Source organism: Paramacrobiotus metropolitanus, unplaced genomic scaffold, assembly GCF_019649055.1.
Source record: "Paramacrobiotus metropolitanus isolate TYO unplaced genomic scaffold, Prichtersi_v1.0 Parri_scaffold0000001, whole genome shotgun sequence".
NCBI lineage: Eukaryota > Metazoa > Tardigrada > Eutardigrada > Parachela > Macrobiotidae > Paramacrobiotus > Paramacrobiotus metropolitanus.
Window position 1 is genome coordinate 144,372 of NW_026570221.1, and position 68,577 is coordinate 212,948.

At 45.5% G+C, this 68,577-nt stretch overlaps 6 protein-coding genes and 4 long non-coding RNA genes across 23 annotated transcripts in view; 3 read left to right on the forward strand and 7 right to left on the reverse strand.

The window, feature by feature from the left end:
* LOC129585643 (uncharacterized) overlaps positions 1–1,581 on the reverse strand; it is a 1,731-nt gene extending 150 nt beyond the window's left edge. Inside the window, exons 1-6 of the long non-coding RNA XR_008690051.1 lie at positions 1,473–1,581; positions 1,016–1,240; positions 803–937; positions 329–502; positions 205–259; positions 10–141 (exon numbers count right to left, since the gene is read on the reverse strand). This is a non-coding gene — a long non-coding RNA (uncharacterized LOC129585643). The remainder of the gene's footprint in view (positions 1–9; positions 142–204; positions 260–328; positions 503–802; positions 938–1,015; positions 1,241–1,472) is intronic.
* Positions 1,582–6,217: 4,636 nt separating this feature from the next.
* LOC129585564 (uncharacterized) lies at positions 6,218–8,695 on the reverse strand. Its single transcript, XM_055478325.1, has 2 exons — positions 8,498–8,695; positions 6,218–7,274 (listed from the first exon to the last, which is right to left on the reverse strand). The coding sequence occupies exons 1-2, from the start codon at positions 8,580–8,582 to the stop codon at positions 6,394–6,396; spliced, it is 966 nt and encodes a 321-aa protein (XP_055334300.1). The 5' UTR covers positions 8,583–8,695; the 3' UTR covers positions 6,218–6,393.
* A 546-nt stretch (positions 8,696–9,241) lies between these two features.
* On the reverse strand, positions 9,242–12,316 carry LOC129585697 (uncharacterized). Its single transcript, XR_008690057.1, has 5 exons — positions 11,843–12,316; positions 11,087–11,418; positions 10,419–11,001; positions 10,103–10,273; positions 9,242–9,944 (listed from the first exon to the last, which is right to left on the reverse strand). It is a non-coding gene; the product is annotated as an uncharacterized LOC129585697 (long non-coding RNA).
* Positions 12,317–18,935: 6,619 nt separating this feature from the next.
* Positions 18,936–25,660, forward strand: LOC129585137 (uncharacterized). Of its 7 annotated transcripts, none has more exons than XM_055477902.1 (7): positions 18,936–19,525; positions 19,599–19,689; positions 19,892–20,164; positions 21,559–23,409; positions 23,470–23,916; positions 24,445–24,638; positions 24,768–25,660. In XM_055477902.1, the coding sequence occupies exons 5-7, from the start codon at positions 23,796–23,798 to the stop codon at positions 25,437–25,439; spliced, it is 987 nt and encodes a 328-aa protein (XP_055333877.1). In that variant the 5' UTR covers positions 18,936–19,525; positions 19,599–19,689; positions 19,892–20,164; positions 21,559–23,409; positions 23,470–23,795; the 3' UTR covers positions 25,440–25,660. The 7 variants fall into 7 exon arrangements, with proteins under 7 accessions (XP_055333877.1, XP_055333725.1, XP_055334101.1 ...); XM_055477750.1 differs by having other exon boundaries at positions 19,609–19,689; XM_055478126.1 differs by having other exon boundaries at positions 19,609–19,689; positions 24,457–24,638.
* A 5,242-nt stretch (positions 25,661–30,902) lies between these two features.
* Positions 30,903–37,695, reverse strand: LOC129595601 (uncharacterized). Of its 3 annotated transcripts, XR_008691352.1 has the most exons (4): positions 36,725–37,695; positions 36,516–36,654; positions 36,248–36,449; positions 30,903–31,030 (listed from the first exon to the last, which is right to left on the reverse strand). It is a non-coding gene; the product is annotated as an uncharacterized LOC129595601 (long non-coding RNA). The 3 variants fall into 3 exon arrangements; XR_008691348.1 differs by lacking the exon at positions 30,903–31,030 and having other exon boundaries at positions 35,913–36,449; XR_008691355.1 differs by lacking the exon at positions 30,903–31,030 and having other exon boundaries at positions 35,913–36,449; positions 36,720–37,695.
* On the reverse strand, positions 30,941–35,426 carry LOC129595372 (uncharacterized). Its single transcript, XM_055492401.1, has 4 exons — positions 34,441–35,426; positions 34,098–34,330; positions 32,258–32,349; positions 30,941–32,041 (listed from the first exon to the last, which is right to left on the reverse strand). Exons 1-4 carry the CDS (start codon positions 34,542–34,544, stop codon positions 31,376–31,378), a joined length of 1,095 nt encoding a protein of 364 aa, XP_055348376.1. The 5' UTR covers positions 34,545–35,426; the 3' UTR covers positions 30,941–31,375.
* On the forward strand, positions 32,419–36,268 carry LOC129595457 (uncharacterized). 2 transcript variants are annotated; one of them, XM_055492508.1, is made up of 4 exons: positions 32,419–32,619; positions 32,674–33,669; positions 34,198–34,353; positions 35,217–36,268. In XM_055492508.1, the coding sequence occupies exon 4, from the start codon at positions 35,299–35,301 to the stop codon at positions 35,884–35,886; it is 588 nt and encodes a 195-aa protein (XP_055348483.1). In that variant the 5' UTR covers positions 32,419–32,619; positions 32,674–33,669; positions 34,198–34,353; positions 35,217–35,298; the 3' UTR covers positions 35,887–36,268. The 2 variants fall into 2 exon arrangements, with proteins under 2 accessions (XP_055348483.1, XP_055348561.1); XM_055492586.1 differs by lacking the exon at positions 32,419–32,619 and having other exon boundaries at positions 32,640–33,669.
* Positions 37,696–42,954: 5,259 nt separating the features above from the next.
* On the reverse strand, positions 42,955–48,021 carry LOC129580835 (translation initiation factor IF-2-like). The gene is made up of 2 exons (XM_055471541.1): positions 47,730–48,021; positions 42,955–44,090 (listed from the first exon to the last, which is right to left on the reverse strand). Exons 1-2 carry the CDS (start codon positions 48,019–48,021, stop codon positions 43,723–43,725), a joined length of 660 nt encoding a protein of 219 aa, XP_055327516.1. The 3' UTR covers positions 42,955–43,722.
* Positions 48,022–52,164: 4,143 nt separating this feature from the next.
* Positions 52,165–54,114, forward strand: LOC129586000 (uncharacterized). 2 transcript variants are annotated; one of them, XM_055479093.1, is made up of 4 exons: positions 52,165–52,711; positions 52,904–53,138; positions 53,245–53,263; positions 53,351–54,114. In XM_055479093.1, the coding sequence occupies exons 1-4, from the start codon at positions 52,365–52,367 to the stop codon at positions 54,010–54,012; spliced, it is 1,263 nt and encodes a 420-aa protein (XP_055335068.1). In that variant the 5' UTR covers positions 52,165–52,364; the 3' UTR covers positions 54,013–54,114. The 2 variants fall into 2 exon arrangements, with proteins under 2 accessions (XP_055335068.1, XP_055334989.1); XM_055479014.1 differs by having other exon boundaries at positions 53,245–54,114.
* LOC129586140 (uncharacterized) lies at positions 54,042–57,485 on the reverse strand. 4 transcript variants are annotated; one of them, XR_008690113.1, is made up of 7 exons: positions 57,286–57,485; positions 56,280–57,157; positions 55,366–56,175; positions 55,014–55,186; positions 54,670–54,849; positions 54,473–54,595; positions 54,042–54,351 (listed from the first exon to the last, which is right to left on the reverse strand). It is a non-coding gene; the product is annotated as an uncharacterized LOC129586140 (long non-coding RNA). The 4 variants fall into 4 exon arrangements; XR_008690116.1 differs by having other exon boundaries at positions 54,044–54,351; positions 56,781–57,157; XR_008690111.1 differs by having other exon boundaries at positions 54,043–54,351; positions 55,366–57,147.
* Positions 57,486–68,577: the final 11,092 nt, after the last annotated feature.

Sequence of the window (68,577 nt, forward strand, 5' to 3'; positions counted from 1 at the left end):
ACTTTGTACTTATTCTTTTGGTAATGCAGATGGGACCAGAAAGGTAGCCGCCACCCTTGCGAAGCATGGACGCAGCATGAAGACGCTATGGAGGAATCAAAGCCGACCCGGAGTTATCGCCGTTAATATCCTGAATGTATCCTAAACATGAAGTACCCTTCTCCATCCGCACTGCGACGGTTTTCCCGTAGCTCATTGACTCACGGTCAATCAAAGGCCGTCCAAATGCCGGAAATGTTGTTCTGGAATCCGCTTTGTGCTAGAACAGAAAATGCCCCACTTTCGATAGCTAGCCTCGAGAATAATTTAATACATCCATCATTAGTACCAATGCGAACGTTGGAGCAGCCGCCGAACACGCCGGAAGGGGGAAACTGACAAAACGCGCCTGGCTACAATCAAGATAACGATTTCGTAGCTCCAGCCTTCGAACCTGGGTCCCAGGGTCCGTAAGTTTTCGTGCAACCCAGAACGTTTCACGGGCCTCATATATTCATGAAACCTATTAAATCCACTCACTCAGCCGCGTAGTCAGAGAGCCACGAACAAGATTAATTGAACATCAAAGCTTTTGACTCCCGCGCGCGAAAGGGGCTTTCAGTGCAGCTAACTGCTTCTAATAGTGTCTGGTATGGCGACAGTAGTTTCCCTAATGCAATTACCAAAGTATTGATGGACACTCAAACCTTTAATAAGTACGAGTACCATATTTCGGATACAAACTAGGTACCAATAACAAAATTTATAACAGAAACACTTCCTCTATGCTCTCCTGGTCAGGGATGGTTCCCACTACACATACTGCATTTCCACGCTGTATTTGGATGGATAGTCGCTGCTTAAAAACCTCGTCCGCCCGTTTCTGGCCAGTGGAAGTTGCTATGCCGTTTCCAACCTTCTCCACTAGCTTTTTAGTTCCGTGTCCCCAGGGCAGAGCCTAAAATTTTCAAAATCTAGGTTAGCACATTTAATTTTCGCAGAGGGGGGTATTGGTTGATTTATTTATATTTCATACCGGCTTACATAGTCTGATGTCCAGATGTACATTCGCGAACCTATAGTTAGGGGTCACGCAAAACTGCAATTTTACTGCTTGCTTATAAATAACTCAAAAACTATGAGTTATGAATTTGTAATCTGTTGTAACGGCAACGGGTCGTGAGCTATGTAAGCGAAACAAACCAAATGATCATGGGTACTTGTTCGCATTCTTCGCGCGAAGGTGACGGTGCTTGTTGCCCTAAAAATGTGAGAAATTAAAACAAATTAGCTATTTTTTCAAGAGATATTTAGATGGCCGAACACGATATCTTCCTAACTCGCCGCAAGCTTGCGTACCAGAGAGTGGCTAGTGTTCTAATATAATAACATCACAATAATACAACAAAATGGTTTTTGCAATAAAAAAGGCTCGTCCCATCCAAATGAAACAGTTGTATTGTACATTCAACCTTTTCGTTCGAATTACTTACCGTTTACAGGTAATACACAGCTTGCCCGTATCAAGACGAAATATTGTCACAACTGAACCTGAATGTGATCTTAAAATAATTTGGAAAATGCCCACAGCCTCGATCTCCAAAACAAAGATCCTTTATTCCAAGATCAGAGCAGGGCCCAAGCAGAGAACCTATCAGACTCAGTGGCGAATTCGGATGCATGCAGCGGACCGCTGCTTATGCAGCATCGAGCTGAACGGATGAATGAACTTGAACCAATTACAACTCCCATGAGTTTCTTTGTCAACGGCTGTCGCAGGAGATTCAGCGAGGTAACGCAGCTTCCGTACTCGGAACAATGGAGGGAGCGATAGCGTTAAATGAGATTTGGTTACTGTGATTAACTGTTTTTGATCTGTGTTCAGTGTATCGTACCTGTATTTTATGAAATAAAGTCTTACTCTAATATAGCTGTTAAAGTATTACAACTAGTGCTGGGCCGACCCGAACGGCCCGGGGCTTCTGGGAGGGCCGAGCCGAGCCGCGGCCCCGGCCCGGGCCGTGGCCAGCCGTGGACATTAAATGTGGAAGAAGAAAACGAAAATTTCCACTGGGATTGACTGAAATTCAGAGTTTTTTTTTATTAATTTTTGCAGCATAAACGTTTTGTAGGCGAATACCGGCCTATCTTTCTGTTGATATACTCTCTGTAGCCGTTTGCAAATGACATCCGGGAATGAAATGCTATTAGCTGCAAGGCGGCCCCTAGAAACGACGGCCCGGCCCATTTGCTCGGTTCGGGCTGCGCGGGCCGGTCCGACTAAACACTACCTACCAATAATCACTAACGACAACCTAGTGGGGCGCACCATTACACGTTGCGCTGTGTAGTACTTAAGCCGATTCTTCTGCCGGTCAGTGCGCTCGGGAAAATTCTGCTTGTTTACTATAAACTAGTACAGAAGATCATAACTGCCCTTAGTGCAAGCGACCTAACGTGCAAGATTTTCTATATAAAAAACTCCCTTGGCTAAAACATTTATTGCTAGAACTGAATGAGCGGCCGATCGAGCCGAACAGAGAAAGAGCCTTTCTGCGGCACTGGGCTAATCCAACACGAGCGATACGAACGCTGACTGGGCGGGACGTAAAGCCGTAGGTGCGGCAAGGCGTAGCCGAGCCGGGGTCGAGGCCGATACGGCGTACGACAGCGAGTGCGACTCCGTGTGCGAGTCAGCACACCGGAATCAGGACTGTCGCTGGCTAACACTCTCGTATGCTGCCACAGCGACGGGCCCAACATGCCACTGGGTGGGAGTGCGAGCTCCTGCGAAGGACATCGGCCTCTTTCCGTCCCAGTGCCTGTTCCGCGCCCGACACTATTTGAGTCGGTGGGTGCGCCGGGGGGTGTCCAGTGTGGGTCTCTCCGGACCCGTTCTCCTCCGTGGTGGCAGTACAAAATCACTGGAGAAATCTGAAGTTCAGTCGGGTTTCTTGTTGGACTTGTGCCGGCTTCTGTTGGTGACCCTTCTGTCGGCAAACACCCGTAATGGCGAAGGCGAAAAACTGTCTTCCTAGTTAAAAGTTAAAACATCACACTTCCCGATGGGCAGGTTAACAGAACAGATCTGCTAAAGATCTAAATGTGCGCATCATTACGAGATTAGAAAATTAATCGCAAAGTCTTTGGTCCTGGGTTTTAGGCCTGGTGCTTATTGCGACTGGAAGACTTCCGTACACGAGGGCTCGACTCCACTGGGTGTCCGGTTATCCGAGTCCGAGGCATCGGTTCTCGGGATACCCGATAATACCGGTTCAGTCACCGAGGGTCGGGTAAGTAACGGGTGCAAAACTCACTTCTGACCGGGATCATCTGGTAATGGTTGACCTGAACATTCATAGCTGGGTCCGGCCGGGGTTCGTCCGGTAAGGCTGATGGAGAAGCACCGTCGCAGTCCACAAAAGCCATAAACCATCCTCTCTAGGTAAGGAATAGGACCTATGGGGCCACCTGGTCGGGAGATCATCGTTTTCCGCGCCTACCGATCGGCGGCCGGAATGAACGGCGGCCGAAAAAAATTGGCCGAAATGAGCATGGCCGAAATGAAAACGGCCGAAGTACTTCGGCCGCAGTTTATTTCGGCCTACGCTTTTTTTGTTCTTTTTTGGGCAAGAAAATGTTACTTTCCAATTTCCATGCTACAACGTTTCGATGATGCCATAACCTTTCGAATGACCTAAGAAAACCTACGAAACCGAAGAACAACTTAGAATAACCTAATAAAACCTAACATAACTAAATAGACAATTTGGGCAAGGTGCGGCAGTAGCAATACAAATGGCTATAGCCATAGCCGTCTCGTAGACGGACCACGGGACGGCTATTGCTACAGTCATTGGTATTGCTACTGCCGCATTTTGCCCAAATTCTCTAATAAACCATAAGAAAACCTAAGAAACCTAAGAAAATAACCGAAGAAAAAATAAGAAAACAAAAGAAAACCTAAGAAACCTAAGAAAATATCTTAAAAAACCTAAGAAACCATAAGAAAACCTAAGAACTCTAAGAAACCTAAGAAAATAACCTAAAAAACCTAAAAATCCCAGGAATATGAGAACCTAAGAAACCTGAAAAAACCGAAGCAACATCGTGAAAACTAGGAAAACCTGGGAAACTGAAGATGGCCAAATGCCTTGTTGCCGAAATGAGCGGTGGCCGAAATGAGTGCTGGCCGAAGTGAGCCTCGGTCGAAATGAACGTTGGCCGAAGTGATCGCATGCGGCCGAAATGTAACGCGGCCGAAGTGATCGGACGCGGTTTTGGTTTTGCGCAGCTCGCCACTAGCAAGCCGCTTTTCTTGCGACTACCCCCGGCGATGTTGTGGTACCATTCCGTTGTTAGATCGCACTATGCGGTGGTGTTCCCTTCCTTCCGGGTGTAGCGCAGCTGGGTTAACGGTCTATAAGTTTCTGATATTATTATTAAAACCACATCCCTATTGGAGACAGACCATCAGAAACAAAAAAAAGTGTTTCGGACTGCGTCCACGCGTTGGTCGTTTTGTCTTCCACCGCGGAACTAGCTAGTGGTCGGTATCACATCGGGTGTTCAACCGCACATTTCTGTCAGTCTTTGCTTGACTTGTCCGGGGGAAATCGTCTACATCTCTTTAGGAGACGACGTCGTGTTCTCTCAACCTCAACAGGTGTCACGGCAAGCCTAACCGAGCTACTGGTCTTTTTTATTTCAAGACTTCGATGAACGGGAATCCACCGCCATAGTGGGGCCCTTCCGAGTCGTCATCGTTTTCCTGGTCGCATCGCTTCGTCGGTTTTGAGGAGGAAGCCTCTTGGGTACCTGTGTATCCGAAATATCTTGCCCGGGCTTTTCTGATTTTGCGCGGCGGGCTTCTCGTCGTAGGAGGGATAATTCTGAGCCGAGCCACAAGTCGTACCGGTGTGAGGGCTTACCCTAGGGCATCGAAGGTCAGATGCACCCGGATGTCCGACACCGATTCTATCGACACCATTCCGAGAGTGTTGATTCCTCATTAAAGTCCATTTCCTCGTTCGGATGGTACTGGTATTCCCTCTTCCAGCGCTCTGCATTCATTAGGAAGTCCTGAAGTCGGATCCGCCGACGGCATCCCTCATGAGGGCACTTGACCGGGCTACTGCCTTCCGGAGTCAGGGCGGGATATTGTTGTTCGGGCAAGCACAAAACAGGGTGTAATGGTTGTGATGGTGGCCAAGCCGGGCGACAAAAATTAGCGGTAGGGCCGTCATCGGGCCTTCTCCTTGGGCTTGTGGTTCGATTGCCCGATGTATTCGGGCAAGTCCTGGGCAGCTCTGGCCGCCGTGACTATCGTGGCACTTGTGTCTCGGTAAGTGATAACTGTACCGCCCATTCCGTGTGATCCGTGATTTCCCGTTCACCAGAGTATTTCGGAAGCTGGCCCGGTTAGGACCAGTCGGGTCTTTCTATCAGTTAGGACCTCTCGATTCCTGGTGGCCATTGGTATATTACGCCTCCGCTCATATGATAATACTCTATTAGCCGGGACTTTTGGTCCAGCTAATTTTTATAAAGTTCAATAATGAGTTTCCGGAGATGTGGGTCTCAGAGCTGCAGTCTGCAGTGTGAACCAATATCATCCGGTCACTCCATGCCGGGTTAATCGGGAGCTTCTTTGACGAGAGAAGACGATCGAAGCACCGAAGCAATGGTACCACTAGGACCGGATGTCGGCCGACGTTACGGACTACATGCGAACCTGAGCGCACTTACCGATTGCCTATTTCTTCCTTCTGGAATTGCGGCTTCCATACCAGACAGCTGTTTTAACACTCCCGCAATAGCGTTCATCTGTCTGCTTTTTTTTAGTAAAATTGTAAGCTCGGTAACGCGTTAGTCACAGTGGTAGTAGTTAATAAAAGATAGCGGATCAGCCTGTAACAAGTGTTCCCATGCCGAATCTTCAGGCCATCGTTTTGGCTAAAAGGTTACCGCGTTTGTGTGGAACGAGACAAAAATTTCGCCCAAGTGTGCCAGTCACGCGTGAACCACGGAATACCACAACCACGGGGCTAATTTACGGCTGTCCTTGTTTAGGTGTCGGACTTTGTAATCAAACTAAAGGCTCAGACGTCCGCAGGGCGATAGTCGGCTACATATGTACATTAGAGCAATCCTGCTGAGCTTTCGAGATCAGCCATGACAGTTAATTTCCGCTTTCAACCCTAATAAAGGCTGTGCGCCTGTCTGCCGATGCTCCAGTTCAGATCTTCCTGGTTAACACAAACTGTTAATGCATCCATGATTATCATTGCACAAATACAGATCTCCTTATTTGCTAACAACAAAAAAACGACACTGATTTTAGGCAGTATGGTGCCAAATTCCTGTAATACAAGTTGTTATACTAACACTGGGGGTAATAAAACTGCAGCACATTCAGCAGAAGCTTTCGTGAATTGAGAATTCAGTCTGATTGAAGTTGATAGAGTCCAGTTCAGTTGGATGTGGATTCGCAGCACAGTCCACCGGTAAATAGAGATTTTTCTGCACATACCATTCACTCATAAATTTCTCGGTATATTCGCTATACACACTAAACAGTTCCCCGACGTTAATGAAATCGGCCCTCTTGATTATCGCAGTATTGTTATTATTCCACCATTTTCGAAACCACACCCAGTCGCAGTCACAATGCAGCCGGTACAGATAATCACTCCATTCCTTACTGAAAACGACATTGTTTTCCGCATTACTTACATAATCCAGCGAGAGTAGACGCAGCGCCGGCAAATTGGTGAATGTGTTTTCTTGCAGCGTTACGATTGTTGAATTACCGAACGTGATTACTTTCAGACTGCAGGAATGCTGAAAATCATGCTTTCGTATGAGCAAATTTGAGCAGTTATACAAGCTGTACTGCAACAGGTTGCTAAGACGCAGATCATTAAGTTTGCCGGTTGATCGAGGGCTCATACATTCGCGCAGATAGTATACGAGGATCTGCTTGCGGATGGGCTTGATATCGGTGGGCATCACCGTCACCGCGTCAAACACCTCGATCCCGGAAGGTCGCAAGGGGAGATTAGCCATGATGGTTGCGGTCCGCTTTAGCTCCATCGACATCTTCTCAGCGGTGCATTTTACGTCAAAATCGATATCATCGAGGATTACGCATTTGTTGAAGGGAACCAACAATGGCCAACATTTTATTGATGAATACAACTCACATTCGGCGTTCGTCATTGGTTCAGAGGAGAACTTGGGCAACGGTTGTTCGCCTTTGGCACATTCTGAGTGTCCTTCGGGCTCCAGTTTCTCTGCAGCAAGAAGGTTTACGCATTAAGTATCCCTAATTGAGACGTCATTGTTAAGATTTTGGTGCTAATTTATTAACGACTCGCAGACCCCGCGCAAATTGCGCGAAATGATTAACGCAATGGACAAATCGTAACCTAGTGCAAAAATTAAAACCCATCACCGCAGCCTGCGGGTAAAGTATAGGTTTTATGGACGAAGCATACAATTCTGCATTATACTGGTACAGTACCAGAGTTTGCAGATAACGCTAATGTCTGCTTTTCTCGAACACCACCTTGCCTTATCCAATGAAAACGAAAGCGTAGCACAGTTGCCCTAAATCGCAGGCATCTCTGCAAGAAAGGCAATCGCGCCCTCCCAATCGGGGCAATCGGGAAGGCAAACGGGAAGGCAAACGGGAAGGCACTTACTGGTAGTTTAGCGAAAACAAAATGCACCAGTGCGGGGGTCATGCTCGTTCCCAAAATCAGACTTTTGAACCCACAGTCGCACAATCTTGCTTTCTTTCTTTTAAGTTATTTTATTTATTTTTATGGGTTCTTAGCTGTTCCCAGAGATTTTTTATATTAAAGTTTTTAAGCGTTTTCTTTTTGCAAAACTTCGTTTTTGTCTTTAGAACCTAATTTGTCATGGCCGAATGAAACATATCGAATGATACATAGTCACGGCAGTTCGGATCAGTGCGTTGAGCTGACGGACTAAACAAAGATAAAGGCTTACGCGATTATTATAGCATTGAGTTGATGTAGCGTATGGGTTTGCATTCACATCTCATATTGGCTTATAAAGTTATTGGGAAGTATGAAGCGATTTATTATCAAGGGTCAACTAAATTTGGGTCAGACATATAAAACATCATTCTTGTCGCAAGGCGTTAAAGCTTTTGCGTTGAATATTCCGAAGCGATGCTGTGTAACATCTTGTATAGATATTCAATTCGATTCTTTTCGAAATTAATATTTTTTATCCGCTTCCCAAATCCCACCCGGACTGCATTTCGAGCGAAAACTCCATAGCACGTACTGCAATCTTAGCAGCTTAGAATTTGCACCCCGACGAAACGTCCGGTTGCACATTTTACTAGCGGTAACTTCAGGATGCCCAAAATTCAAAGGAAAGGATATCTCGTTTTAAAATTTACCTGTTACAAATCTGCAGTGCATACAGCTAATGCGCACAAAATTCATACGGTATGTAAGAGTATTAGATCTACTCTTCTTACTTGTTTCAGTTTCAGCAGCATAAATCCAGATGCATGTGAACGCAGATACCGTAAAATAAGCGAAATAACATCGAAAACCGAGCATTTTACACCTTCAACGTGGCTCGTTTTGAAAGAAATAATTCATTTACACTTCGAACACGGTCCCTGAGAGGGTTTCTGATGCCGCCATCATGTTACACCGAAGACTTCAGTTTAGCACCGCCACATCTGTGTTCTCGCTTGTGATGTAACTGTGCTATACGTACGAGTAGTATCCGGATCCAACGTGATCGGTTATTTTATCCGGGGGGTCTGAATTTGTGGAACTAGGACATTATCTACGGGTCTCAGTTTTTTGACCTGGGGTATTATTTACGGGTCTAAAGTTCTGGAACTTATTAATTTGCCGATTTTTTGGAGGATATTAATTTGCCGATGATAATATTATGATAATTGTAATAGATGCGCTTATAAAAAAGCAGCAGTTTATCGAATGATCAGTCAAAGTCGTAACGGTTTCTCAAATGTGAACAAAGCTCGGTTCTCTGCTATTGGCAGATTAACGCTTTTCAGCGCGTTCGGTGAACGGTGAACCATCATATAAGTAACTATTAATAATTTTTGTTTTTGATACTGAGTTTGTATCCGATTCCGAAATTTATTAAAAGTTATTCAATTTCTGTATAACTGCCATAATAAAAGATTCCTAAAGACACCGTGGAATGCGAAGTAAAACAGGCAAATATGAAATGAAGTGATAAAACACGTAACTGCAAAATCAGGAAATGGTGAAACCGAAAAATCGCAAATAGTGACATGCGGAGGAAATCAGCACACCGCCACCACCGTTGGATGGAATTTCCACGATCATCTCAGCGCTTGCAGCCGTCCCATCAGCAATTAGCTATTAAGGCTACTCTTCCCTAATTCTTTTTATCGCTGCCATTGTTGATCCTAATTATAATTCTCTATCAACGCGCTTGTGCAAGCACTCAAAATATCAGCTAGCTAGAATAAATAAAAATAACTCTTCCAGCTCTTTAGAACAAGCAACAGTAGCCAAACGGAAGCCATCAATTAATCCCGCAGGCATCCAGAAGGGCAAAACGTACCTACTGGATGAAGATCAGTGACCAGCTGAAAGACCCATCGGCTGCTGGCACGAGCTGACCGGATCGGCCACGCACCAGCACTGATACCGCCGTCATGACCTTTATGTCCTGGAGCCGCGAGCAACAACCGACCGACGGAGTAGGCATACGCGTCCGTTTTAATGGCCCAAATATGCGGAAAGCACTGTGCAGACCGTTAGAGACAACGGAGATTTTGGAGGCTTTGGCCGGATGATTGTCCGGCTGAACAATTTCACATGCCCGGTACTGGCAGAGGTCACCGAGAAAATGCTCTGGACCGGCAGGAAAATGTTCTGCACTGTCGCCAACATAGCAGCTGCAGACCAGTGATCCTGTAGAATGACAGTAGCTTGTTACTAATAAACTATTTTGAATGCTGTTTTATATGACTGTGCAAATTGGTTTGACGAATTCTACTTCTGCGGCACACCGGACTACCTGGCCCCGATAAGTATTGCGGGCCAACATGCAACAAGAAGCCGGCACTAACGGGAAGTCGGTCGGCCTGCGGGGCCATCTTGTGCTCGCTGCTGGCCGGTGATGTGCGCCGCGCATGGCACCGCGCGGGCGGAGGATTATGCTGATCCACATTATCGAGGGTACACTACATTCGATACTGCTGCTCCGCTCCGCTTCATTTTAAAGTACTCCAGTGCAGAAGCTGTAATTTTATGTATAATTAAGAAATCATCTACATGCAGGTGCACAGTCTGCACTTACAGTTAGAGTAGCAATTACTTTACGTATCGATCCGCATTCTGCATGCAAATTCACAGTGACATTAACAAATTAACATATCTGTTTACCATTAACAGTGCCTGTAATGGGACGACAAGCGCTGGATGTGATGTGTTTCCGGCTGTCCGTCGGGTGGCGGATAATGACGCTGTAGCGCTCAATGGCCATCAAAGCGATTAAAATCCAACTGAAGCGCTTCAGTTGGATATTAAACGCTTCAACTGGATGTCAAACGCTCTAATCGGATTGACACATCCAACCACGAATTGACATATTTAATCGAACTGACACATCCAAGCAGAAATCGATACCTGCGACCCAACGAAAAACCATTAAATAAAACAGAAAAATTAATTAAAAGTTACACGATTGTAACCGTCCGGACGTCTAAGACGTCCGGCAGACGTTGCGTGCATACTGTAATATCGACGCTTCCCGAAGAAGCATCTGGTGCGCGGAACGCGACACATACAACTTCAGATCAAAACTGTCGGTTTTCTTCGAAGTCTACCAATGCAAAAGGACCACGCGTTGTTCTTAAGTGGCCGAATTGACTGGACGCTGGTTCAAGATGTACCAAAATGCCAGCAGTTAATTTGATAAGGACGATAATTGCTGGAACTGCAGCACTCTACTGGATTTCCAGTTTTACTGAAAGCATTTGCATTTGTTTGAGCATGACATTTAAGCGAAACATGCGGATAAAAAAAAACACGCGAATGACCATATTCGTTACCAAATCTCCAACGCGAGCGACTGACCATCGTTTGTCTATGGTCAGCAGGAAGCAAAAATGGTGGTTCGTGCTAGATTATGCTGATCCGTTGACGCAAGAGCTCTAGTGTTCTGGTTCGCCTGATTGCTGCCGGATCCTCTTTCCTAGCCCGTCAATCAGCCGGATGGCTGCTGGTGATGGCTTCTGGTCCAATTGCTCCGTAAGTCTCGAAGCCCCGCGGCGAGAACCAGTAAACCTGGGTGATGTTGCGGTATTTCTCGGTCTTGTTCCGCCCGCCGAACGCAGGTGCTGCTGCTCCGTCTCTGGCTTCGATGTACGACAAGGCCATGGTTCTGCGGGAAATTACATCGATAAACAATACTTCTATACACGAAACTCCGTACCGAGAGTGTTCAGGGTCGAGAGGTTCCACTGTACGCGTTTTCATTACAACTGCGACAGATCGTTCCTCTCTCTGACTATCCACTACGTTGCGATTTCAAGAGCTCAACTGATACAGCTCTAGTCTAAGAACCGTGAATATTTTGTTTAACTTTGTATACTCACTATAATTTTATGTAGTATTCGGACTAACGCCGTAACCATAAGTTCTGACTGTTCTGCTGCAAGTACTATGAAGAGCACGGCCAAGCAGCTGTGCGTACTGTGGGATTTATTCCTCGACAAAAAATTCACTACTAGCAAGTAATTGTCCCTACATAATAAACACGATGCTCGGCGCTAAGAAAGCATCTAATACACTCCAGTTATCTGTACCTTTGCGCACGCCATAAATCTCCGGGTACTCCATAGTTGTGAGTGGAATTAATTCAGCGGAATGCTGTCATGCCCGCGGAATACGGTTTGGGTCGCTGTTACATCGGATCATTTGCAAGGTACGAAACGGTCTTCGCTCCACAATCCAACGGTGTCCTCAGGCACGACAACGACGGCACAAACTGTGGTGTATCTAGATTCGCGTGTTTCTTGCCCTTTTTGTACCCTCTATATTAATTTTCTGTTCTTTGTCCTTCGTCTTAGCAACTTTCTATGCTTCTCCTGTTCTCTGGTTACGGTTCTTGAAGTTCCCATGACATTCAGTCAGTTCTCTGCTCAGGTGCGATACACATTAAAGTGCTACGATACGAGTCCATATCATACGCTACGGTATACATACTGATACTACCGATTCTCACACAAACAACGGCAATGATTGCTGTATTAACTAATTTGCCTCGATAGCAAAGAAACATCTAAAGATGCGAATGCTTGAACAGCAGCAAAATGGAATTTCAGAACTGCAGAATTGCACCAAGCGCCAAGTGTTAACTAAAAAAATGACTACCGCGGTTAATCACGTAACCGCCGGCCGATGCTGCCGTTCAGCTAGTCGAGTCGACTTCCGCTTCCGGTGAGCTACACAGGTAAAGTCATTCGTCTCTTATAATTATCCGCGTTTGACACAATTTGCAGCAGTGGTGTCTGGCTGCAACCGTGATAATTAAAATTGGAATAACGATATGAGTTTTTTATTGCACGCGTTAGTGTACGTTTTGGCTTATAACAAACCGGTTTGTGAAGTCTGCTCAACCGTTGCGTTGGATAAGAGCCGTTTAGGCCAACTGCCGTTCCTCGGCTACAAAAAAACCTAACTTGGACCGCCCAACTTGGTTTTGGGATTCTTAACTTTTCTTATATGATACTTGAAACCTACCCTTAGGAACTTCACACGAAGCATAAGAAAAGCCCGGCACAATCAGCCAAACGATTATCAGCCAAACGTATTTGTTTGGTGCAACTTTGCCCGTGATGTCTCATCGGTCCTAACTTCCGCCAGGACTCTAAACACCCCAGAAAATTGTGAGTATCAACGCAGGCAAATCTCGTTTACTATTCTGCACGCATTGCGAGTATTTTTAATGAGGGTATTCTTTCGTAAATCCTATAATTGTATCCCGTTACTTTCATAGCTTTCCTATGTTTTCTTATGTATAAAAGATAACAGTATAACAGATATACAAGTACTTCATAGTATAGAAGATAACAGTATAACAGAAGTACTCCTAATGCGCTCCTTTCATGTTGGATCCGTTTCCTAATGTGTGTCCAATAAAATCCAGTGCAGTTTCCTTTCTAGCATAGATCTGTGTTTCGCTTTTAACACAGGTCTCCTAGCTGCACTGTTTTACATTGAAAGTAAAAGGAAGGAAAATGAAACGCAAATTTAGGAGAAATTGGCCGGTTGATGGATGTGGTAGCTGGTGTAAGGATTTCGCAAACAGATTTCTTTTTTTTAAATCTGATTTGATCTGCTGTTCATCATACAGACACTTGCGTAGTGGAACACAAACGCACAGCTGAAAAGCGCACTCGGACTGGTTTACAGACTTCACCATTATGTATTTGGAGAGATTCGGGTGCCAGGGTAGGAGCTGGGAGGTGGAAAACAGATGGTGTCGAAACAAAAATTCCGATGGAGAACCAAGATCTTGGTTTTCCGTCTGAATGTTGTTTCTCAAGCGAATCACGGAAAGAATAGATTCGCAAGAGAATATAGAAAACGAGTTTCAAAGAATGTGAATAGGTCAGGAAAAGGTCAAGGTCCGTTTGTTGGCGTTCAGCGGCGATCTATGATCACGCCGGCACCGGCTTCCGGTGACGCAGTGGATGTGGAAAGCAGGGAGTGGTGGAATGGACTTGGCGACCAACAAGTCCACTGGACGCTTCTTGCTAGTCGCCGAATCTGTTCCACACCGATTCCACCCAATCGCAGATGCGGCCAGATCTTGGTGGGGATTCTATGGGCGCTTTGAGTACGGCATGGATGACGAGGGTCGCGGCAGCTCGGCGATGAAGATCGACAGCGTGTCGTGGAAATACGAATGCTGCATTTTCGCGCGAAGCTAACGTGCAAAAATCTGCAAAGCTTTCATAAAAATGGTTAAAAATCATGGCAATTTTCATTAAGGTCGTAAAACTAACATGCTCATCGGGAATTTGTGCCAGTTGTTTGGAAAGAAGGCGGCCCACTCTGGCACTCGATTTTCCCGCCCCGAGCAGGGGATTGTTTTCGGTAAAAAAGTTGAAAGAGGGAAAAAGCGGGTGCGGACCATTATCCGTGTTTTTCAAGGCCCATAATAAACACGGGAGGACCGCCAGGACCGCGAGACATCCAGTTCACCTGACACGCCAAAACAGTACGGTAGCTCACTTGAATCCATGCACGCTGAGTCCCTTGGAAGCAAGTTGCCTGTGTCCAGAAGGACCTCAGCGTGGATTCTGAGACAAGGCTGTCCGGGATGCAACCGGCCAAGCAGACAACCACGGCAGCTGACACGAGAAGATGACTCATTCTCCCACGATTGAACAGAAAAATTTTCTGTTCAATCGTGGGAGAATGGGTCATCGTCATTCGTATTTAATACGAATGATGTTACAGAAACAATGCCGACAGGTTCACTGCTTTAACAATCATAATCCACTTGCTGGGCTGAGGATTTCTCCAATGGAACGCTCCGGAACTGATAATTATCGGATGCAGTATTACTTAGAGTTAGAGGTAGTTTTTGCGATTTCTCTCAGACCGCTGCAGATAAGCATTGGTTTGCACTCCACACGCGATAAAATTGGCAAACGGTCTGAGTGAGATCCAGTCTGGTCTCTGCAAGTGCAGACTGTCTTCTGCAACGCTCGGCATCCCTGGCCAAATCGCTGTTTTTATTCGGTAGGTACTGGTCGTCGGTGTCCTCCCCGCTCCCTTTCAAAAGACACAGGAGCGGGTAAGTCGCTCGGACTGGTCTAAATGCATACTCGTATGGTCTGATTGTATAGCCGCAGCCTTTCAGTAGAAGAGCGGTTCACAGGCAGAACCAGTATATATCGGTAGTTACATATCGGGAGGCTGAACAAAATGGCGGGCTCTGCTTTTAGTTTGTTTCTCGCAGACCGCTTGCCGCACCGTGAACTGGTTAGATTCGTTGAACAGACAATTGTATCAGCTACTAAAAACAATAAAACGTTTTTTGAGTTAACTGTGAATTCCTTAATCTGTGGACGTTGTTCCCTGTTGCAACATCGTATCATTCGTATGTCTTTCCTGTCCAATCGTGGGAGAATGAGTCGCCTTCTCGTCGTGGCAATCTGTGTGGCCAGCTGCATCGCGGGCAGTCTCGCCTTTGCCCAGACGCCGAAGGGAGCCGTGGATACACGTGAGTCACTGTAGATACAGTTTCAGCAAGTCATAAGAACTGGCGAGTCAACCCGCTCCTGCATCGCAGGATCGTGTGCCTGTCGTTTGCGGCACAGTTGTTTTCGTATGGTGACGCATGCATCATTTCCCAGACCGCAATTCCGCTCATGGGACCCAATGTCGCCAGCGCCATAACGGACGCGGGATGTGCATCGGGACACCGGTGACGTGTCTGTGCGAGCCTAACATGGAATGATAACAGCACTTGTATTTCTGCAATGTCTTCAAAAGTTTACAGTTACGTGCAGGTCTTAGCACCGATTTTCATTTCAACCAGCAAGAACCGCTGATTTCAGCATTATTATTCTCAGTGATTTAAAAGCCTCTATAGATTTATATGGAGTATGTTATTCAGAGTTACTAAACGGCATGTAATAACAACGTCTGGGAAGTTCGCATAAAATCATTCATTCATTCGCTACATAATTTAGCTGTGGTGTTGTCAAACACCGACTAGAAAAACATAAAATTATAATCGATGTGCTGCGCTGCTCTTTCCGTGTAGTTACGTTTGCTTATCTGTGTATTTTTTGTTTCCGCCGGTAAGTTTTGTTTTGTAGCACAGGTACAGGGGATTTTAACGTACCCACGTTGTTACGCTGACCTGCACGCTGGAATGCTAGTAAATTAGACAGAATTGTGAAATAAAAGCTAACGATGTTACGCCGGTATATGCATAGCGGTCATTTGAAACTTGAAAGGCGACTATGTTTATGAGCTTTATTGGTAAACTTGTGTTTGTGCATGATGCGTTTTATTAGAGTTTGTTTAACTGCGTGCGCTTACGTGCAGAATTTTGAGAAGATCGGTCTATAGCAAGACTTTGGGTTAAACGTACACTTGACTACATTAACCTTCGAATTTTGATTTCCGATTTTTTTGTCGTAATTTCCGCCAATTTATTAATTAAGAACTGTCGATCACGTAATCAGCAAATTTTGATTTATGATGGCTTTTAAAATTCGCAGAATGAGAAAATTAAAAAAACCGAATCTGGTGAGCCAAACTACGCCATTTTACATTTATATTTTGCTAAGCGCTTTTAAGTTTTGTCACAAATATAGCCAAGAACTGATACTAATTTCTATGAGATAGCTTTTTCTGTTTTTTTTTACCACAATTATTGTGGTAAGAGGATGTGTTGGATCATAAATTAGCGGAGATATCGCTGATTACAAATCTTTTTCTGTAATAGGTAATATTAAGTCAGTATTACAACACGAGTACTTTTAAAAAAAGCTTCGGAAACACTCATTAAGCATCAATCGACAGCGGCGGCCTAATCACAGAGAACATTTGGTCTAAATTCGCTCCCATCGGCGCCGTCCCCATGATCGATGCCGCATTTCCTCGCTGTATTTCGATACTGATCCGTTGGCAAAGATATTCCGTGGCTCGTTTTTCGCCGGTTTCCTGACGTATTTTCTGTCTGAATTCCGTTATTGCTCGGACAGTTTCCGGTCCGGACGGTCCGAGCGTCTCAAAGCCCAGAGCACGGAATAGGTAGTCCTGGCCGATATCGCGATATTTCTCGATCGCCGATTTCATTAATTCAATTTGCGTACGAACTTTGGTAGTGTGTGTTGTCATGTGCACATCGTTGTAACATTTCTGTATCGTATCACATTTTGTAAATCTTGCAGAACTTTACATCACGGAAAACTGCATTTTTGCGCACACATTCTATTGGCTAGTTTATCTTACCGGAAACGTGTTAATCACAGAAATAAAGGATGTGCATAACAGCGTACAGATAATATGTGCATGCGACAACTCCTGATATTTTCGGACGGCATTATATGCAACCGAAATACACACGAGTACCTGTTCGTGTGATATAGATTTTATTTCTCAATATGTACAAAGGCGAGCTTCGCTCAACAAAATTATTTATGATCAAATGAAGAACTTGTCCCAATTAACATGGGAAGGGACTGTGCACAATACACTCAAAGCATTACCACGCATAATCTCCAAACTTAAACGTTGAAACAAAAAACAAGTCGAGCGCCTCTTGCCCGTTCTCAAATGTTCGTGTGTGTAACTGTGTATTGCAGCTGTCTTAAAGTTTCACTGCATGTACCAACAACGTACTGGTTTCTGAACCTAGATCGTAGAAAAATTTGAAGGTGGACAGTCACTATAAATCGAAATGGAGATATATGGTTATATCACTTATATGTACAGAGTACAACCTGTAGTTTTAATAACCCGACTTGTACATCCAGCCTAGCCGTGACGGACTCACGGACAGCCGGGAACTACAACATGAAGCACGGGAAGAGAGCGGGATATTAACGGATAAGTTAGCTATAACATCAATTATAAACCATGCGTCAACCGCCGAGGGAGACGGAATACGGGACGACGGCCGGATATAAACGGAAAAGCAATTAAACAAGCTCTAACAAGTACATTTATTCGGACTCGGCCAGCATACATAACAATTCTCCTGCGCAGGTTTACACTAATTAAAAGCATCAAAATTTTAAACATTAAAAAAACATCCAGAGTCGCTAGGGTCACGCATGATCAAGACGTGCGTTAAGTGTACCCAAAACAGCCGCTGCATTTCCACGGACTACCGCTAGACTGAAACGTTGTCTTAAAAAGGCGGTAGACCGAGGTTCTCCGGTAACTTCACGAATCTTTCTGCCGACGAAACGGATCAGCTATAACATGAATTCAGAACGGAGCTTCAAGGGCCGAAGTGCAGTAAGAAGGTTCACAGTCTAACGACGTGCAAAGGCCACAATGCCCAACTTCCGTCTTCTGTCTGTCCTAGCTTGCAGTTGGCAAATAATTTTGGCATCACTTAGAAGTGAAACAACAACAGGCCCCCTCACTGGACACGCTTAAAGTGATTCGAAGTGCGCGAAAGCGAAAGTTTTAGCGTATTATGCGTATGTATACCATTTTTGACGCTATGTGCCGCGGCCTTTTCCTTATGTAAAAAACGTCCTCTACTTCACATGCGATCGCAAATTGTGAGCTGAAAACGCAACGAACTTAAAGTTACAGAACACTTTAAGGTGTGCTGCAAGAGGAACTAGAAACTTGCCGAAACGAAAACTAGCCAACCAGTTCTTTCGGTTTCCTCAACGGTTCCTAGAACGCAAGCAGCATTGCCACGCTGCATTTCAGTGCTAGACGATAGGAAAGTGGCGCCCGACAGAGTGTGGGTGTGGCCAACCCAAAAGGACGTCTGGAGCACCCCCGGAAACGATCAGATGGCGGCGTAGCAGGGAACTATGCTGTTTTGACATCTCTTGTACCACAAGATATCGATTATTTTCATCTCGCTTTATTTATTTCTAATGCGTCGTCTTTATGCGTTACAATGCTGGCGCTTAGAGAGCAGCTGATAGTAATACTCTCCAGCTATCGCAATGAAAAACTCGGTTCTACAATGAATTATTTTGGTAACAAATTCGACTGACAAAACATTCGATTTTACGATAAGTGTTCGTATGTGTAAGTTTAGCTGCAGAGAACAGTCTGCAGCTGCCAGCAGCAAACGGAGAAAGTATTCACGTAACCGCCGGCCGATGGTAGCGTTCGCGTGGGCTTAGTCGACTTCCGTTTCCGGTGATTATTTGTAGTTCTTCTCGTGCAGTTACATATGTGCTGTAAATTGTTTCGACTTGTTACGCAGGTTTTTTGCATTCTGACTGGTTCTTTGCGCTGTTTATACAATTTTTATGGTGCAGCTGTGATTTCAGACCTTGTGGTTCTTCTTTATCTACAAAGGTTTGCAGACTGCGGGAAATATCCGTGATGCTTAGGAAATCCGTGCTGAAACGAGGTCTCCGCTGATTAACTGGGAATTTGTCGGGACGTACGATGGTAATATTTTCCTTAACGACCACATCAAGCTGGACGAAAGGTGGTGCATCCGGGAACGCAAGAGGATCACAAGCGGCCGCTAGAGAATATATCCAAAATCCCAACGCGTCAGCATTCGTGGCGTCCCGCGATGAACAGGCGCTAGCGACATTCAACACATCCAGCAGAACATATCTTCCTTGCCACGAGGCACTTTTTAAAGCCAGGGCGCGCATGTTTTGTTCGCCCTTTTCTCCGTCAGTTGGGCAGCTCGGCGCCCATTCAGCCGCTGGTATGGACGTTGCAGTGGATAGTGGAAAAGCCTTGAGCCAGCGTTGTTAGCATACGAAGCGTTAATAGGGATCCAGCTGCGGAGTACTCCGAGGGTTTGTTTGCTCAGTACAGAACCTACAATCAGTTTAATGTCGTTGCAACACGTACAATAAATTCTCAATATAGTGTTCTATAGTGCTCGTGCGGTCGTGCTACCCAGAACGTAGCCTGAAAACTTCCATCGATAATGGAAGCAACTCCGCTGCAGCACTTGCAGGTACGTAGTTTGGTACAGTTATGAATTTTGCGTGTTTTGGACGTTTGGTGATGTGCTATACACCGTGCTCTTTGAAGTGTCAGAAAATGTGATTTTAAAAGAAGGTTGAATAACCAGCTAGACGGTTAACAGGTAGTCCGATATATTGGTACAGTAAAATGAGTAAATCATTAATAATTTAATTGTATTAATGATACTTTAGAGCGCTCCTTCGCTTCAGCCGATATTGAAACGGAACTGAAGCTACCTGGTGTTTCCCGAACCCAGGACACGGGCACCGACACACCAGTCATGATGGCATGTTCCGTGCAGTAGTGTGGAAACACTTGAGACCTTGAGGACCGGATGCTTCGCGCTGGGTCGCCGAACTCGGGAGGATGATGCGTCAGGAAACAGGCGAGATACAGGCGACGGGGTATCTGCACCAGCGGATCAGCATCGAAGTCCAACGCGGGAACGCGGATGACCCTTGCCAGTAAGTTTTTGTACATATGTATTAGACTTACAATAAGGGAGTATTTTTAATCGGTTGTTTACATAAGTATACTTTGGCGAAATCGAAAATCACGCAGTAAATCACTTCAGTACGTAATACACTTCGTCCAACCTCTTACCGATACAGAACGTTTCCTGTACACAAGCAGCGTTGCCTCGCATTAAAGCAACACTGATTCTCTGCTTCAGAAACTGAGTGGACCGTTTCTCCTGTGTCCTCTCGAAAAGCATCTTACCGAGTGTAGACATCTTATATTTCGATTCTTTGCCCCACATGCCCATTGTTTCGAAAACCAAAGCAGAGAAATTGAAATTATCGCGTAAAAATCCGTGCTTTTGGTTTTTCTTTGCCTCTGCCATGCTGGCGGCTGAGCCTGCTTCTTCGGACGTCTTCGCGATATAGGTGATGGCCATGGTATCCGGGCAGGTGACATCCCAAACCCATGGCTTTCCGTGACTGAAGGGGACCGATGTCATGCCGTCCGGTCTTTTATTGACATCGCGATACAGACCGGGTGGTTCCAGAACTGATGGGATACAGGCGGAACCACAGGCTCGGTGAATTACATCTCTGATTTCGTTGTGCCGGGAGATTTTCGCTTTGAGACGCTTGCGCCCTATCCCGTGATAAGGGAGTAAGTAAAATGGAACGATTGACTACGAATACTTTCTCTACTGAGATTATAAGGAACAGACCTGGGCAGTTACGGAAAATGCACCCACCGTTAGAGTTACAAGCGAGGGATTCACGCTACCAGTTCCGCTATTCATGCATGTAAAACCGAGTTTTGAATTTGATTACGCTACCATAGACAGTTTACACAAATTGTAGGCAAAGTTTCGTTAGGGTTAAGTTTTTTGGGTAGCGAGTTACGCTTCAGAGTTACGTTAACACTCGATAACTCGCAAATAACTCGCGTTCACTTATAACTGACCAGGTCTCCAAGGAACTCTTTATTAACTGTTCATAATTACCTGTGCAACGAACCGGTGCCTGGTCTGAGCCTCGAGAGAATTATTTCTATTTGCTGACGAAATCAGCCAAGTTGTTGAGCCGTCCAGTGGTCTTCTGCTAAGACTGCTATGGTATTCACCGTTGTTTGCTCGCTGCCCCAGTGAAGCGCGGCGCAGCTCTAATTGGTAGCAAATGCACAAACAAATGCCTGGAATTACGCCTAATAATGAAAGCAGAACCAAGAACCGCCAACTAGGCTTCAACCAGCCGTTGAGTGTTGCGGCTTTTCGCGAGAGCAGAAAAAGCAAAAACTTGTGCGACCTGAAAGCGTATTGCGTATGCCATTATAAAATGACAACTGCAGCGCATTACCGCCCGCAGCGCTTGGTTGTTGTACCACTCAGTTGAATCTTGTGTAGATCAGCGTTTCCGGCAGTTCGACGGCTTTGGATTGGCAGCGAGTCCATCAGCCATCGGATGGACAGTGCTTGTTGTCTGGGATACATTCGGGACATGAACGGTGACAACGTGTTGGTGGACTTTGACTCCTTCACAGCGCCACCGCCAATTCCCCACCAATGTCCGTGTGAGCTGTACGGGTGACCTACCAGTTACCGCCGTGGCATGTGACATAAACAGGCAGCCGTGCCACCGGTACTTTGGGCGGCGACGCTACAGGACGACGCTGAGACCATGCAACAATTCATTTTGATTTTAACTAGGTACATGTCACAGGGTACCAAATTCGTGTACGCACACGAAAACTTACCCTTTCGCCCACTCTAAAACAGTTTTTTCGCAGCGTTTTATGACATTCCGCTGCTAGATGATCTGTATACATTGGCGTGAAAACAGTTTGTGGGGTTGTAACGTCGGGTTGTGGATTATGACTGTTAGAAAATTCCAAAAAATCAGAGCACGTTGAACTGTACAAACAGTGTAATTATGGACCACTCTTCTACAAATTTTGCATGGATGTACATATAAGCATACTTATACAGCTCGTTAACCCGATCCAATGCTTTAACACGTTCTCCAGATTTTAAAATGTACCCCGAAAATTTTATAATTTATTTAAAAGTTATTAAAAAAATGAGGAAAATATGGTTCGGTGTAAAAACGATCCCCATTTGTACATGCATTTACGGGTAACGTCTGTATAAGATTGGTTCGTAATCAAAACTTCGATACACCTGAAATTGGTCCTGAATGCATTTAAAGGTTTTGGAGATTTCTCATTACTCCGCAGTCGGCTGCTACGCGCCCAAGCGGATTTCACGCCAAAGTATACAAATCATTTGGCTACAAGAATGTCGTGAAACGTTGAGGAAAATATTTGGGAGGGAGCGAAATGGAAAGTTTTCGTACATGCACGCGCATTTGATACCATTTACCGGGGTACGAAATGCGCGTGCACCTGTACATTTTATTTATTTGGTACTTGTGCATTTTATTTTAAAGGGTCACTTCCCTTAAGGGAAATGGCCCGATATATATACATGGCGTCACCGGTGGGATATATACTATAATATACACTAAAGCTTTTACTTTTGCGCAATTTTGCGGAAAATCTTACGAAATGGCTACGCGTAAGAGCCTCCCGCGCTACAAGTTTTGGCTATATCTCGCGCGAGACGGCGAGAGTATCTCGCGCTTTGAGTATGGGCTACGCGCGAGTTTTTCCCGGCACAATAAAACTACTAACAAAAAGCCGAATTCAGTGTATTTATCACGTCATGGCAGCTAATGATTAAGGTCACCTATTAATGAAAGTAATACAAGATCGGACAGTCCCGGCATTGTACATTTTCTAAATAGGAAATTCGAAATTTCGCCACTCTCAGCCGCTATGGCGTCAGAACTTATAAAGTTTGAAGTAGATATGAGTTTCGAGAGCGGCCGAGCAATCGAGAGAGCGAACACATCCAGTCTTTGTAAATCGTGGCGACAATGCCCAAACGTCGAAGTCGAAGTATTAGCCGGACAAAATTAATGCATAAAGGTTACAGTTAAGGAATTGTGGTCGTGGGATACCTGCACAGGGGCCACAGGTGTGGGTTAGCCCAGTCAGTTGCTGCCCTGCGAATGGGTCGCTGATTTTTTTCAGTTCTACGTACCTCTGCTTGTGCTAATGTACCTCACGAAGCACAAGGCTACCAGATCCAACAGATTTTCATAAAGCATGCCGGGCTTCTTCTTCACCAAAATATTGGTTCTGCATGTGAACCGCTCCTCCACTGAAAGCCTGCGGCTACACTCAGACCATACGAGTATGACTATGCACTGAGACCAGCCCGAGCGATTTTGCCCTCTCTTGTGTCTTTTGATAGGGAGTAGAGAGGACAGCCGACGACCAGTAGCCACCGGTTGAAAATGGCGTTGTTGAGGAGAGTCTGCCGACCAGACTGGATCTCACTCAAACCATTTGCCATTTTTATTGCGTTTGGAGTGCGAAGCTATGCTGATCTGCAGCGGTCTGATTGAAATCGCAAGAAACTACCTCTACTAATACTGCATCCGATAATTATAATTCCAGAACGTTTCAATGAGAAAATCCTAGAGTAACCCAGGAAGTGGATTGCGATTGTTAAAGCAGTGAACCTGTCGACGTTGTTTGTTGTACGATCATCCTTATGTCCTCACCAATCGTGGGAGAATGAGTCACCTTCTGGTGGTAGCTGCCGTGGCTGTCTGCTTGGCCAGCTTTATTCCGAACAGTCTCGCCTGTGTCTGGACGCCGAAGAGAGCCCAGAAGCAGAAGGAACCCGTGGATACAAGTGAGTTACTGTTACTAACCAGACGAAGGGGAAGTCTCCCAGCTCCTGGTACCTCTTCTGTGTTTTTATTACGGGTCTCGAAAAACACGGATAATGGTCCACACCCGCTTTTTAACCGGAAGCGCTAGCTCCAGCTTCTTTACCGAAAGAAATCCCTTGCTCGGCGCGGGAAAAGAGAGTCTCGGAGTGGGCCCGCTTTTTAAACAACTTATATCAATTTCACAATGAGAATTATCATTTTTACGACCACGATAAAAACTGCCATTACTTTTATCAGAGAAAAGAAAGAGGCAGTTCTAATTCTTTTTATTCCTTTTTCGCCAATATCCTCAATAATCAATTTTCTACAGCAACCATTGGCTTTTTTTCCTCGTTTTTAGAAATGAGGTAATTCCTGTATTGATATGACTAGACTATGTATGTAGTACTCTGTACGTACAATTGGTCAGTGCGTCTCCGAGTTGCTTAAGGATATGCGGCTGCAACCTGTTGCGTTGTTCGTTGATTTCGCTTAGCCATATTATGTAGTTCTCTCTTTAGTGGACGAGATTCTGAACGAAGCGAAGAAGCGCAACAGCAACGGCACGATGCATTTGCGGCGATTCGGGCGAGGTCCCTCGGTGGCGGGCTATCCAAACACGGAATGGCCGCCGCAGACGGAGCTGATTCAAGCGCCCGAAGGCGGCACGCTCTTCCTTCCTTGCAACAACACGAACAGGCTGGTATGTTCATGTACAACCTACGAGACATTAGGACATTACCACCAGTCTTTGTGTTCTGGTTGACGCTGCAGGTGTTCTTCTGACGTATGACCACGTATGTACACTCACCGGCATTAAAATTACTCACAGGTTCCCCACACCAATATTCCACCGGCGTGCACACGCAATGGACTCTTGCTCACGCTCAATAATGCCCCAGTATTTCGACACGAGTTGAATCAAAGACATTCTTATTGTAACTGCACAAATAGAACAGGTACCCGGCAAGGACTTGGGTGGCACTCGGTCAGTGCGGGCAACTACGATCGGGACAGCGGGGCGTTTACCATCGCACTGGATAATTTCACCTACGCCCACAGCGGTCTGTACGAGTGCCTGCACTCCAACGGCAGCCAGCTGGTGGTGACGAAGCGGTATTATGTCAGCGCGACCCTCTTCCGCCCCAACGTCTTCCAACCGCCCATGCAGAACGTCACGGTCCGCCACGGCGACCCCGCGGCGATGGTCTGCGCGGTCCGCTTCAACTTCCTCCCCGGAAAACTGGCCACCCGCTTCCTGTGGCGCAGCGAACGCCACTGTATGATCGCCGAATCCATCGCGGAGGTCGCTAAAAAGGCCAAATTGTACTGGGGATTCTATGGAGGTTTTGATTTCAACGAAAATGACGACGGTGGCTGTAGCTCCACAATGACGATCCAGAGCGTCACGTGGCAAGATGCCGGGCGGTACGAGTGCTGGTTGCGTATCAACGATCGTCTCGACGAGTGGATCATGCAGGAAGCATATTTGCACGTCGTTTAATCACAGCCAGCGTTTGGCTAACGGTTCAACAATTGCGGGTACATCGCGTTTGGTTAGCATGTTTCGTTTCTTTGCAATGGTCGAGTGTTTTCGTTGGGGCAGTGTTATGTGCAACCCAAAAAAGCTTGTTCGGAAATTGTGATGCGACGCAACTCGGTGGGATCTGTGACGCATTCCTGTGACCTTTATGAATAATATGACATGATATGAATTATTGGGGTTGATTCGATCCGTGTCGAACTTGTGTTTCGTCGTTGTACACGGTTCAGTTAGAGAGACTCAATAAAATACCACTCATATTCATTCTTTTACGGTTTTCTCAGGTAATGATTAGAGATCGGTGATTACGTTGAGTTGGGTGTGTCTGACAGATTTGAAAGCTGTTTACGTAAGAAATAATCATAGATTAATTGCGATGCAACAGTTTATCTGGACTAAACACAATTTCGCGATTTCAGAAGATAAGATCTACGAACTCACGGAATCGAGCACTAAGTAAGATCGCAGTAAGTAATAAACAACATCTGGGCACAACTGCAGCAACAAAATCACTTTTTGTACTGTTTTGCTTTTTAAGTTGTAAGTACATAGGTTAAACCGTTAAAGAACTGACTACAAGTGTTCCCGGACAGTCTTTGAAAATCTGACGGTATTTTTTCGAGAAAAGGGTAAAAAACAACAGAATTCTCTAAAGCGATACCGAGAAAGTCGGCATATACAGCGTACAGCTGCATTTTTCTCTTGGGAATAGGCCGAATAACGTTATGCGCATCTTCCTGCCGGTTTACATTATGCTGCGACTAATGTAGTTTAGATACTGAAAGCGTTCATGACACAATTTTTGGAATTTTCTAACAGCCATAACTCTCGAACCAGCTTGTTGCGCGCACACACGCTTTTTTCGCCCATGTAGACAAATCATCTGGCTGCAGAATGTATTAAACAAGTGTTTCGAAAGTTTTCGTGCTTGTACAGGAATTTGGTGCCATGTATCGTCCCACATCCCTTAAACGACGCGCAGGCGGACTTCCTGCATGATCCATCCATCGAGACGATCGTCGATGCGGAACCAGCACTCGTACCGGCCGGCATCTTCCCACGTGACGCTGTTGATGGTCAGCGTGGAACGGCAGCGCATCTGCCCATCGGAGCCGTAATGGATTAACCGCCCGTTCCAGCCATCCCACGCCGGGATCTTATCGGCCACCTCCGGCATGGAGTTCGCCATCAGCAGTTGGTGTCCGCTGCGCCACAGGAAGCGGTCGATTAGTCTTCCGGGGAGGAAACTGAAGCGAACGATGCAGTCCAGCGCCGCGTAATCGCCGTAGCGCACGGTCAGGTTCTGCATCGGCGGATGGAAGACGTTGTCGCGGGTGAGGGTGGTGAGGATGGGGGTCACCCAGTAGCGCTGCGTGACCACCAGTTGGCTGCCGTTGGAGTGCAGACACTCGTACACGCCGCTGTGCCCGTCATTGAAGTCCTCCAGGACGATGCTGAACGCTCCGGTGTCCCGCTGGTATTCGCTGACCCGCCAACTGTTCCGTTTAATGATGTCGTGATGGCTGGTTTTCTGGCCGTTACAACAGTAGATAAATTCCTCGGACTTTGTCGAGGCTAGTGTGGGGTCTGCCAGAGAAACCAGCTTTCCGTTGTATCGGTATGCCGGTGGAATCTCTGTCTGGTTAACCTGTGGAAGTTGACAGTTGAGAGGAGCACACACATTGTTACGTTTAAAGACATGGCGAACAAAATTCTGGAATCTAAGATTTGGCCAATAAATGTGTTTGTAAGGCAGTGGGTGTACCGAGGTGTGGTGTTTAGATACGCTGCTGTATTCTTGTTTAAAGCTTGATCTGAAATACTGTATTCAGGAGAATTGTTGTTGTTGTGAGTGTCTGCTGTTTCGAATTGGGCTCCTGTCCTGAATGTGTGCGGACGTTAAACCATTAAACCTTTACCATTGGCCATACTTTTGTAATATCAATATTGGGATTATTAGAGCAAATTAAATAGGAAAAATTAAACAAATTAAAAAAATACACTTCAGCATTTATACTCGTATGTAACTGACAAATTATTTCCTACTGTATGTACAAGCTAAAATAACTGGATGTCGCCAGTTAGTGTTGCTCGGTCTTTAATTAGAAGCTGTATCAGATTTAAACCAGAAAACTACTTCTACTGATGGCTGTGGCAATGGTCATAGTGTACAGTACCTGCGCGCCGTTCGTGTTGTTGCAGTGAACCAGCAGTGTGCCGCCTTCGGGCGCTCGGATGATCTGCACCCGCGTCGGCAACACTGGTAAGGAAGACCTCGGGGATGGACCACGCCCATAGCCTTGTAGAGACATGGTGCCGGTGCCGTCGCGTTCTTTGGCTTCGTCCAGAATCTCGTTGACTAAAGGGAGAAGTAGAATTAGAATTAATAAGCGCAACAGGTGGCAGCTGCATACTCTTTAGCGGGAGTGACCCGATATGTGCTACCAGATGTGTACATACACAAAGACCCTCCCTTTCGCGCACTTCCAGATACTTTTTGGGAAACCCGTTTGTGCGCGCATCATTCAAGTGGAAAGTTGTGCGTACAACGAAATTCCGAAAAGCTTAAGCGCAAGATGCTGCACTCACCAAAAGTCTCATTATGGACCGGTCTCTTTCAAATTTTTTGCAAACTATAGTACAAGCAGAAAGAACGTTTTGACACGAAAGCGCATTTTCATCATGTTTTTAAGATTTTAGATGAATTCGAAAAATTCCTTTTGAGGACTTTAATGAAATTAGCCATGACGTTTTCTTAATTTTTTCCGAAGATTTTTCGTGTTCTCCGATTTTTACTCATCAGCTTAGCGTGAAAACAGCAGGATTTTCCTCTAAATGCACCAGTTGTAAAAATCTGCAAAAACGTTCGCCTAGCCTGCCGAAACTGTACAGTGACTCACGTGTATCCACGGCTCCCTTCTGATTCTGGGGTTCCTTCGGCGTCCAGGCACAGGCGAGACTGCCCGTGATGCAGCTGGCCACGCAGACAGCCACGATGAGGAGATGGCCCATTTAATATCGGATTATCCCACGATTGGACCGAAAATACATAGGATGATAATATTTTATCGATAATCAGGTATCCTAATTCATCCGAACAGCACAAATTAGCTGCTTGCCATGCTCATCAAGTATAGCGATTTCGTTTAATCAATATGAGCAGATAAACATTACTGTATCCCAACGAGTTCCCATTTGTTCGCTAAAGAAGCTAATCGCCTTTGTACGCGGGCATGTAATCAGTCTTTGTCCGATTAGAGTATCTGTGAAACAGGAGTGCTAAAAAACACGACATAATTATTTGCTGTGTTTCGGAGAAAAAGTAGAAATCCCGAAACCCACGTGGTAGCAACGGTCGCTAACGAATGCAGCCGAGGGAGAAAAGCCAGGCCTTTTTACTTTTTGGACGGAGCGCGCTGCTGGACTGGGACTAGCAGAAAAATAGAAGGGCGCAGGCCGAAGGGGGCGTGGTCAGTATAAAGGGAGTTTCCAGCGCCACCGGAAATGGTGAAGCTTCTTCCTCTATAAGCTTTATAACGTTGCTACAGGTTTTTTCCCTTCTGATTATTAAGTTTTATTCCTTCTAACGCATTCAGCAAGGCAATTACGCACGAAAATCAGCAGCGCTAATTCACAGGCGAAACGGGTGGCTAGTGCTACATCAATCTGGTTCCAAACGACGCATTCACAACTTAAAACTATTTGTAGTTTTTTCCTTATTTAGTTGATAGAATTTAAATTATTTTCCGTGACGAACAATTAGAAAGGAGAAAGTAAAGGGGAATTGTTTTCAAAAACTGAAGTTGGATGAAGTTCGAGCAACTGCAATTGCACCGAACGTGAGTAAATTACTTTCGTTAAAAATTTTTGTTCGCCGATTTTCGCAAAACAGAAATTATGTTTGCCAGGAAACAGACTTTCCCGGGAATATAGTGTATTCTGATAGAAATCGCTACTGTGCGCCACGTGCCAACACTCCCTGAAGACGCGCTACTGCAGCATCGCATTCGTGCCAGCATCTTCCCTGGATATAGCTGAAAAGCCTGCAAAATAAGGGTGGGAAGGGTACGCGCACTCTTTTAAAATTTGTTTGACCTTGGACCACTTCCGATAAATAACGAATCATGTACACCAGCGGGAATCAAAAATTACAGGAAAGTGAACTTGAAATTGGTTCGCTTTCGACTTTATGGCCATGTTGCTTTTACAAAGTATTATAAAGTTTTACGAAGGTCGGGTGATAACCAGACTTCTGGTACACATTACACAATACTGCATTTAAACGTTTCGCCCATTTTAGTGCGCCATATCTGGGCAACCGGATGTTGCGCGCGCAAACGTTTTTATGAAAATTGTATACAAATCATTTAGCTCTAGAATGACATGAAGTATATTACAAGAAAGTGATCTGGAGTGCGCGAAGGCGAATGTTTTAGTGTATGTATCCCATTTTGGATACAATGTTGTAGTAAAAAATGAACGGCAATATGCAGGTTCACTATTTCCGGCAGATCGACGGATTTCGACTGGCAATAATTCCGTGCGCTACCAGATTACTCTAGCTGTGAGGATTCAGAAGAAGGTCTGTCGAAGCAGATACATCCCGGGCCCTAACGTTGCCAGTGTGTTGGTTGACCTTGATACCAAAACAGCGTCTGCACGCGAGGTCCATTGTTCGCCAGTGTGGCCGCTTAACCACCGTTCTTTCCTAAACTGCATCGCGACGGTCGCGAGACCGTTACGCTTTCGTGCAGCCTGAGTGCTGGGTTTCGTTCCAGAGCGCAAAATGTATCTGTACTTTATCTCCGCAAACTTCTCTGAACTCCTGGCCGCAGCAGGCACAGAAGTCATTCATCGGTGGACCACCCCGCTACATTCGAGAACCAGACGTCGGAAGTGATGCCGGCATAGTTTGTACGGCTGCTGGCTGGTGTCATCCGCCCTCGTCCAGATTTTCCAGGATTTCTGTCAAAGGAATGGTTGTCCCCATTCTTTTTACTGAGATCGCGGATAACCTGGAGACTCGCATACTCGGGAAACTCGGACGCTCAAGCCATACGGTGAACTTCGGATCAATATCTACTTGACTGCATCTACTTCGTTCGTTTACTAACCAGTCTGTGCATTGTGGCTTTTGATACATAACTGTCTTTGCACGGCGAGGTCGTTGAACGAATTCGTAGACGTTAAAATTTTCCCGGCAGGTGTTTGACTGGTATTCTCAGACTCCCAGTAGCCCATCGTATCCTATATGTATCCTTCATACATCTATTTATTGTTCGGCTCTTGTTTTTCTTTCGCTGCGATATCTCGTATTCGTTGCTTATCGCCCATGTATCGATTGAGCAACCCGAAAAAACTATGAAAAGAAAGATCAACAGGATACATAACGTTAAATACAGAAACATAAGGACACTGTGAGATCTGAACACTATGAGATCTGATATAAACAAGATGCAGCAGATATACGATGGGATATAGGCAAGTTGAAGACACATGGTGAACCGCTTAGACAACATTCATCCACTTCAATATCCAGAAAACCGCATTACCTAAAATATTTATTAACATGTTCCAATCGTGCCGTGAATTCAGCGTGAATCCGGCTTTAGACCGCGAAGTAAAAGCTATTGTTGAACCCGCATTCGTTCAGGCCCAATAATACTTATCATGTCATAATTCGTAAAGGTCGCATGAATGCGTCACAGATACTGCTGGGATATCACTTTGCACCGAGGTACATCGCATCATAATTTCCGCACAAACAAATCTCTTGTCCCTGGTTGGAGCTAACGCATCGCCGACATAAACGCTCGACCATTACAAAGAAACACATCCAGAGCAAACGCGGTCTATGCACACGCAGCTGCCCACCGCTAACCAAACGGTTGCTGCGATTAAACGACGTTAAGATATGCTTCCTGCATGATCCACTCGTCGAAACGATCGTTGATGCGCAACCAGCACTCGTACCGCCCGGCGACTTCCCACGTCACACTGTCTATCGTCATCGTCGAGCTGCAGCGACCCTCGTCATCCACGCCGAAACCAAAGCTCCCAACGAATCCCCACCAATATTTGGCCTTTTTAGCGACCTCGGGAATGGATTCGGCGAGCATCAAGTGGTGTTCGCTGCGCCACAGCGAGCGGGTGCTCATCTTTCCGGGAAGGAAATTGAAGCGGACCGCGCAGACCATCGCCGCGGGGTCGCCGTGGCGGACCGTGACGTTCTGCATGGGCGGTTGGAAGACGTTGTGGCGGACGAGGGTCGCGCTGACATAATACCGCTTCGTCACCACCAGCTGGCTGCCGTTGGAGTGCAGGCACTCGTACAGACCGCTGTGGGCGTAGGTGAAATTATCCAGTTCGATGGTAAACGCCCCGCTGTCCCGATCGTAGTTGCCCGCACGGACCGTGTGCCAATGAAGTCCTGTGAGGTTACCACTTCGATTTGTGCAGTTGCAAAAAAAATGTTTTTCATCCGCAACTGTAGCTACTGGGGTATTAACCGGGAAACAGATTCCATTGCGTGTGAATGCCGGTGGAATCTTGGTGTGGGAAACCTGAAGAAATAAGCATAGAAAACGTCTTTACTCTTCAAGCACACATAATTATGTGCAGATTGCTCACAACAGTTGCATAAACTCTTGTTTACGCTGGTGAGTGCTACTGTATAAATATTAAATACGTCACGTAACATCTGCAGCGTGGACCAGAAGTCCAGAACACACTGACTATGGTATTGTCCTAATGTCTCGGGAGGTTGTACATTAACATACCAGCCTGTTCGTGTTGTTGCAAGGAAGGAGGAGCGTGCCGCCTTCGGGCGCTCGAATCAGCTCCGTCTGCGGCGGATTATTGTAGAATTTAACTGCAAAAATTGTAATTCAGTCGTAGGAACTTGAGTAATTTTTATCACTGCCCACACTTGCCGCGCGACCACCCCGTAATTCGTCTTTTTCTCCCTAGTACACATTGACCCTGTGGCCATCGTGTAAATCTCACAGATTTCTACTCTGCACGATGAATTCAGTTGAATTGCTTAGCAATGTCTCGATGGTCGAATCAGACTGGGAGTGAGCTACACAGCCAGTAAAATGAATTAACGGCGATCCATGAGCGAAGTGCGGGCGGTGTAATGGTGTGTAATGGTGTCCGCATCCCCGTAAAAATTCAATTGCGCCGTTAATTACAGGCACCCGTCCTTGCCACGCTGGAGCAGGGAGACTGCCAGTTCGTCCAACTTGCCAAAATTGTACCGGGACTCACGTGTACAGTATCCACGGCTCTTGTATCCACGGGTCCCTTCTGCGTCGGGGCTCCCTTCGGCGTCCAGGTACAGGCGAGACTGCCCGCGATGCAGCTGGCCACGCAGACAGCCACCACGAGAAGACGACTCATCCTCCCACGATTGGACAGGAAAGACATATGGTGATGCAACAAATAGATTCACAGTTCACTCAAAAAATATTTTATTGTTGTTATATAGCTGACAAAACTTTTTGCTCGACGAACCTAACCCGCTTACGGTGGTGCAAACGGTTAGCGAGGAACTAACTAAAATCGGAGTCCGCCATGTTCTGCCTCCGGTTATATAACTAGCGATTTATATTGGTTCTGTATGTGAACGCTCTCCACTCAAAGGCTGCTGCGGCTACACTCAGACCCTGTGCATTTAGACCAGTCCGAGCAACTTTGCCCTCTCCTGTGTCTTTGATAGGGAGTAGAGAGGACAGCAGATGACCAATACCTACCCGTTGTAAACAGCAATTTAGCACGGGATGCAGAGCGTTGCAGAGAACTTTCTGCAGGACAGACTGGGTCTCACTCAGACCGCTTGCCATTTTTAATGCATGTGTAGTAAAACCTATGCGGATCTGCAGCGGTCTGATTGAAATCGCAAAAGCTACCTCTAGTAAATACTGCATCCGATAACTATTAATTCCAGAACGTTTCATTGGGGAAATCTTAGAGTAACCCAGGAAAGGATTGTGAGTGTTAAAGCAGTGAACCTGTCGACGTTGTTTCTTGTTGTACCATCATCCTTATTTCCCGATCAATCGTGGGAGAGTGAATCATCTTCTGGTGTCAGCTGCCGTGGCTGCCAGCTTGGCCAGTTTACTCCCGGGCAGTCTCGCCTGTGTCTGGACGTCGAAGAGAGCTCAGAAGCAGAAGGGACCCGTGGATACAAGTGAGTTACTGTACAAATTTTGGTAGGCCAGACGAGGGAAGTCTCCCCGGTCCTAGTATTCTCCTGTGTTTCTGTTATGTGCCTTGAAAAACACGGATAATGGTCCACACCCGCTTTTTAACCGGATGCGCTAGCTCCGGCATTTTTACCGAGAGAAATCCCCTGCTCGGGGCGGGAAAAGCGAGTGCCGGAATGGGCCGCTCGCTTTTCAAAAAACTTAAAACAAGTTCACAGTGAGCATATTAGTTTCACGACCTTAATAAAAACTGCCACGATTTCTATCAGAAAAGGAAGAGGCAATTTTAATTCCTATTTCGCTAATATTCTCAATAATTAATTTTTTACAGCAACTAATGGCTTTTTTCTCGTTTTTAGAAATGAGGTGCTTGCTGTGTTGATGTGTAGACTATGTAGTACTCTGCACGTACAAGTGGTCACTGCGGTCTCCATGTTGCTCGAGGAACAGGCAGCTGCCACCTGTTGAGTTATCCGTTGATTTCGCTTAACCATATGTAATTCTCTCTTTAGTGGACCAGATTTTAAACGAAGCGAAGGAGCGCAACGGCAACGGCACGATGCATTTGCGGGGTTTCGGGCGGGGTCCCTCGGTGGCGGGCTATCCAACCACGGAATGGCCGCCGCAGACGCAGCTGATTCCTTCCTTGCAACAACACGAACAGGCTGGTATGTTCATGTACAACCTATCTAGACATTAGGACCTTACCATCAGTCCATGTGTTCTGGACTTCTGGTTCATGCTTCAGATATTACCTGTGTTGTTGACTTTTGTATACAGTAATCCTCACCGGCGCACAAGTGTTTAGGCAACTGTCGGGAGCAATCTTCACGTAGTCAGGAGCTACATGAGACCCCATCAACCATGTACTAGTTTTTTTAAGCTGGATCTGACCACGTATTAATAATCAGCGAATTTTTCGGATCGAGAATCCGTTTCTCAAATTTTTTTTTTCGGCCGAAAAATTTTCTGACTGCCAGTCACCCAGTGCCGTTAAACGGTAGTCCTCAGTGCAAAAGATTAAGAACTACCAACTCCCGTTTTCAACGTTGTCCGCGCTTACACTCTCCCTAGCATTCAACACAAGTTTTTGCCGGACTGTGGACATTTATGGCTCAACTTATAGAACCCATATTAGGCATTTCTGAATAAAGCGTTTTCCATTGTACCTTGTTGATTCACCTCGGGTATAATTATCCATTCACTAAGTAGTTAATTAGCAAGACCTACGAGAGCTCAAAAACGTCAAAACTAGCGATTTTCGCGCACCTACTGTCTTGATTGACTTGAGACACAAGTTCATATTATGTTTTTATCGCCGCTTTAAAGTCCCTTGCTGTTTATTTCATTAAGGGATAGCGAATAACTGTTGCCGATCGCTGGGAGAAAAATTCCACTTTGTCGCCTCCCGACGTCACTGCCCGTTAACGGGTTAGAAAAATAGTACATGGTTGATGTGGGTCTCGTGCAGCCGTGCACGCAGTTGTGTGTGTTCAAAGAGTAAAGACGTTTTGTATGCTTATTCCTCCAGGCTCCGAACTCCAAGATTCCACCGGCGTACACACGCAATGGACTCCGGATCGCGGTTAATGCCCCTGTAGTTACATTTTTTGATGAAATACATTCTTTTTTGTAACGGCACAAATACAATTGGTAACCGGGGAAGAAATCTTGTGATTCACCCGGTCAGAGTGGAGAACTACGATGTGGCCAGCGGTGCGTTTACCATCGCATTAATGAATTTCACCTACTCCCACAGCGGTCTGTACGAGTGCCTGCACTCCAACGGCAGCCAGCTGGTGGTGACGAAGCGGTATTATGTCAGCGCGACCCTCGTCCGCCACAACGTCTTCCAACCGCCCATGCAGAACGTCACGGTCCGCCACGGCGACCCCGCGGAGATGGCTTGCGCGGTCCGCTTCAACTTCCTCCCCGGTGAACTGGCCACCCGCTTCCTGTGGCGCAGCGAACGCCACTTGATGATCGCCGATTCCATTCCCGAGGGCGCTAAAAAGGCCAAATTGTATTGGGGATTCGTTGGGAGCTTTGGTTTCGGCGTGGATGACGAGGGTCGCTGCAGCTCGACGATGCAGATAGAGAGTGTGACGTGGGAAGACGCCGGGCGATACGAGTGCTGGTTGCGCATCAACGGCCGTTTCGATGAGAGGATCATGCAGGAAGCTTATCTAAACGTCATTTAATCACAGCCACCCTTTGGTTAGTCGTTCGACAGTTACATATACTTAGATCTCGTTTGCTCTGGATGTGTAGCAAGTTCTGCTTCTTTGCAATGGTTTTTATCGGGGAAGTATTGAACTCATCCAGAAAAGAGCAGTGGTGTAATAGTTTGGAAAATGTGATGGGACACACCTCGGTGCCACGTGCTATCCCGGCAGCATCTGTGACGCTTATGAGTTATGATACGGGTACCATGGGTACTTCCTGTGACCTTTATGAGTTATGATACGGGTACCATGGGTACGATCCCCGATCAGGATAGCATAGAGGAAGAGTTTCTTTTGTAAATGCTGTTTTGTTCTGGTGCATAGATTGTACTCTTACCATGATACTTATTAAAGGTTATCGAGGACCAAATACATTTATGATGTACAGTACATCCACGGAAACTTCCGTTGTGGCGCACTCCCAGACACTTTTCTGCATCGTTTTGTGTTATGTTGTAGCCACAGGATTTGTTCACGTAGGTGTGAAACCCTTTTGCGCGCTCATCATCCGGTTACGCAGTTATCAGCGTAAGATAATTCTAAAAAATTTAAATGCATTCAGGTGTACCATAAGTCACATTATGGACCGATTATGGACCGCTTACAATATTGTTTATGGACCGCTTACAATTCGAAAGCGGAAGTTGTTTTAGTGGAGGTGTACGGGGCAGGTAGCCTGGTACGATGTAACAGGCCATTTTGTCGTAAGCAGTTTTATCATCTTGCGGCGGCGAAATTTATTTTCTAAGATGTTAGCAGAAAGTAAAGGTTACAAGGGCTTGCGCTAATAAAGGAGTGCGTACTAATACATTACTAGTGCCATTGGATCTTGTGCACCCGGCCGCTCGGCCTGCACTATTTTCCGCATTTCCAGCCACGGTCGTGTTCGCCGTTGATCCAGTATTTTCTTAGGTTTATAATTCGTAGTCCTCGCTGATCCACATTCCAGGCAGCTGTCGTTTCCCACTGGCGAATCGGGTCCGATATGTGCAGTTGCGTTGTCCTTGGCAGTCAGACTGTGGTGTACACTGTACGTACATATTACCTATTTGTCGTATAGCAGCCAATGTTACTGCGATATTTTGTAATTTTTCTTTTTACCCGTTATCATAATGTACTTTATCGGGTTATTCAACTGAACATTGGATAGAAACAAAATTACGCGTCACATCATTTCAGCACATACTACATTTCTTCATCCAGTTTCTTACCAATACAGAACGTTTCTTGAACACAATCAGCATTTACCACGCATCAAAGCCAGTCCAGTTATCTAGTCTTATTACCACCTACTTATTACTACTACGAGGACATTTGGGTGCTGTGAACATACCCTTCACGATTAGGGTGCGATGAACACCCGGGAACTAACTTTGCAGAAAATTTTATTTTGACAAAAATGTTATATCCAAGTATTTTCAACGTCTGTTTCGACAAATTACGGTCCACAAAAAATTATTGTATCTTCAAACCACATTTTAAAAGATCATAGTGCTCCACAATTTTAAGTCACAGAACAGAAATTCCAGAACAGAAATTCCTCCTGACATGACTTGACTGCTGCGTCCATAGCAGCATTATGACAAGCTCTGACGAGTACGCATATCCGTAGCTGATATGTGTGAACAGTTGGATTTAGTACACGTAGCAAATCAGAATAATTAGTAAAAAAAAGAAGAACAAGCGTCACTACAACAAATCTAGAACAACAAGATTACAAGAATAAGATACTGGAAACAAATATGTGTGAGTACTCGTACTCGTACTGTGCGTTTTAAACTTGGATTAAATTCTGAAATTCCGACCGTGATGCCAGTAGCGTTGCGAGCTGCAGAGCAGTCGGGTGTTCATCGCACCCTAATCGTGAAGGGTATGTTCACAGCACCCAAATGTCCTCGTACTCAGTGTGCTACTTATTAAGTATTATTATTAGGCGTTAGCGGCAGAGATTACTCTATACGGAAAATACCCAGCGGCAACTTCCTACAAAATTCCTTAACAAACGACACTGTCCCAACCCTGCGAAGAAAACACCGCATCCGGGACCCAGAGTTACAGTAATTGGCTCACAGGAATTCGATTTTATAGCTGCTGATGATTGCCTTAACTTGACGCTGGATGACGCTCATACATCTCTACTTGCGGTTAGTCAGCGATGGAAGGCTCAAGTTTCAGTGTCAGCCAACGGAAGTCCGGTGTAGAAAACGCAGGATGCACAGCGTTATTGGCCGGCGGAGCACTGCAAACGCCGGATGTAGTCGTGGTGGGGACAGCATGAATCATCGGCTCGGTGGTGAATGTTACCGGTTGTTGCACTGTTCCATTTCATGAGTCGCAATAAGGACCGTGCGAATTATCAATGCCGATTCGGTCTACCCAACAGCTGGAAAAATCTTGGGAATACGATCGTGCAAATGCGTGTTTTTTTTTAATAAGGACGTACGGTTAGCGTATCGCTGGAACGCAACGCGGTGGACATTACGTACTGATTGACGGTGGTCAGATGCTGCTGTATTCAACCGTTAATCTCTACGTAAGGTTCTGGTAAGGTTCTGCGAAATGCCCGAGGACGACAGCGTTCCGGCGCGGGTAATCGTGGATTTCGGGTGCACGTCAGCAGCAGTCCGTGTTTGTAGCGTGCGCAAAACAATAAATTCCGTAGGCCACGAAAACGGACTGCTGGGATGAGGAGGAAGCCCGTCTGGAGCGCCAGCGTCAATGCAGCATTTGGCGAAAGCGGCACACGCGGCACGCTGAACCGCGCCGCGCTCGTTCACATCGCTGATCGGAGCGTGATCTGTAGGTTGGTAGCCACGAAAACCTGATTAGCGGTATTCGTCTCTTTGTATTGCGGTATCTCCTGATGCACGGAATTCAGCAACTGATATCTCAAACAACTAATATCTCAAAAGGATAAGAAAAAGACTAACAAGATTTTTGCTACTGAATAGGTCATCCTTTATGAGCTCTAAGAGAAAATCCAGTCATTTTCGGTTGTCGTTGACAAAGCTTAGGATTTCTGCGTGAATACAGGAACCAGACCGTGAATTCAAATCCTATGCTGTGTCTGGGAAAAACCGAGGTGCCTCAGACTTCTTTTGAACCTCATAAAAAATATTCAAATTTCTGCAAGTTTTTACATTGGCTTGAGGTATCGGTTGATGGTTTTCGTTGCGAATCGTTGCGAATCGTTTCGTTGCGCCGATGCTTAAATACAGCTAAGACGTACACCTTTGTGGAATCCATTGCATCCAGTGGTGATTTATATTGTTGTTTTATACAGTTATATATCGAACTCTGATCTAGTAAATTGCGCCATTTGTATTATTCTTCTGGTAGAAAGCTCTGGGCTCTGCAGGTAATCTGTAATTCTAGCGGAAGTGGGGAACATGTGCGGGATTCGTCAAGATCCAAGCCGATCGTTGATCTCTCACAGGATAGCGTCTTGATTGCATAACTAGCATCTGAATGAAGACGATAAGAAGGCGATTGTGATTTCCTGGTGGAAACAGGGAGACAGTTCGGTTGTTGGTTTAGCCCAAAAGGGTTATACAAATTTAACGGGATATGTGATATCGAAATCCTGTATTTCCGGTGATCCTCAGAGCAGATTTCCAGAAAAACTGTGGCTAGAAAACGGAATGCTGGGATTTTCCTTTAGTCAGTTCCACAGCTGAAAAACACTGGGACTTGTTGACGCAGCTCTCACTGAACTGATGCGGTAGATGCTGGTTGAACACGAATTAATAAAACTGACTAACAGACTTCATGCTACTTGTACTCGTTTCCATCGCACTGTTTTAATAGTGCAGCAAGTACTGGTCACGTGCCACTGAGTCTCTACAGAGAGCCTGAAAGCACCACAGCACAAAAGAACTGCAAAGAAAACGGAATAAATTATTCACCGCATTGACAGATATTAATGAGGACGCACAAAAGTATCACATAACCGAAGCAACGCTGCCCGGCTCCGAAATGTACCTAACTTAATAAAAATCCACATTTATGAGCAGCGTGCCAAAATGCTGATTGTCGACTCGGCCAAGCCACAAAGTTGTTGCATCGTCACTTGTGCCATTCGAACAAGCAGTGTTGTAATCGGCGGCGGTTGTAGTGTCTGCACCGGCAGCAGCAGCGGTTGTCTCTTCACTGGCAACTGTAGCCACCGTCCTTCCCTCTTCTGCCAGCCGACGTCGATTCCTCGGCAGCAGCCGCCGTCGGGTCTTCAGCTAGTGCTGGTGAGGATTCGTGACCCTCAACGGGAGTCCTCTCTTCAACGCCCTCCGCAACGGTGGTTGTCTCCTCGCCGGCAACCGAGGAGGCGGTCGTTGGTGCAGCATTAGTGTCGTTGGCGGCCTGAGCAACTCCTTTGGCAGCCGCTGCAGCTGTCACATTAGCAGTTGGCCGAGATGTTGCATCCACCAAAGCCGGTTTCGCGGTAGTTGACGACACGTTGGGGATCAATACACGCCCACCGCAGGATGGCTTTGCTGTAGTCGAATTGTTGGGCTGGAAAACAGCCGGTCGGCTGGTCGGTTTCGATCCGTTACGGTCAGCATGTCGCGACCTCTGCCCCAACACTTTGGCCAAAATGAACGTGGCCGAAATGAAAACGGCCCAAGTGATCGGTAGCCAAATTCCCGGCTACCGATCATAATTTCTGATCAGCATTAGGATTTAGGATAAGTACACATTTTCGTTGCGGGACGTTCTCCAACTTTTAAAATTCTAATCGTTATTTACTGATTGGTTAACTAAAGCTTTGTGTGTCGAAAAGATTGTTCTTTCAAATGAGACTAACACGAAGTCAGTCAGTGTTAATCTCATTTGTTAAAGTGTTTTTTTGGTAAAGTCACAAAATGTGCTGCCGGTATAGCTCAACCGGGCCAAGCCCATGCCAACAGAAAATTTTCTTTTGGAAAAAGACCATTTTCCCGCTAAAAGAGTTGAAAAGTATTCAGTTACCATGTACTAGAAGGAACTGGCACGAGATTCTGTCTCCAGCGAACTAGGACACAATATTGTTCACACAATTTCAATTGACATTATTTTTAGCAGGCCAGCTTGCTTTCGTAAAAAAAGGTTGTGCTGTTTAACGTAAATTTGTTTTCTTATGGTTCTTCTTGAACGATTGCGAAAGGCTGTACTGGTTGTGCTTACGGCGGCCCCCGATGAAGATGGCGCGCGACGAAATCCTCCCATAATGGCATCATCGCGCAGGTAAGGATATCAGCTCGCATCCGCGTGTACAACTTCCTCCGCAAGCGGCGACGCAGCGTTCTTTCGTAGGGTTATTCCGGCGTAGAAGCCTGCTGCGTCGTCGCTGGCGGTGGACGGACGCGTGAGACGCAGCCGTCTGCTGGATGGGATTTTCTGCCGGAATCTCTTGCGAACCGCGCCCAAACGGGCGAAGAGGAATGTCGGACAGTTTGGATAAGTCCTCGTAAAAACTACAATAAAGAAGCGCAGTCTAGCTAGTTTTTACAAAACTGGTTAGACTGTCAAAAAGGGGCGCTTCTTTATTCATAAAGATTCCTACTAATTGCTTTTTGCAATGCTGGAATCCGGTGGTTGGGGAAAAAAGCGATTTTCATGCGATCATATTGTAACGAGAGTAATCGAATGACCGCCTTGTTTACAGTGTTGTTGGTTTTCTTTACTGTTCATTGGCTGTTGCTCTCACCGTGTAACTGAGTGATTCATCCTTCTTTTTCTCTACACTTTTACCGGGTAAATGTCTAAGAGAATGGAACACACTAATTTTCATTAGAGAATCCTCTGAATGGATGCTTGTCACGCTTGCCTAGCTTGCCCAGCTTGTCCTGCTTGTACACTTGTTAATTAAATGCTTGGAAACGACGTTGTTTTGTTTGACTCCTCGGGATGATGCACCCATCATCCCGCTCGTCATTGTCACTGTAAAACCACTTCCGATTCACTGCTGAGCTTACGCCCGGCAGTGGCGACATTTCCATCAACAGCCGACACAACATCGCGGTACGGTCAACACGCCAACCCACTAGAACGCCGGTATAACCGCCCGCGTTACAATATTTGTAGTAATAGAAGCGTTTCCATGCACAGTTCGAAGAAAATCAGTCCGTAATGGAAGCCTGAATGTTGTGACTGTCTGTTACATACTTCTTCGTAATAATATTCTGTACACTATAGCAGTTAAAGACTTACCGCCCGAAAGAGTACTGACTGCCCTCTCTCTACCGTTTACCGGTTGCGCATGCTGACCGCACTGGACTGCGGCCGATCCCGGTGTTTCGGTATTTCTGTGGCGTGTGCACGTAACTGTCTGAATCACGTAACTGGCAAAATTAAAGGTCACACTACACTGGCGGCACCCGTGTCATCATTTCCCCATCTACCTCCTTCTCCACCTGCCGGTTGTATAGTCGTTAACCGCCAGTAGCGCCGCTGCAGTCTCTTAGCAGGAATTCTTATCCGGAATAACCCTTCGACAGATTGCGTCGCGTGCTGGCGGAAGAAGCCGCACGCGGGCACATCCTTACCGGCGAGGGATAATGCCTTGTTGGGTGAATTCATTCCTGCCCACTGCGCGTCCGCATCAGCGTAGGATAGCCAGAGGCCACGGAGTGCGCAACGAGGGTGGCCCAGCGTGGTAGACTGGCCCATACAGCGAGCACGCCAGCCACGTCAGTTCAGATACAGCCGTTGTGCATCGCGACGCCATTCGCACAGCCATAGGATCGTCTTTTTTTACTGGTCACATCATGCTTACGAGACCGGTGGAATAGCTTCCCAACTGGCCTCGTTCTCTACTGGCCGGTTATCTTAACTTCAGGTTGCCACATCGGAACATTTCAGTGCACAGGATAATAGCTAGTTAATATTTAAAAATAGATACTCGTATGGTCGTTCAAGTGAAGCAGTATGATAAGTGAATGAGCAAAGGTCGTTCAAGTAGAACACCCGAAATAACTAATTCCCCAAACGGATTTTCTTCCGGTTTTTTTCATCATCCAGTTAATGTGAAGTACTTGCCATAAAGTAGTATTTTTATTACTTTCCGAATGAGTACGACTAACTGGTCTTCTGCTCATAAACATCGTGCTTGCATAGTTACGTTGCTAAGCGGTAGCACAGTACTGCACACCCTCACAATAAGATTGAAAAACGTAATAATTAAATCGAATCATAAATAAGCGAAAATCAATAAAAAAAAATTAGGCATTGACGGAAGGAGCATTAGAATTAACACTAAGTGGAAGAGACTCCTTCGCTGGCTTGGCTGGAGGTGGCAGTGGCTTCACGACTTTAATGTTGCCCAGCTGCGTGGTGGCATCCTTGACGGCCTGCAGCAAATTATCTCTCGCACTACCTGGAGGATCGATATCCATGTTATCGGTCGGCTCCTTTTCTAGATCCTTTGATGATCCCGCTTCATCGTCCGCTGCCTTCGGTTCCCGTCGCCAATTCGCTGTGTCACCATTCGATTTCTCTTCTGTTGGCTTCGAATTATGGCAATACTTAGCCAAATGACCGGGGCGGCCGCAGTTATAACACTTCCTTGAAGATCTAGAACTCTGGTATAACATCGCATTACCAGTGCACGTATTGAATCGCATCAACAGTTTAGCTTTCGGAAATTTAGGCATGTTTTCTACTGTTTACAGAAAAACTAAGAAAAATATCTGCATAACAACTACGAATGAAAAACTGCATCTATAATTCGCAACAGTTTTCGGTTGCTAATGAATATCGTTAATATTAAAATAATATGTAATTTCTTTTTATTTACAATATGTACAGTACTTAATACTCGACCAATTCTCGTAATTGTTAGTTCTTCGCGTTGTATCCATATCTGTCAGGTTCTTTTACTTGGCGCCCACTTCTTGTATGACCTGGATTACCAGGTTCGTTTGAACTGCTTTTAGCTTTTGGTACTTTCGGGGCAGGCTTTTTCTTTACTGGTGGGGCAAGTGGTACTTGCACTGGAGCTTGAGGGATCGGAGGTGTTGCTTCCGGTTGTACTAGCACTGGTGGTAATGCACTTTGTTGTTCTTTAATCTCTGGCACAGCTTCAAAGCGTCGCGCCGGAAGTGCATCTGGTGCAGCTTCAAAGCGTGGCACCTTGGGTAGCGCAGCTTCTAAGCGTCGCGCACTGACAGACCCGCTTTCAATTGTAGCATTGCCGTTAGCTGGTACTGCAACATCACCTTGCGCCGTCACTGCCGACAGCGCTTCTGCATGCTCTTCTGGTGTCAGCCAGTAACGCTTCAAGATTTGATTACAATGGCGTCTCATTTCTACACCGCCAACTGACACCAACCACATCGTCGAACCGATCGGTTTCAGTAACTTCCCTGCTGTCCAGTTACTTTTCCTGTTAGTACGTAAATCTTTAACCTGAACACTGTCACCAACTGCGAACAGTCGCATTTTCGTCTTCTTATCGAAGTTTTTCTTTTGACGCAGACGTGCATCACTCTTTATAACTGCCACTTCGGGATGTACTAAATCTAAAACCGTTTTCATTTTCCGGTTCATTAGCATTTCGCACGGTGCTTTTCCGGTAGTACTCTGTGGTACACTTCTAAAACGGGTGAGAAATTCTCGTAATGCCGTTTTGAAATCTTTCCCTGACTGCATACCTTTCTCGATACCTTTCTTTACAACATCGACATATCGCTCGGCTTGCCCGTTAGACTGCGGGTGACCTGGTGCCGTCGTCATATGCTTAATGCCGACTGATTGACAGAAACTTTTGAACTGTTCTGACGTAAACTGCGTACCATTGTCGCTTACAACTTCACTGCATAAACCGAAACGAGCAAATAAGCTTTCCAAAATAGTAAGAACGTTTTCCGTATCTGCTTTTTTGACTTCGAATACTTCCAACCATTTTGAATACGCATCTACGTATAAGTAACATGCGATTCTTAAACGGTCCAGTAAAATCGATATGTAGTCGATACCACGGGCCCTGTGGCACCGGCCACTGCTGTAACGGAACTTTGGCTGGGTCCTTTGTTAACAGCGAGCAGATTTCACATTTTGCCGCTAAGGTTTCTAAATCATCATCAATATTAGGCCGCCACACATGACTTCTGGCTTCACTCTTCATTTTAACAATGCCCATATGCGTAGCATGTAAATAATCGGTAATACGAGTACGAAGTGACATCGGTATCACAACACGCTGGTTCCACAATAAACAGCCATTCCTCAATGAATACGCTTCTTTCTTACGCGAGTAAGGGAACAGATTCTCTGGCACTTTCTTAGGCCAACCGTGCATGTGGTAATGCATTACGGTACTCACTTCCTTGTCGGTTTCACTTTCACGACATATAACATCTACTGATACTGGCAACGCAGACATTACCTCGCTCTCTATCCGATTAATCGTTTCGGATATCCCTGCTTCTTCTTTATCAAAAAGATCGGTCGATTTTAACGGTAATCGGCTTAAACCATCTGCTTATCCAAACTGACTGGTTTGGCGATACTCAATCTTAAAAGTGTAACCCATCAGTATAATTGACCACCGCTGTAATCTGTTAGCAGTAACTACAGGTATGCCTTTCTTGCTGCCAAAAATCGTTACAAGCGGTTTATGATCGGTTAACAACATAAACTCACGACCATAAATATACTGATGAAACTTTTTCACGCCGAACACTAGTGCTAACGCCTCCTTCTCGATCTGTCCGTAATTTTTCTTAGCCGCTGACAATGTTTTCGATACGTGCGCTATAGGTTTCTCGCTGCCGTCTGGCAACTTATGACTCAGCACTGCACCGATACCGTACTTCGATGCATCTGCGGCTAACACTAACGGAAGTTTCGGGTCGAAATGTACTAACTGCGTAGTCTTTGTTAAGTCGTTCTTTAGCGACTGGAATACTTCCTGGCATTGACTTGACCACTTCCATTTCGTGGACTGCTTAAGCAATTCATAAAAACAATTACATCGACTCGACAAATTTGGCAAAAATTTTGAGTAATGATTCACCATGCCAAGAAACGAACGCAGCTGACTCACATCTTGTGGTAGCGGCATTTCTACTATTGCCTTAGTCTTTTCTGTAGAAATATATCTACCTGACTTGTCAACAATGTAACCCAGGTACTCAACTGAATTGACCATGAATTCACATTTTTCTTTCTTGCCTGTCAACCCATATTGTTCCAGTCGTTCGAGTACCATTTCAAGGTTTCTCAGTAATTCTTCCAGCGTACGACCTTTTATGATAATATCGTCTAAATAAATCGCTACATCTTCACACCCTTGAAATATTTTCTCCATTAACTGCTGGAAAATACTAGGAGCACTGGCAACTCCGAACGGTAACCTGTTGTACCTGAATAACCCTTTATGAGTATTAATAACCAGCAGCTTAGAACTCTCTTCGTCCAGTGGTATCTGATTGTACGCCTCTTTAAGGTCGATTTTACAAAATATTACGCCACCATTTAACTTCGCAAACAGCTCATTTGGGTGTGGTAACGGATACTGATGTACGTCAAGAGAGTCATTCAATCCCGTACTTAAATCTGCACATGTTCGCACTTTCCTGTTCGGTTTCTTTACCGAAACTATCGGAGCTGCCCATTCCGCAAAATCAACTGGCGTCAATACACCCAGCTTAATTAGTCTGTCGATATCTTCTTCGACTTCCTGCTTTAATGCAAACGGAACCAGCCTAGCCTTACAAAACACTGGACGGGCATTTTCTTTCAAATAGAGATGTGCTTTGAAATTCTTGCAACAACCCAACTCATCTCTGAACACTGCCTTGTGCTTCTCTGAATACTTTCCAACGTGAAGGATTCAACTCTACTAACTGTGCCCTGCTGTAGTTGCTTCAGACTTAATGTACTTAAATCTAACTGGCTTATCCAGTCTCTGCCAATAATACTGCAACCACGCTTCGACACTAATGCCTGTACAGTCTTATTTACACCTCTGTACTGCACCTGTACTTCCACAGTTCCCATTATTGGAATAACATCGCCTGTATAGCTGCGTAACCAAGAACTTGCTTTCTGTACTTTTGGCGAACCGATTTTATGCTACAGCAATTTGCTCATTATCGTTACGGATGAGCCAGTATCTAACTCCATAGATATCTTCTGCTTGTTCACCGTTAAAGGTACAAAAATCGAGGACGCTGTAGTTGGCCCAGCTCGTAGCACATCGTATGGCTCTTCTTCGACATAATTCGTTCTTCTGTAACCTCGATTGCCACGCCCTCTCCTTGGAGCTTTGCAGACTTTAGCAAGGTGACCTTTCTTACCGCAGTTATTACAAACTGCATTCTTGTGCGGACAATCGGGCTTCATATGATCTGACGAGCCACACCCATAACACGCTGTTCTACCTGAACGGTTGCTGTACGAGCTTCTGGCGCTTCGGCCTGATCCGCGAAACCTACCGCGACCACGCCCTCTGAATCCCCCGCGTCTTACAAACGCGACATCTGGCGAACTAGACCTTGGTCCCATCTGCTTGGCATCTTCTCTGCTGGTTTCATATTTTACCCCTTCCTCGAATAGTTTATCGAACTTTTCTACCGAAGAAACTTTAAAAGAGTACAGATATCGCCTCGTAATTTCACTCAGCACTCCTGACATAAACGCAGCGCATAACTGATCATCAACAAAAGTGTCGGGAAAATCGCATTTCACGCTCTGATTTCTAAGCTCATTAGAAAAATCGAGTAACGACTGCCCGGACTTCTGTTTGATACTGAAAAACGTCGCCCTCTCTACTCTGATATTAGTACGCTTGCTGTATGCTATCTTCAGCTTTTCGTACAATTCGGCGAACGTAAACGCACCCGGCTCCTTCGGGCGACACATTGAAGCCAACATCTCCATCGCTTTCGGGTTTAGTGATCCCAGCAAGAGAGGCTTCTTCTTGTCGTCGGCCATGGCGTACGACTCCATGTGGCTGTCGAACTGGATGCTCCAAGTCTCCAGTCGCATGACCTCTGGGTCGAACCTGGCCAATTTCGGCAGACCGGTGGCGTCTCCATCATCCGTCGCAGGAGTAGAGTTGCTCACTCTGGTCTGTGTCGTTGTCGTCCCGACAGGAGTGTTGGTATTGGCCGTACTTCCCGTAGTACTCATATTCAGTTATTATAATATTTATTTACAAACATCATCCTTCACGCCATTGTGAAGTACTTGCCATAAAGTAATATTTTTATTACTTTCCGAATGAGTACGACTAACTGGTCTTCTGCTCATAAACATCGTGCTTGCATAGTTACGTTCCTAAGCGGTAGCACAGTACTGCACAGTTAAGCAGGATTTATTCTTTACAAAGTACCTGAAATTTTTAAAAATGCTTGAACCGTTTTCTTGCAGTTACGTCGTAAAGAACTCAGTGACGAAAACGGTTTAGCCGCGCCACATGAGCCACTGCACTAAGCTTATAAAACTGGAGTCACCACCGTACATGGGCGGCTGCGCCATCGCCGTGTTAGAGGCTGATTTAGAGAAACTAAAGACATCAAAAAGACATCAACTTTTAGAAATGAAGAAAAAACTTAAAGTAAATATAAATTAAGCTGAACTAAATTAACTTCTGACACTGCGATCGCGCAGCCGCCCATGTACGGCGGTGACTCCAATTATATGAGCTTAGTGCAGTGGCTCATGTGGCGTGGCTAAACCGCTTTCGTCACTGATTTCTTTACGACGTAACTGCAAGAAAACGGTTCAAGCATTTTTAAAAATTTCAAGTACACTGTAAATAGTGAATCCTGCTTAACTGGATGAAGAAACAAACTGGAAGAAAATCGGTTTGGGGAATTAGTTGTTTTGGGTGTTCCACTTGAACGACCATCGCTCGTTCACTTATCATACTGTTTCACTGGAACGACCATACGAGTAGTATTTGTATGACATTAGGAGAAAATTCTTCTCCGACAGAAGTATACAGGGTATACCGCTTTGACTGAGCGCATCTTACTCATGCCTTGCAGTTCTCTGGCCAAGCAGCAGGCGATACAGGAACCAGATGTCCGCGAAGTAGCGGAATCCGCCATTTTGATGTTCGCTTCTGCTTCACCTACAGGCCACAATGTTTAAGGGATTGGACCCGCTATATAGAAACAAATTCGGGTACATACAAGGGAACTTTTGCTGTGGCGCACTCCCAAACACTTTTTTCAATTGCTTTATGACATTTTGTAGCCAAAGGATTAATATACGTAGGCGTGAAATCCGTTTGCACGCGCAACATCCGGTTCGGGAATTATTAATGAAATAAAATTTCAATAGTTTAAACGCCCGGAGGTGTACCAAAAGTGGACCGATGCTCTTTAAATTTTGCACAAAAACACACATTACTTGAAGAACGTTTTGGTACCGATCCAACGTTCTACCATTTTTTCGAATTTTGAAATGAATTTCAAAAATTTTAACAACCAATTTAAAATTTGAAAAATAATGGTAGAAAGCTGGTTCGGTACCAAAACGATCTTCATGGTAAATGTGCGATTTCGTGCAAAATTTGAAGGCATCGGTTCATAATGAGACTTTTGGTAAGTACAATAAAGAACATCTGTATCCGGCAACATCGCCGGGACGGATGAACCGTCCGCCGAACGTTTTTGCTTAAGCCGTGAAAACCGGGAAATTTCGCCCACTCAATTTTCTGCTTTATTCGATCTTGTGAACATCTCGGACTGTAAATTCGAGATTGGACGGCTTTTGCCGGACTGTAATTTTGGGGGCAGCGGACGGTTCTGTCGGCTAACAGGCAAAAGCGTCCGGCGGAACGTTCATCCGTCCGGACGATTTTGCCGGCTACAGATGTCTTCGCCCGTAATCGCAGACTACAGTTATGTACAAACTGATGCCGAAACGCACTTTCAGTTACAGATCACTGGATCATTTCGCTCAGTATTCAAACAGCAGCGTCACATTTTACCACATAGCTTGGGTTTGTGTGTGCAGGTCCAGATCTTCCATGATGTCCGTCAAAAGAGTGGCTGGTAGGTGCAATAAACAAGCGACCGTATCATTTACGCCAGTATCCGCCGTGAGCCGTTCGTCATTATTTTGGCCGCAGAACACAGGAACTAAAACAGCCGTCATTCGATTAACGAAACACCAGAACCAATCGTCTATAGAATGTACCGTCTATAGAATTTAAAGACACTTTGTTTAGCAGCCGTATTGCCACTGTATTTAGCAGACAAACCTTCGAGAAACTCAGACTCGTTCGATCTTACCATAGGCACGCTGACTCGGCTCGAGGAATATTTCTCCAGTAAAATCCGCAGCGTGTCCGCTGTCCTGTCCAGGGTTGCGGTGTCCTTTCGGCAGCCGACGACAACCAGCGTGCATTTGTCCGTCCCGACACGCACGTGGAACCGACAGCTCGCCAGCCTGTCGCTAAAGCTCGCGGGGGACTACCGATCCTGCGCCGCTTGCGAGCTGTACAGCCGATGAAAACAATCAACGAACTGCGACGGGTCCGTTGTTTGATCGAAAACCGATTTCGCCGTGGGAAACATGATGTCGTGCTGCGTCACGCAGCACGACATCATTTTGCTCACGGCGAAGGCCACTGGTTTTTTTTTCAGCAGAGGCGGTTCATCGAACGGCAGCCGGCTGATGATTTGGCACGGATCAACGACGGTAATCATCGCTGTCTCAGTTCCCGGTGGTTGTGTAGAGATGAAGTATATGTTGCAGGCGATAACGTTGTGCAGCAGAGTGGCAGGCCGGAAACAAAACGGTCCGCCGCATTCGTCGTGGAGAGCCGCGAATACTGGCATGTTGCGGTACTGGTCGAGATGCGTGTAGGCAAGAACGCCAGCGGCCACACTTCTGCAGCATGGACGTAGCGAGCAGGCGTTGTGGTGGAATCACAGCCAACCAACACGTTGTCACCGTCGATCCCTTGAATGTATCCGAGCCAGCAGACATCGTTCTCCGTCCGCACAGCGACGGTGTTCCGGTAGCTGATTGAATCCATGCCAACCAGAAGCCGTCGAAATGCAGGGAACACTAGTCGCGAATCTATGGCGCATCTTTATGCTAAAACAGCAAATGTGCAACAGTTAGTTATCGAGAATATGAAGATTCATCTCGTGTTTCCGTTAACCCTAACTAAGAAAGTCTGGGCCGGTGTACTTCAACTAATACTCGAAGAAAGCAGGTGAAAGCAAGTACGAGCAAAGTAAAGCAAGTGAAAGGCAGTGAAAGCCTCGAACTTCTGATCAAAAGCTGTTCCGAACGCGAAATGCTTAAGTTGCGCGAAAACCGCATCTTTGCATCATGTGTCTGCATGCTGCAAGTGATCACTAAAGGTTATAACACAATCAAGAAGAGCTCTGACAAACTAATTGATTACAGAAAAAAACATGACTTCGTTGACTGAAATTTTGATACTGCGTAGGGTTTCCAGTGCTTTTAAACTGTAACAACCTAGAAACGATCGAACAAGACTGATGGTTTAATAATTTTTTTAAAAGTCGTCGGTGTCCTTAAGTCTACGTGTATCACAAGAACGTATAAATAGGTAGCTTTTTTCTCCCACGGATTTTGCCAAACACGACACCATTCCCGGCAAAATAGTATTTGGAGTAATTTTTCAGCAAAACTGCTCTTCGCGCGGAACAGTACAAGTCTGGCTATTTCATAAGGCTTCTTTATACGCAATCTAATTCAATAGGAACAAGGTGGGCCGTGTACATTGGGCCAAAACATTGCTAATTTGCCGCGCAACATACGGTTCGGGGGAAATGGCTGTGAGGAAATTCGAAAACGTTTAAATGCATTCAGGTGTACCAAAAGTCTCATTATTTACCGATCTCCTTCAAATTTTGCACGTGAATGCACAAGGCCATGGAGTTCGTCTTTACACCAATCCCGACTTATATGATTTTTTCAAATTTTTAAAATCCATTTTAAAATTTTCGAAATTCATTTTAAAATTTGAAAAGCATGCTAGAAAAAATTTTAAGCTTTTAACGCTTAACCGCTTCCTAAAATTTAAACTGAAAGTGATTTTCAGACATGAAAGGCAGTACAGAGAATACAACAGACGACCTAAAGCATGTGGTATACTCCGTCGGGAGACGACTCCCATTTCAGATAAATCTGAAACCGATACAGAAACTCGCAAACGCAGTTGGCGGCAGCCAGTGTCTAATGGCAGATTCAGAAATCGAAACAGACTGCCTGAAGCGCAAACTGCCAAAGCAGTGTAAACACATATGCCAGTATGCGCACATTTCTCAAATATGTTTAAAAATGAATCGCAATTCACGTTTTGAAAAATTATATTGCGCTGTGCTTTGTTAGTTTGTGTTTATTGTGCAATAGAAATTGTTAGTTTATCTGTTTTGTTAGTAGTCTGTGTCAGTAATTGTGTTACCACAAGACCTGGATTGATTTTAAAACTATGCGGTTGCTACTGTGATCATTTCGTTTTGTATAATATCATTTCCAACATGCGCCAAGAGAAGCTCGCTTTGCTTTTGCACATGGTTCGCGTGCGTCACAGTCTTCTTCGTACTTCTCGTCTGCGCCAAAAAATTCATTTGCTAATCGCGAGCAAAAGAATCCGTCAACGTCGCTGGTATGTCCGTGCACATAATCGTGATCGCGATCGATGGGGTGAATTCTCGAATATTGTCAAACGGATGCGCGAGTTGGACGAGGAGCTACATTTTCAGTATTTTCGGATGTCCAAGGAAACCTTTGACGAAATTCCTACACTGATTACTCCACGCATCAGCCACGCCATCACTCATGAGCATCCGGTGTCTCCCATGGAGCGACTTGCCGTAACTTTAAGGTTAGTAAACTGAAAAAATTGTTGTATACTACTCTAGCAGCTAAATGGTGTAAAATCGAAAACTATATATTCAGACAAATTTGTTTTAAATATACTTGCACTTGGGACTTGTTACCTTAATTTGCTTTGATTTTTGAACTACTCACAGCTGCCGTTTTTGCTCATTATAGCTGTTATAATATATGATTCCAGAATCTTGGCTTCGGGCATGAGTCAAGCTGCAGCGGCCCATAGTTTCTGTCTTGGTCGAGCCACTGTAAATCGCATTTACCGCGAAACAACAAGAGCAATTTGGCATGTTATGGGGCCTATTTACGTCGGTCCACCAAGCCAATCACGCTGGAAATCTAATGCGGAAAGGTTCAACGCCTCCTGGCAGTTTCCCAACTGCATTGGTGCGGCCGACGGGAAGCACGTGGTTATTAAGGTAAGCGGTGACTGTTTATATGTGAAGGTTTCGAAAATTAAATTATTATTGGCTTTTAATCTGCTTACTGCTCCCAATATAATTTTGCTTAATTTATGTATTGCAGAAACCAAAGAATGGCGGTAGTGAGTATATTAACTACAAAGGAACGCATTCAATCGTACTGATGGCTGTAGCGGGTCCCGATTATGAGTTTTCATACGTGGATATAGGCGGCTATGGTCGGCAGAGTGACGGTGGAACATGGAGCAAGTGCGCTTTGGGAAAAGCGGTGGAAGATGGCACGCTAATAATGCCCAAGCCCGAGCGGCCGTTATTATGCGAGCACCTGTTGCCGCACGTATTTGTCGCGGACGCTGCGTTCCCAAAATCGGTCCATCTGATGCGTCCCTACCCCGATAGAAACCTATCCAGAGCCGCACGAATTTTTAATTATAGACTCTCCCGGGCGCGGCGCGTCGTAGAAAACGCGTTTGGCATTCTAGCTTCCAGATGGCGTATTTTCCAAAGGCCAATGGATTTCCAGCCAGCTCAAGTCGTTCTAAGCGTCAAGGCATGCGTGGTGCTACATAATTTTCTACTTCGCAAAAATATCGCGAACAGCAAGTCGGCGTATGTAATGCCTACCCTTATTGATCGAGAAAACGAAGACGGTCCTGGAATAATCAAAGGGGAATGGCGGCGAATAACTGCGAACGATACGGGGTTGTGTAGAATGGGAAAAAGCAGAGGCACCGCAGAGGCTATGCTTATTAGAGACAGGTTTCGTGACTGTTTTAACTCTACGGTAGCGTTTCTTGGCAAGAAGCTCGCACATTTGGTGTTTTTCAGGAGCAAGAAAATTTTTCGTCCGATGATAGCAGTTTCTAATTAAGTGTATACGAGTACCAGGGATTTCGTACTCTATTTTGTGACAATAATAAATTGTAATATGGCATATTTCGGTTTTGATCGTATAGTGATAATAAAAAACAATAAGCGCCATGGCGTCGTACAAAAAAGTGAAAAGTTTGCAACATATAAAACGATAAATTCCATCATTTTTTCAAATCCACTGTACAAATAAATGGCTTATTTTACTAAAACAAATATGCAGGATAATGTAAGTTTACACAGATCGCATTACAAGTTATCGCGATTGAGTCCGTTCCAATACAATTTCTGTCTCTCGAGATTCTTGTGCCGACTCTCTGTCGTTGCGTTTACTCGGTTCCTGTAAAATGCAGGTGCACGTAGTCATTAAAAGCAACTGACAGGAGTATTTTGTACACTAGTTTTACTGTGCACGAGTTTTGTACAAAAATCACTCTACACGACTTAACAAACATTTTTACCTGTGCGTTCAATACTGCTTTCAAGGTTGAGTAGCTCTTTCGCGATAACATTCTGAATGCCTTTCTTGATGCGCTCCTTCTGCACGGCGGTGGTCGAATTCAGAGTACTCAAGACGAAGTCACCTGTTAAAAATCCAATCAAGTAAAACTTGCCTTTGCATATTAACTACTTAGCAATATAACCAAATAATACGTACAAAAAAGTTCCTCCGTAGTAGGAACCTTTTTCCCCTGCTTTCCATGTTCTGCGAAGAAACCTCTCAGGACATTCGACGTTTCAGCTGCTTATTCGTCGTCTCTGCGCTGCGATTCGCTTAGCTGTTTGATGAACTGCTCGTAACCTTTGCGCTTTCTCCTTTTCCCAGAAGTACAATTATCTGAAATGAAAATCATTTATAATCAATATAAACTCAGAATACCAGGGACTCGATAAATGTATGCGTGAACTGCGTTTTTTGTTTTGTTTCTAAAAACATAACTAAAATGATCCAAATACCACACATTTATTTTAATTAAAATATTAATTTTTAATTCAACTCACACGCTGTCTTTGTTGCGGATCCTAAGCTTGAAGATCCAAAAACTGCATTTGGTCCCAAAAGTGCCATTTCTTCGCTTTATCGGCCTCGCTTCCGCTAGGTTTCGTCTTCACGATTTTCCACTTTTTTTGGAAAGTACTGCGCAGGTTGTTATACTGGTTTTTACAGTCGTCGCCTAAATAAGGAATTACCAACCCTCGTGAATTAACAGCCATCATGAATTATTTGCAGTGGAAACTTCAGTGTTATTTTACTAAATATTTCTATCACTCTTAACATAAAATATTTTCCGTAATTTTAGTAAGCACAGTATTTCACTACCATGTTTCCGTTTTTTGAAACAAACAAAATTACCTGTTTTGGATTCTCCGATCAACTGAGCGATTGCATTCCATACGTCCACCTTGCTCTTTGTATCAATATACTCTTTCGACTTTGTATCCCAGAGCGATCGATTCACTTTCACAAAAGCAAGAAGGTTTTCCGATTCGGCATCAGTGAATTTGTTCAAAACGGCGCGCTTGGAGTTGGGCTGCGCAGGCGCTCGAGGCATTTTGTACACGTACTAATAAAAACGACTAAAAGAAAACGCATGCAGCGCAAACTACAAGATGCTGATATTGTGGAGAAAAGCCAAATCCACAAAACGGAATAAATTGAATAAAGTATGAGTCCAGAGATCAGGAATAATCAGAAACGTTTTTACAAGAGAAATTCGATCTAGAACCATGCGCAATCAAAATTATTATCAAATGCTACAAAAAGAAATTCAGCGCGGGCTCCAGTACACAATAAAAATTGAACACGTTCATTTCATTAGTTTTGATGTCAGTTTCGAACCGGAGCAAGTGCAGTCGCCCTCGGTTGCAGACAAGCTGAGGGTTGTTTATACTGCAACCGAAGCTGGAAGACAACTGAAGCTCTAAAGTATGTCAACCTTCAGCTAACTGGGGCCAGTTAGCAAACTGGAAGCGCTCCAGATGGAGTATACCTCCTGCTTAAATGCTTTACAGCACGAAGTAATGGAAATTATCCATAGTCATGTACAGACATCTGGAGTAACTGGTGTGGATCTGGCACAAACGCTATCCACATTCCACAGCCCTGTTATCCAACACCCACTAAGGCATTAGGCCATTTGATTCAAATCATCCTGTTTTTAGCCTGCAAAATTATTAGTACTGGTACAATCTTTCCACCGGAGACAGCTAGAAGTCTGAACGACAATATATATAACAATCTTCATCTTTGCAAAAACCCTGGCGGACCTTGCGCATGGCGCGCCGGAACAATGCAACAAATCGTTATTGCCAAACTTCCAATCGATTTCTTGACATCGAGACTTGCATTTAAACTGTTGAATGGTTCATCATTCTCAAATAAATATTGCGACTATTGTAGAAACCAGAAAAACGTGTCTTCTACTCTAGAATTCGGGGACCCATACGTTAACTGCGCCGCGTCTGCGCGCATTGAGTGAGCAGCAGGGCTGACTTAGTAGTTATGCCGTTCTACACATTTAGCACAAGTCATTTTTATTCGACAACAGTCAGTACATATAATAATGCGCCTGCGCGGTTTTACACTAATAAAAATTTCAAATTTAACATGTGGTCTGTCACAGCGAACGATGCCTGTGAAATATTTGAAGACTGTGCAATTGCCATTCGCCATCGGCATGTGGAGTGGGCGGGGTTGTTCAGTCAGCGTTTTTGTTACTTCAACACGCAAAACTATTTATTAATTCATTTTAGCGAGCAACTACTTACTGCAGACAACAGCACTTAAGAAGAGGCCACACTAAAGTATTTCCTCTAATTTTTCGTGGTCCGTGTTGTGCCCATGACACACAACGCGTTGTCTCTTTGAATCTGGATATTCCGCTGCCGGAAGAATTCTTGCTCAGGTGGTTGTCCTGTAGCGGCTGTTATATTGTGTCCTGCTTTATCGACCAGCTTCGTGGTTCCGTCTCTCCAAGGTCGATATATCTCGGGAGCTGCAGCCATAAAGCTGTATCGTGGCTTTAGCCACGCGCACTTTGCGAGCTTTTTCGTTGCGGCCAGCTCCGCTGTGGCGCCGGCGTCGACGACGGTACAGTAGGGAATTTTAGATTTCACATGTTTTGGGCTCCGTACACTAGAAACTACTGCGTCACATAAACAGTACGTTAGAAGACTGAAAATTGTTTAAAAGGCTTGTACGGATGCACACTTATGCGAGGTACAGCTGAAAAATAAAATTAATCGAATCGAGACTGCCGAGAGCGTGACCAACCTGCTCTCGGGGAAGCGGTTAGAGCACAAAAAAAAGATCCACAGGAAGCATGCGCTGGCTTGTCGATCAGCCTGAAAGCGTGAACCCGATGATGGTTCACGCGTAGGATCAGAATTGACGGAATTCTGCCTGCCAAACAGATCTGGCAATGCTATACAGCGCCTACGCTATAGAAAGCGAGAAACGGCGTGATTGCTAGAACTTTATGACAAGACTAAATTCGTAAGAATTTCTCAATAGACAACTCCGCATTGCTGACTGCAGCAAGCGTGGAAAAATGCGCACGTAGCCGCCACACAGTGCGGGTGCGTGCAGAACAGCGTGCTTCCGCCACGCGTAAGGCGGGCGTGCACAAAAATACAACAGACTGCCAAAGCGAGGGTGTACGCATGTACGCCTGCGCTCACATGCCTCTGGGAGGGAGGCTGAGCTCCGTCGAAGCAAAATCCACGTGCAATTCCTTGGGATCCTTGACGGCTCGTCTGTGCGAATAAAAGAACATCGAAATTTTATCTCCTTTTAACATCACAAATTCCAATTACATGTGTGAATAAAGAGATCTCGAAACAAAAGTAAAAACAGTACAAAATATCAACAGGATTCTTAATCAAAACGACTAGGATCCTCCGACTCCTAAAGATCACTGGTTCCTGTCAACCGTAATCCGCTTTGGTCCATTCCGCTCTTTTGAGCAATCTTTACCATCACAATGAGAGATCCGCTTTTAGGAATAGGTGCGTGTCAATGTACGACTTAGGAATACTGATTCTTCATCTTTGGATTGAGTGCGTATCGTCCGTACGTCTTTTGAATACTTCCATCAATAATACTGAGATTCCATAAAGGTCATGGAGGGACGTCTTTGAAAGACAAGCTTGACGCTTCCTCCCTGGTAAGGTCATTCTCTTTTTCTTTGACTGATGACTCATTGAGCAGTGAAGTTCTCAAGGTCATCCCGTTTTCATCTGATATGCGACTCATTTGCGCCGTAACGATCCCAAAAGGTCATCCCTTCCACCAGGCGTTCCGTATTAAAGGTCATGGAGGGACTTAGCCGATTTTTGGCTTTCAAGCAATTCTGCTTGCCTCCCTTGTAAAGGTCATCCTTTTTTTTCCAACCATTTTCATCGTCGCACATCCCTTTTCTTTTCTTTTAGTGCAATTTGACGCGCACTTCTCTTCTTTTTCCTTACCAGGTTCGAGGGCCGGTTAACGCCGTGACTCCTCTTCTTCTGAGGCCGGTTATCGCCGTAACCTCAACGTCTGAGATTTTTACACCTATTTTCTTGAACTCTTTCTCTTTTTCACCCTTGTGGCTTCTGTCATTCCGCGAGAGTGTGCCGACTTAGTAGGCCGCAACTGCACCCTAAAAGTGACGTTTGAAATGTAATGAGGAAGGCCGGTTAGCGCCGTTACTCTTCCTGCTTCGAGGGCCGGATGACCTCCGTAACTCCCCTTATTTCAGATCGCCTTGATCCTCTGCAACAAAAATTCTGAAAACAACAAAACACAAACGGTATGACTGTTCAATACTTTACGTCTCCTTCGCCCTGATACTATACCTTCACTACCATTCTCGTGCTGCCGACTGATGGCCGTAACTAGCACATCAGCGATGCCCTAAAGGTCATCACTGATCGTTTGAACCATTGTCGCGGTTCCGATCGAAACGTCGTCTTTCCTTTTCATTGCGATCAGACGTTCGATCTTGAGGTTCCCTTTCCCTCTCTTGCAGCTCGTCTCCTTCGCTCCGGCTGCTAGTAGCACTGTGCCGATTTCGGTCACGTCGGCGTTGGATACGGATCAAATGCTTTCTTGCGTCAACCATCCATACTTTCTAAGTCCCGTGACCTTTTTCGATGATGATTTGATGACCTTTCCTCTACGCGTGACCTTCCTAGGTTCCTTGACCTTTTTCGAGGATGATTAAATGACCTTTTGTCTACGCGTGACCTTTCTAGGTTCCTTGACCTTTCTCGAGGAGGATTAAATGACCTTTTGTCTACGCGTGACCTTTCTGATTCTCGTGACCTTTTTCGAGAATGATCGGATGACCTTTCGTAGACGCGTGAACTTTCATTTCTGTCGGCTGACCTTTCCAAGTCCGACTGATACCTTTTTCTGGGCGATGATTTCGATCGTTTGAACTCGTCTCTCTTGAAATTGCTAAAGGTCTCCGTCATTTCTCTTTCTTGCGTACGGAACTTGCGCATTTCCTCGAGTTTGTCTCCAAACGCAGTTTTCATGACTTGCGACCATCGGCCTCCTTTCATCAGGTTGACCTTTTCTTGCAGGAATATCGTATGTTCTTCTTTCGTTAGTGAGAGTGGATCCTTTAGGATGATGTCCAATTGCTGAATGAGTGATTCGCGGATTATCGCATCTTCTACCTCTTGTTTCTTTAATATCGCGTCCGCAAAGGGTACTGCAAGTCTCGCAAGACCTTTAGCTGCACTGGCTAAACCCTTCTCTGCCGCAGCTTTCACTCTTTCTTCCAAACGCTTTCTTTCTGCTTCACGCATTTCTTGCACCGTTTTCTTTCTGAACGCATTCGCTTCCGCAGTTTTTGGAGGTTCAAGGGTTACGTCCCATCCAGATCTGCGTCCTACCGACATTCGGTATTTATCCTCCAAAATTACTCTATCTTCGGGCGATAGTTTCAGCCACGTTTTTCTTTTGACCAGGTGCCGAAATACATCTAGGTTGCCTCTTTTTGCTTCCTGCGGAATTACCAGGAGCTGATTTGGCATCGGCACGGCGACCACGCATTCCCCACAAGGGAATCGTTTACTTGAAAGAATGTTGTTGCGTTTGCAATCCGAGCAATCCTAGTTGTAATTTGTCGACGGGTCCCCGGTGACCTTTACAATCGACGGTATCCGTCCCTTCTCTGTCTTCTGATCAGTTTGGCTCCGTTCAGCCATTTTTCTCCGTTTTCACCTACAATCTCAAAAATTGTAAGTCCCGTGACCTTTCATTGATTTCATTTTCCAACGTCTATCTTTAAGCCTATGACAAAAAGGCTATTCAGTGCTGAGCTGAAACTTTTCGCTGCTCTTTGATGATGATCTTTGTCCTCCTTCTTTAGCTGAACCATTTTCAATAGTATTTGGGTGACCTTTCCCATTTTAGCCCATTCGCTAATTACTTTAACCCCTTCGCTAATTCTACTCTTTTTGCAGAGTGTAATTTGAAAGTAATTTGAGAACTACGGTCTGCTCATCTCCTTCTCATTTCTGATTCTGATTCTTCATTTTGTGTGGTGGGCCTTTCTCCCACGCATGCTCTTCTTGTCGATGTATGGTGACCTTTCTCTACTTCGTCAGCACCATGACCTTTCAGTCCTTCTTTTCATCTGGATGAGTGCTAACCCTTTTTCCATCAAAATCTTTCCAATTTTGCGCTTCTACTTCACGATTGAGCTCGGATGACCTTTCCTCCCGGCTGTAATTTCTGCTGACCTTTAGATCCTAACTTTTCGGATGAAGTCTGATGACCTTTATCTTCCAACTTTTCGTCTTAAGTTGGATGACCTTTAGTTTCCAACTTTTCGGATGTAGTCTGATGACCTTTCGTCCTCAACCTCTTCTTGGACCTTCCCTTCTTGCCTGCTTAGTACCATTCTCTCATGAGCAACCTTCAGCGAAGTCAATTTCATTCTTCTTTTTACTTGAGCTCGGGTGACCTTCCGCCCCGGCTGAGCTTCCCGCTAAAGTATGATGACCTTTAGATGGTTCACTCGATCTCTGATCTTTCCGCTCCTTTTCGTTTTGCGCCAATCATCCGTGAGCGTTTTCATTCAACGGCGTAATCGGAAATGGCTTCGATTTGCGGGCTTATTTCTGATGACCTTTACACCGTCCCAACTTCCAGTCTTAATGTCATAAACTCCTATAAGCCTGATTTTCGGGTTTATTTGTTTTCGTCCTTTAGTTATCCTAACAAGTAATGCTTTGTCGGCTTCATCTTCGTCTTGGACTTCCCCTCTCAGAATCTGTTCTGGAGTCGGCTTCGGAGTTTTCTTCGTTTTCTTGACCTTTCGCTTCTCAATTTCGTTTGCGATCCGTTGGCCAAGTTGGTCGGCTTTCTCTTTGACGGCTTTTATCTGTTCCGCCCTCGAAAGGTCATCGTTAGTAGCGGAGCGTGGTTCGAAAGTATCTTGCGATTTACGCTCTGCTACTTTCTGAGCAGGCTCATCCATTTTCGCCCTTGAAAGGTCATCTTTAACGTTAGTAGCGGAGCGTGGTTCGAAAGTATGCATTGAATTAGGCACCACTTGAGATCCATGATCTGCGCTTTCTTTATCTCGGTTCGGTGTGACCTTTCATTTTCCTCAATCGTGGCCAAATTCCCCGCTTCTTGATTAAGCTTCATAGTGACTGGCGTCTCAAAGTCTGTAACCTCTTTCTTCGGTCTTCCTCTCTTTTTCTTAGCTGGCTCTTCCGCCTATTTTGGCTCTTCTACCTCTTTTGGCTCTTCTGCTTCTTTCGGTACAGAGCGTGGTTCGGAAGTATGCCGACGACTATGCTCTGCTACATCTTTGTCCGAGCGTGGTTCGAAAGTATGAGAGCCATGCTCTGCTTGAGCTTGAAGGCGTGGTTCGAAAGTATCTTGAGAATCGCGCTTTGTACCTCGTCCGTCATGACCTTTCTCAATAGTTTCCGCAGCTGCCCTTTCAGCTTGAACTTTCTGAACCGGTAGCGGCGGATGCCACGGTTTCAGACGATCCACCGAAACGACTCGTAGGTCCGGTTCCTTCACCGCGTCTTGTTCGATGACCTCAACTTCGTTCGGTCTCGGAAAACTGAGAATCCTCCACACTTTATCGTATTTGTTCTTGAAGTCAGTTTGATTCTCCTTCTTTCCTTGCTTCGTATCTTTCGGCAGTCTGATTAAGACTCGATCTCCAACCTTGAATTGCGGTTTTGATTTCTTCTTGTTGTAGATTTCCGCGTGCTTTTCGTAAGCGTCTTTGATGTTGCATTTTGCCACTTCCTCTGAAAAGGTCAAGTTTCCTTTCGTGGTTTCGACCCATTCATCTGGTGCACCATAATCATCGGGGATGTTCGTCTTCGTCACTACGTCTTCTGGCATGGTCATCTCTCTTCCGTGAAGCATGTAGCATGCTGAGTACCCCGTTGTTGCGTGTACTGCGCGGTTCATTGCCGATATGACGTAGGGAAGATACTTGTTGAACTTCCTTTCATTTCCCGCTTTCAAGTACTGCGACAATCCATCACTGATGGTCTGCATCTGTCTTTCAACCTGTCCTTGACCTTCAGGATGGTACGCTGTTCCAAACGTGTGTTTGATTTTAAACACGTTGGTGACCGTTTCAGTACTTCTGCGGTGAAATGCCTTCCGCGATCCGTGTGGAGGATATGTGGCGCTCCGTGCACCAAGATTACGTGCTTCACGAAGATTTTTGCGAATTCCTTTGCGGTGGCTGTTTTCATTGGCTCCGCTATGACGTACTTCGTGAGCTGGTCATAAAGACCGCGATATCCTAAGTAGATAGATGCGTCTCGAACTTTGACCTCTTGTCTGCGTCTTGCAGGTGCTCCAATTCATCGATGATCATCGCCAGGTGCGGGTCTTTTAGCTGCTTGTTCCGCAACTGCAAATTCGTATCATCTTCTTCCTCTTCGTCCCCTTGGAGATTGACGATGCGGACTACTACTGTGCTGGGTTCATTCCAATCTTTGATAACCTTGCATCTCGGAAGAGGTTTGTCACCTTTCTCAATTTTCTGTGGGAATCTCAGCAATCTGATGGGACACGGAATGTATTCGGAGAGGATTTCTGCTTCGCAAAGGTCATTCTGGTCTACCATTTTCTGACCATCTTTCGTGACCTTTCCTTCTTTTCGTTCTAAGGCTTCTTTTCTCACTCTGTTGACCTTTATCTTGGTAGCAGAGCGGGGTTCGAAAGTCAGACGACGACTACGCTCTGCTTCATTTATGCTCGAGCGCATATCTCCGCTTTATTTTTCTTCCGACACAACCCTTCTCATGTCGGCTTTCAGCCTTTCTTCCCTTTTTTCGGCTAATTACACGAAAAGTTGCCAAACTTCGATCGGAGGTTCCTCTCTGGTGAGTTCGTTCTTGTAATCTTCGAAGTTCGGGATCTCATCATACTCTTCTTCGTTACAAGTGGGACCTTCAACTGGCGCTCTTGAGAGGGCATCCGCGTTGTCGCAGTATTTGCCCGGCTTGTACTCGATCTTGAATCAGTGACCTTGAAGTGCCAACGCCCATCTTGTCAATCTTGGGTTCATGCATGACTTGTTCGACTCCGACCTTAGGAGATTCGTCAAGGCTTTGTGATCCGTTCTCACTGTGAATTCGGAGTAGTCAATGTACGACTTGAACTTTCTGACGGCGAAGACTACCGCCTGGCATTCCCATTCTGTTACTCCGTAATTCTTTTCCGCTCCATGCAAAACGCGGCTTGCGTATGCAATGGGATGTCCATCTTGGGACAAGATCGCACCTAGCCCTTCCTTTGATGCGTCGCACTCGATCACTGCCATGACCTTTTCGGGATCCATTTAGATACCATTCTCGCTGAGGATATGCCCCAAGAATCCCATTTCGAGCATGCCAAATTCGCATTTCGTCGGCTTAATTGTGAAGCCTGCGTTAACCAAACTTTGAAGGACGTTCCTTAAGTTCTGCATGAAGATCTCCCAGGTCTTCCCTGCGAAGATCACGTCATCGATATAGCCGAAAACGCATCCCATTCTCTTTGCGTTCGACAAGACTTTATCCATGCAAAGTTGAAAGGTCGCAGGTCCATTGCAGACTCCAAAAGGCATTCTTTTGAAACGTAACATTCCGTCCTGCGTGACGAAGGTCGTCTGATCTTTCGAGGCTGGATACATTGGGATCTGCCAGAAGCCACTTTGTAAGTCCATCTTGCCGTAGTATTTGTTTCCCGCACATGCGTCAAGCAATTCGTCCGGGTTCGGCAGTGGATAGTTATTCTTTTTCGTCAGCTTGTTCAGCAGGATGTAATTGACGCAGAATCTTGTTCCCATAGTTCCGTCACCATTCTTCTTTGCGGCCAGTACGACCGGAAAACTCCATTCCGCATCGGATGGTTCAATGACATCTTGCTGTATCATCTGTTCGATGTGTTTCGTGATGAATTCGCGACCTTTCCAACTTGTTCTTGCTGGATTGCATTTGACCGGTTTGGCATCGGCTGTGTCAATAGTGTGCGTTACCCCTTTGACATCGCCATACGGTTTCCTTGACGTGGGGAGAACTTTCCAAAACTCCCAAAATGCATTTCGCACGTCATTCTTTTGTTCTTCGATTAGGTCTGGTCCTAACTTTAGTCTTTCGATGATATCATTCAGTTCTTCTTTCGTCTTTGCATCCACTTCAGGATCTTCAGGTATATTTTTCACGACGGTAGCCGAGTTGACCTTTACATTCTCTAGGTGTTCGTAATGTTCTACGTAACCGAGAAATTGGCCCTTCCTTACGGTCTTTCGGCTTTTACTTCGGTTTTCGATAACGATTTCAAATCGAGTGCCGTTATGGTCCGTGACTCCCGTTCTCGGTTGGACTTCGTTATCCTTTTGAGGAGTTGCTGTATACATCAGCTTCTGATTCCGTGGCACATGAGCGCCCATCTTGACTTTCACGCGCGTGCCGAGATTCGGTCTCAGCTTAACACGTTGATCGCTGTAAACCTTGATCGCTCCTTCTGGGATCCTTGCTTTCTGCACTTTAATTCTTCGAACAATGATCTCTTTCTCTTGTTGTTCGTTCTTTTCATCGTCTTCATCAAGGTCAAGCAGATCTTCCTGATCTGAAAGGTCACTCACTCAAGAATCTTCAGAAGTGGTCGAGTTGTCGCTCGAGCTCGAAAATTCCGAGTCGGATTCGATGCTATTGTTAGCTTCAAGCGCTTGACTTTTGCTCTTTTTCTCGATCGGTCGCTCGTCGACACCTTCGTCTTCGCTTTCTGTTGAAAGGTCATCGCTTTTATCCTTGGAAGCGCTAAGTTTTTCCGTTTTTCGTTTTTCGGGCAGAGGTTTGTCCGTTTCCTTGGACTTTCGCCCGTTTCGTACAGCTATCCTAGGATTTGTTCTTGTTGCGCGAATCCTTGCTCGTGACCTATCCCTTTCATCGTCTTCCGAGCTATCAACTGCTTCAGCGGTATTCTGTGACCTTTCTGCTTTTTTGACTGGCGGCCCTTCCTCAACAGTTTCGGGTAATTGTTCGTCAATTTTAGGAACTGATCTTTCTGGCTCTCCTTCCTCCAGCATCGCGCTTAGTGATCTTTCGTTCTTCTCGGTTGGTGGCCGTTCCTCACCATGGCCGAGTGACCTTTGCAATGATGCAACCAACGCTGCTGCCTTTTTCTCTTTTGGAGACATTTGAGCCTTTTTTGCCTCTGTTACCGGGATTCCATTTTCTTTATCCCGAATCGCCTGGTTCAGTTCCTTGATCATCTGAGCCAACTCATACGCCGTGTGCGGAGGTTCCTCTTCTTCGGCGCCTGTGCCGTTTTCTTGAGCAGCGCTTGTGCTGACCTCTTGTTCTTTTTCTTTAGTTTCTTCGGCGCTTGTGCCATTATCTTTGCTCTTTTCTTCTTCGGCTCTTGTGCCGTTTTCTTTTTCGGCGCTTGTGCCTTGGCCTTTAGGTCTCTTATCGCCAATAAAGACGCAGTTTGCCATCAACTCTTCTGTTGTCCAGTCATTTTTCGGTATCGTCTCGTACATGCACCAAGTATCTCCGCCTCTTTCGGGATACTCCACTCCATCTGGATCTGGTGCAAAGGTCACCTTCTTCTTTATTGGATAACCGAATAATCCAAGTTCGCGTCTTTTTCGTGTGACCTTTAGCTCTGGAATTTCTCCTGTAAATATCGGTACTTCTTCGAGGATTTTGCCCCATTGTTTATTCCATTCTCTTAAGCTTCCCTTTTTGAGGCAGGCCTGGTAATGGTCAAATAATTCGTACACTACTGTGCCGAGTCCAATTGGGAAAATGACCGTTCTTCCTTGACCTTTCCATAGGTAATTGACTCTGAATTCCCAGAATAAGTCAACCCTAGCTTGTTCCCATATTTCGTTCTCTTCCATTGCTCGTCGCCTTTCTCTGTCGAGCTTTATAATCGGGCTTGTATACCATGGATCGCTTTTATCCGCTTTCTCGGGAATGAAGTTATCCGCTTCCTGCTGCCAATGATGGAGCCACTTCCCTCTGGAGATGATGTAGTTCTTGACTACTGATAACCATTCTCGATAACATTGCCAAAGGTAAGTTGCTTTTGACAATTCCGGCATGGGGAGTGTTCTCATAATCGACTTGACCTCTTTCTCTTCTTGTCTTTTATGACGTGCAATTGCTGCATTGCATTTTGGCCATTCCGAAAGGTCATCTTGCGTCATTTCTTGCATGCACTTTGCACACTTTTCTTGAGGTCTCGCTATCGAAAGGTCATCGCTGTCGTGCCAATCATGATGGCAAGAGGTTGCTCTCTCTTTCGCAGTCCATTCTCTTGGGTTGCGGGAAACGACGCGATTTTCCCTTTCCGGCATCCTTTGTCTCGGTTCGGGGCGGACGATCGCTCGCTTATCCGTTTCTCCGGAGTCGGTATCTGTCCATTCATCGTCCCTTTCTATTTCGATTACACTGTTATCTGACGATATTTCAATGACTTCAATTTCATTTGCAGAGCGTGGTTCGGAAGTAAGACGACGGCTACCCTCTGCTACCTCTTTGCGCAGGCGCGTGTCTCGACCTTTCATCCGCTGCCCTTTAGCTTCATTGCGTGTTTCATTAGCAGTGCGTGGTTCGAAAGTATGCCGAGAACCATGCTCTACTTTCTTCGTATCCAGTTGTTTTCTGGCTTGATCTCGTATTTCCGAGAATAGTGCTCTTTCGTCACTGTTCATCAGTCCAGGCTCTGTCCTGGGCCCAACCATTCTCGTGCCCAGTGCCTCTGGTACTGGGAGTAGGCTTGACCACTCCATTCCTGGCACTAGCGACTGTTTCTTTGCAATCAGCGCTTCTGCTTGCATAATCTTGATCTGCTCCATTGTTGGTGACCTTTGCTTTCCTTTTGACTTCGGTGACCTTTTGCTTTTTTCAGCATTTTCTAATCCCTGTGCCTCTGATACAGGGAGTAGATCTCACCATTCTCATTTTGCTTATTTTCTTTCAATCCCTGTGCCTCTGGTACTGGGATAGCTGTTTGCCCCGAATCATTTCTTGGTTGAAGTTCAGTGACCTTTCCCGCATTGACTTTTGCAGAGGATTTCGGCTCATCATCTTCAGCTTCAGTTTCTCGTTCTTCCTCGTCATCTCCGTCTATCAGGACAAATTTCTTTGCGAGGAAGTCGAATCCTAGTAGGACTTGAACATCGTCTGACGCTGGTCTGACGTAAAATGAGTGTTGACTCGTTTTCTTTCTTAAGGTCACTGGTGCTACGCAGTAATGTGTTACTTCAAAGCCTGACGTTCCGCTGATTCCTCTGATCATCACCTTCTTTTTCGGTGGTAGTCTTACAGTCTGGAGGCCATTCCTTTCACAGAACTGTTGACAAATCAAAGACGTCTCTGCGCCCGTGTCAAGCATTGCCATGACCTTTTTGTTTCCAATTTTGACTTTGTGCGTGTATGCTTCAATCCGTTTTGGTAAATTTCCGTCTTCGAGTTTCAAGACTCTTATTCGACACTTGACTGGGATTGGTGCAACGTGCTTGCTCTCTATCAAGCCTTTTGAGCTCCAACGGTCTATCCGTTTCGGTACGTCGGGTCGCACGTCTGAGAACTTTTCAATCCTCTTTGACTTCGGTAAGGCATCCGTCTGCTCCTTCGCAGCGATTTCTTTGCCCGTGACCTTTGCCACTTCGCACATTAAACCCTTCTCCTGTGCGTTCTCGTGACTTTTCGTCACTTGCGCAATAACTTCGTATTGTGACCTTTCATTGCGCACGTCTTTGGACGGTTTTTCTTGTGTCAGGGCGGGCTTATGATTCAGCCCTTCTCTCATTGGTTGGTTTTGGGTTTTTCCTGTCTGGGCATTTCATGCGTTTTGATGGCTCTGTAAGGCAGCTGCGCTGCCTACAGAGACCAGTTGGTTCTTGGCTTGCGCCCAAAGCGCGGTGTGTGTCAGATTTCGGCATTAAAGCCTTCATCCGGGTTTGCTTTGTTCCGCCGTCGATGGTCGGTGCGCGCCTAGCCAGCGCCACTTGACACTTGCAACTTTGCCATTATCTCTTGCGTGATTTCATCAGCGAGGGTCATCTCGTCATCTTCGCTCTTTTTC

Coding starts and splice junctions, on each gene's coding strand:
- LOC129585564 (XM_055478325.1), bottom strand. CDS start 8,582: ATGCTCGGTTTTCGATGTTATTTCGCTTATTTTACGGTATCTGCGTTC. Junction 7,275..8,497: donor TGCTGCTGAAACTGAAACAA/GTAAGAAGAGTA, acceptor TTCTTGCTGCAG/AGAAACTGGAGCCCGAAGGA.
- LOC129585137 (XM_055477827.1), top strand. CDS start 23,796: ATGAGTCACCTTCTGGTGGTAGCTGCCGTGGCTGTCTGCTTGGCCAGC. Junction 23,917..24,444: donor GAAGGAACCCGTGGATACAA/GTGAGTTACTGT, acceptor CATATTATGTAG/TTCTCTCTTTAGTGGACGAG. Junction 24,639..24,767: donor GCAACAACACGAACAGGCTG/GTATGTTCATGT, acceptor AATTACTCACAG/GTTCCCCACACCAATATTCC.
- LOC129595372 (XM_055492401.1), bottom strand. CDS start 34,544: ATGGGGTCTCATGTAGCTCCTGACTACGTGAAGATTGCTCCCGACAGT. Junction 34,331..34,440: donor TACAAAAGTCAACAACACAG/GTAATATCTGAA, acceptor TGTTGTTGCAAG/GAAGGAATCAGCTGCGTCTG. Junction 32,350..34,097: donor GGAGACCGCAGTGACCACTT/GTACGTGCAGAG, acceptor CAATTTTTGCAG/TTAAATTCTACAATAATCCG.
- LOC129595457 (XM_055492508.1), top strand. CDS start 35,299: ATGAAATACATTCTTTTTTGTAACGGCACAAATACAATTGGTAACCGG.
- LOC129580835 (XM_055471541.1), bottom strand. CDS start 48,021: ATGAGTACTACGGGAAGTACGGCCAATACCAACACTCCTGTCGGGACG. Junction 44,091..47,729: donor GTGTCGCCCGAAGGAGCCGG/GTGCGTTTACGT, acceptor GTGATGTTGCAG/TACCAGCTAACGGCAATGCT.
- LOC129586000 (XM_055479014.1), top strand. CDS start 52,365: ATGCGCCAAGAGAAGCTCGCTTTGCTTTTGCACATGGTTCGCGTGCGT. Junction 52,712..52,903: donor CGACTTGCCGTAACTTTAAG/GTTAGTAAACTG, acceptor ATATGATTCCAG/AATCTTGGCTTCGGGCATGA. Junction 53,139..53,244: donor GGAAGCACGTGGTTATTAAG/GTAAGCGGTGAC, acceptor TATGTATTGCAG/AAACCAAAGAATGGCGGTAG.